The sequence below is a fragment of the Dendrobates tinctorius genome, unplaced genomic scaffold, assembly GCF_039654945.1.
Source record: "Dendrobates tinctorius isolate UK_male_01 unplaced genomic scaffold, ASM3965494v1 ptg000245l, whole genome shotgun sequence".
NCBI lineage: Eukaryota > Metazoa > Chordata > Amphibia > Anura > Dendrobatidae > Dendrobates > Dendrobates tinctorius.
The window spans coordinates 13,577,096-13,649,184 of record NW_027361912.1 but is presented as its reverse complement, the minus strand read 5'-3'; the positions used below and the strand labels follow the sequence as shown (position 1 = coordinate 13,649,184).

General features: G+C 44.6%; 1 protein-coding gene across 5 annotated transcripts; it reads left to right on the top strand.

Moving 5' to 3' along the window:
* Window positions 1-16,744: 16,744 nt before the first annotated feature.
* DSN1 (DSN1 component of MIS12 kinetochore complex) lies at window positions 16,745-53,759 on the top strand. Of its 5 annotated transcripts, none has more exons than XM_073557200.1 (10): window positions 16,745-16,894; window positions 18,562-18,795; window positions 21,382-21,455; window positions 23,122-23,194; window positions 24,596-24,683; window positions 26,816-26,875; window positions 37,555-37,626; window positions 38,890-39,037; window positions 53,415-53,502; window positions 53,597-53,759. In XM_073557200.1, the coding sequence occupies exons 2-10, from the start codon at window positions 18,573-18,575 to the stop codon at window positions 53,662-53,664; spliced, it is 894 nt and encodes a 297-aa protein (XP_073413301.1). In that variant the 5' UTR covers window positions 16,745-16,894; window positions 18,562-18,572; the 3' UTR covers window positions 53,665-53,759. The 5 variants fall into 5 exon arrangements, 2 of the variants coding, with proteins under 2 accessions (XP_073413301.1, XP_073413300.1); XM_073557199.1 differs by lacking the exon at window positions 16,745-16,894 and adding an exon at window positions 17,231-17,276; XR_012222772.1 differs by lacking the exons at window positions 16,745-16,894; window positions 18,562-18,795; window positions 21,382-21,455; ... (3 more) ...; window positions 53,415-53,502; window positions 53,597-53,759 and adding exons at window positions 29,472-31,973; window positions 32,700-34,745 and having other exon boundaries at window positions 38,890-38,993.
* Window positions 53,760-72,089: the final 18,330 nt, after the last annotated feature.

The window sequence follows — 72,089 nt, the reverse complement described above, 5'->3', positions numbered from 1 at the left end:
ATAAAATGAATCACCTTATTTAAAGCCGTATCTGAGCCCTTTAAGTACTTGGCAAAACAAAGATGGGTGGACACTTGGATGTTCGGCCAGTTACAAAAAGTTTGGTTTTGGATACCAGAACCGAAGTTCACAGGGAGAATTTCACTGTGGTGAATCTGAACTGTGGTGAACTCTCCTATGCACCGTGAGACTTTTTCTCATGGTGCTGAAGTCATCGCAGTTAATTTTCAAGCTGGGAATGCAGCTTCAGTGACCGTCAGTAACCTCGATGATGTCACTGCTAGTCACTGATGCTGTGCTCGCAGCAGCTCATTCACCAGTGGTTCTCAGCCTAGTCGGTCGCATGTTGCCACTGTCCAGGTTGGAAACTACTTATCCCCCCAGACATGGATTACAGCATGGACCAGAAGGACCGACTGGTGAAGGGTATTTTTTTTATATTTGTTTTATTACAGAAGACAAGGGCTTTGGTGGAATAGGAGTTAGGTGAGTATAACTGTGATATTTTTAAATAAAGTATAAGTGTGTTTGTTTTATTTCAAATAAGGCTTTATTCTGGATGTCTTTATTTACTGTGTAACTATAGGATTAGTAATGGATAGATATCTTATAGATGCCTCTCTATTAATAAGCTGTAGGCTTGATGTCACCTGACAATACAAAGGTGACATCAACCCCACAAATATGAAACCCACTTGCCTCCGCTACAGTGCATGTGGTAAGAGCCGGGCAAAGCGCCAGCATTGGCGCATCTTATACAGTGCCTTGCGAAAGTATTCGGCTCCATGGAACTTTTCAACCTTTTCCCACATATCATGCTTCAAACATAAAGATACCAAATATAATTTTTGGGTGAAGAATCAACAACAAGTGGGACAAAATTGAGACGTTGAACGAAATTTATTGGTTATTTTAAATTTTTGTGGAAATTCAAAAACTGAAAAGTGGGGTGTGCAATATTATTCGGCCCCTTTAATACTTTGTTTTGCCACCTTTTACTGCGATTACAGCTGAAAGTCGCTTGGGGTATGCCTCTATCAGTTTTGTACATTGAGAGACTGACATTCTTGCCCATTCTTCCTTGGCAAACAGCTCGAGCTCAGTGAGGTTTGATGGAGATCGTTTGTGAACAGCAGTTTTCAGCTCTTTCCACAGATTCTTGATTGGATCAGGTCTGGACTTTGACTTGGCCATTCTATCACCTGATACGTTTATTTGTGAACCATTCCATTGTAGATTTGGCTTTATATTTGGGATCAATGTCTTCTTGGAAGACATATCTCCGTCCCAGTCTCAGGTCTTTTGCAGACGCCAATAGGTTTTCTTCAAGAATTGTCCTGTATTTGTCTCCATCCATCTTCCCATCAATTTTAACCATCTTCCCTGTCCCTGCTGAAGAAAAGCAGCCCCAAACCATGATGCTGCCACCACGTTTGACAGTGGGGATGCTGTGTTCAGGGTGATGAGCTGTGTTGCCTTTACTCCAAACATATCGTTTGGCGTTGTTGCCAAAAAAGCCGGATTACTTACCGGTAATGCTCTTTTAATGAGTCCACGACAGCACCCACTGGAGGTATCAGATCCGCCCCATTTGGAACAGGAAACCCTACAGGAAAGATAAAAGGGGCGGTCCGCCTTTCCTCCTGTTTTGATTTCAGAGTACCAGGAGGACCGCCACGGATTAGGCAACGTCTTTGTATATCTAAACTTTACTTATCCATCTTTAGCAGATATACTTTATTGTTGATATTTTAGCAGGGAGGGAAAGTGAGCGGGTGCTGTCGTGGACTCATTAAAAGAGCATTACCGGTAAGTAATCCGGCTTTTTAACCCTTCGCCACGACAGCACCCACTGGAGAGATTCCAGAGACTATCACCTGGGTGGGACCACCGTGCCAAGGATAGTCCTGCCAAAGCTTAGGTCAGAAGTCGATGAAAGGTCAAGTCTATAGTGGTTATAGAAGGTAGAAGGGGATGACCAAATTGCCGCCTTACATATGGTTTCAATTGGAACGTCTCCCCTCTCGGCCCAGGAGGTCGCCATTGCTCTAGTAGAATGCGCTCTGATGCCTTCCGGAGGATCTTCATTTTTGCGGAGTAGGCTAAACGAATGGCATCCCTGATCCATCTGGAAATGGTGCTCTTCGTGACTCCGTACCCTTTTCTATGGCCCTGAAAAGAAACGAACAGAGCCCTACACTGCCTCCAGCTCCTAGACCTCTCAATATGCTTTAGGACAGTTCTTCTGACGTCCAAAGTGTGGAATTTCTGCTCCTCTGGAGTGGAAGGATCTTCAAAGAAGGTTGGGAGGAGTATCTCTTGAGATCTATGATATTTTGTTGATACCTTAGGCAGGTATGAGGGGTCTGGCTTTAATATTAATCTATCTTGGTATACCTGAAGAAAGGGTGGATCTATGGACAGGGCCTGGATATCACCCACTCTCCTAGCAGATGTCAGTGCTACCAAGAGGGCCGTTTTAAGTGATAAGTATTTGAGGGATATTGTATCTATCGGCTCAAAGGGTTCCCCCGTCAGGGCATCTAAGACCAGATTCAAGTCCTATGTGGGGATCGCAGGTATGTGGACTGGAGTTATTCGATCACAGGCTGTAATAAATCGTGATATCCACTTATTTCCTGCTATATTATGGCCGTAAAGTGCCCCTAATGCAGACACCTGTACTTTCAGTGTGTTTACTGCCAGGCCCAAGTCTTTTCCTCTCTGTAGAAATTCTAAGATAGGAACTATCGGGACTTCTGCTGTATGGGGTGCCGTATGAAACTGTAGAAATTTCTTCCATATTCTTGTATAGATTTGTGTCGTGGACTGCTTCCTGCTCTGCAGGAGCGTCGCAATCAATGTTTCAGAAAAGCCTCTTGATCTTAGTAGCTGCCTTTCAAATTCCACGCCGTCAAGTGTAAGCTGTCCACTTGGGGGTGGAAGAAAGGGCCTTGGGAGAGTAGGTTGGGAATCGAAGGGAGGACCCAAGGATCTGTCACTGACATAATTCGTAGCCACGAGAACCACGGTCTCTTGGGCCAGAATGGTGCTATCAGGATTACTCTCGCCCTGTCCTCTCTGATCTTCCGAATCACTTGAGGCAGGAGAATCAACGGAGGGAAGGCATATGCCAGCTTGAATTTCCATGAGGCCTGGAGGGCATCCAGTATGTCTGGGTGATCTGACGGAGACAGGGAAGCAAACGTCTTTATCTGTCTGTTCTCCCTCGTGGCAAAGAGGTCCACCTGAGGTTGTCCCCATAAGGCTACTATGTCCTCGAAGATTCGGCAGTTGAGGCACCACTCCCCTTGCCGAAGTGTGTGTCGGCTTAAGAAGTCCGCCTCTTGGTTGTTCTCTCCCCTGATGTGGAGAGCCGAGAGAGACAACAAATAACTTTCGGCTAAGCTTAAGATCCTTGCCGCAGAAGACATCAGAGTCTCTGATCGAGTACCTCCCTGTCTGTTTATGTAGGCCACTGTAGTGGTGTTGTCCGATAGGATCCTGACATGCTTCTGTTGGAGCTGTGGAAGAAAATGGTGTAGAGCATAGTATACCGCTGTGAGCTCCTTTAAATTAGACGAGTATTTGCCTTCCTCTCTATTCCACCTTCCTTGACAAAAGCTATTCCCCATATGGGCTCCCCAGCCATGGGGGCTAACGTCGGTGGTTAGGATACAGGATGGTACTATGACCCATGGGACTCCTGAGGATAGATGGTCCTCCTCTAGCCACCACTTTAGAGAAGTCAAGACCTCCTGAGTTAAGGTTATCTTGCTTTCAAGGTGACCACCATGTCGCCTGTCCTCTTGGAGGATCTGGTGCTGAAGTGTGCGGACATGAAACTGGGCCCACCTGACTGCTGGGGCACAGGAATTTAGCGACCCCAATAGCGACATTGCTCCTCTTAGAGACATGCGTGGTCTACCTATGGCTGCCTCTACTTTTCCTTTTGTGAGTGCAATCTTTACCTGAGGAAGTAGACATCTCTGAGTTGTGGACTCTAACTGGAACCCTAAAAACATCTGGAGGGATTGCGGAGCGAGTCTGGACTTCTGTATATTGATGATCCAGCCCAGGTCCTGCAAAGATGAGATTGCGTCAGCCACACGTTTGGTACATTGGGTGACTGAGTTCCCGATTATCAGGAAGTCGTCTAGGTAAGGTACAATTAGAGTGTCTTTTTGGCGAAGGTAGGCCATCACCTCTGCCATCACCTTGGTGAAGATTCTTGGCGCCGTAGAGAGGCCGAAGGGCATGGCTGTATACTGAAAATGACGGATCTTGCCTTCGAACACCACTGCGACCCTTAGGTATTTTTGGTATCTATCATGGATAGGAATATGATAGTAAGCATCTTTTAGGTCAATTCCCGCCATTACACAGTTTGGAAAGAGAAGCTTTATGGTGGATCTGATTGATTCCATCTTAAACTTATAATTTTTTATAAACGTATTAAGCTTTCTCAAATTAATAATTGTTCTAAACGTGCTATCTGGTTTGGAAATCAAAAATAACAGAGAGTAGAAACCTCTACCTTCCTGTCCCTCTGGGACCTCCACTAAAACCCCTTTTAATAATAGGCTCCGAATTTCTTCTTCGAGGGCCTCTTGTTGAATTATGGAGTTAAGGCGGGTTATGATAAAGAAATCATAAGGGGTTTGAAGGAATTCTATCTTCATTCCCTCTTTAATTATACCTAAGATCCATGGGCTTGACGTTATTTGTTCCCATCTAGAATAAAAAAATTTTAATCTACCCCCTACTGGTGGGTCTGATTTTTTAATTTTTGTTTTCCCTTCTGAATGTTGAGCCCCTGAACATGCTACCCTTTTGTTTCTCTTCCTTCGTGGGCCATCTATTTGACCTATCCGTTTGTCTTCTTCTTCCAAACGGTCGCCTTTTAAAGGTTTTCCTATAGAAAGGAATAGAAGAGTCAGGGAACGCCTTCTTCCTGTCCTTTGCTTTGGCGAGTATGTCGTCTAGGGCTTTCCCAAAGAGAAACTCACCCTCACACGGGGTTGCACAAATCTTAGATTTTGATTGCGCGTCCCCCCTTCCAGCTCTTCATCCACAGTGCCCGCCTAGCATTGTTCACAAGAGCTGCCGATCTTGCTGCCAACCGCAGAGTATCCGCCGAAGCGTCGGCCATAAAGGCAGCTGCCCCTCTGATTAGTGGAATGGCGGCCCGAAGCTTCTCTCTTGACACCTTCTGCTCGATTTGCTGATCCAATTGATCCAACCATACGAGCATAGACCTGGCGGTGCACGTGCTGGCCACTGCTGGTTTAAATATACCCGTGGAAGATTCCCAAGACCTCTTTAATGATGACTCTGCCTTACGGTCTAATGGGTCTGCCAATAAGCCTGCGTCCTCTACGGGATAGCAGATTGTTTCGAGGTAGAGGCTACAATGGCATCCACCTTTGGCACTTTGGTCCATTTTAATAGCTCGTCATCGCTAAATGGGTACTTTCTCTTCGAGGCCGATGGGAGAAAACTTCTCTGATCATGTTTTTCCCATTCTCTTTTTATTAGGGCCTTAACTGCCGGTATTACTGGGAACGCTCTCCTTTTCTTTTCTGCCAACCCCGCAAACATTATGTCTTGTGCGGTTTGGGCACCCCTTGGTTCCTCACACCCCATAGTGCTCCTCACGGATTTGACCAGATTGTCCACACTCTCCAGGGGGAAACATGCCCGTCCCTCCATGTCTGATGACGATGATGAGGATGTAAGTGAGGAGTCGGAGATTAACCCCTGCTCTTCCTCTGACTCTGAGCTGAGGGTCACCTGTTTCTTGCTCCTTGTCTCCGAGGGAGTACTGGCGCGATTGATAGCCTGTATTTCCTCCCTGATTATGGCCCGAATGTCTTTTGACGACACTGTGGACCCCTGCCTAGTCTCTCTTGTGCACTGCTTGCAGAGCTTTTTGGGGTAGGAGTCAGGGAGAGGTTCAGAGCATAATGCGCATTCCTTATGCATGGATTTATCTTTTTTCTTTGTCTAAAGAGGGACCGAAAGGAGAGGGGGGGTAGGAAGAGGTCAGCTTAATAGGCAGAGTATATACTTGCACACTCACCCAGTGAAGCCTTATATTACCGGATCGGATGGCTGAGATCCCGTCCTAGGTCTTGACTCTCCAGTTTCGCTCCTGCGCCCGGTGTCTGTCCTAGCGTTGCGGTCCCTGGTGGAGCTGCCCCCCGCAGAATCTCCTGCTGGAGCGTGCGCTTCCGTTGGGGACGACATGGCTTGTCCCTGCTCAGCTGCGCGCTGCTTTAAATTGGTCTTCTCTTTTTTTTTTTTCTCTCCCCGGAAGTCGCTCCTCCCCGGGATTTCCCCGCACATGCGCCGTCGCGCTCAGCCATCCTACCCCGGAAGTTCAATCATTACTTCCGGGGTTACGGAGTCTCCACGCCGGCCGGCCACCGCGCCCCCGCCTGTTCTCTGCGGCCTGCGCCCACCGCCGCCTCACGGGAGCCTCTCTTCCTTTTTTTTTTTCCTCTTCGCGCCACAGGCGCACTTACCCGGGCAGCGGCGGCGCCTTGGTGCCTCCCCGGCGCACTCCTGGGTGAGACCGGGCGGCCCACCCCGGACCCGGTCATCACCCTCCACCTGCCAGACGAGGGGGGAGCCGTCTAGCGGAGTCTCCCCCGACGCTGCCGGACCGCAGCCCCTGCCGTTCCCAAGGAGACTGCACAGGCGGCATGCATGGCCCAGGTAAGCTTCCTGAAGGATCCTGGCTCCGTTTGGAACAGGAAACCAAAACTGAGGAGGAAAGGCGGACCGCCCCTTTTATCTTTCCTGTAGGGTTTCCTGTTCCAAATGGGGCGGATCCGATACCTCCAGTGGGTGCTGTCGTGGCGAAGGGTAAAAGTTCGATTTTGGTTTCATCTGACCAGAGCACCACAGGTTTGGTGTGTCTCCCAGGTGGCTTGTTGCAAACTTTAAACAACACTTTTTATGGATATCTTTGAGAAATGGCTTTCTTTGCCACTCTTCCATAAAGGCTAGATTTTTGCAGTGTACGACTGATTGTTGTCCTATGGACAGACTGTCCCACCTCAGCTGTAGATCTCTGCAGTTCATCCAGAGTGATCATGGGCCTCTTGGCTGCATCTCTGACCAGTCTTCTCCTTGTTTGAGATGAAAGTTTAAAGGGAATCTGTCACCCTTTTTTCGGCTTGCGGCTGCCGGCATAGACATCGGGGGCTTATCTACAGCAGTCTGTAATGCTGTAGATAAGCCTCCGATGTAACCTGAAAGAGAAGAAAAATACGTTATATTATACTCACCGGGGTGGGCGGTCCAGTCCGATGGGTGTCGCCGTCCCGTCCGGCGCCTCCCTTCTTCATGCGATGACGTCCTCTTCTCCCGTCCTGTAATGGCTGCGGCGCAAGCGCACTGCTCTGCCCTGTTGAGGGCAGAGCAGAGTCCTGCAGTGCACAGGCGTCAGGAGAGGTCCGGCGCCTGCACACTGCAGAATTCTGCTCTGCCCTCAACAGGGCAGAGCAGTGCGCTTGCACCGCAGCCATTACAGGACGGGAGAAGAGGATGTCATCACATGAAGGGAGGCGTCGGACCGGACCGCAACGCCCACCGGACCGCCCACCCCGGTGAGTATAATATAACGTGTTTTTCTTCTCTTTCAGGTTACATCGGAGGCTTATCTACAGCATTACAGAATACTGTAATGCCGGCAGCTGCAAGCTGAAACAAAAGGATGACAGATTCCCTTTAAAGGCATGGCCAGGTCTTGGTACATTTGCAGTGGCATGATACTCCATTTCAATATGATCGCTTGGGATGTTTAAAGTTTTGGAAATCATTTTGTATCCAAATCCGGCTTTAAACTTCTCCACAACAGTATCACGGAACTGCCTGCTGTGTTCCTTGGTCTACATGATGTTCTCTGTGCTTCGAAAGGAACCCTGAGACTATTCACAGAGCAAGTGCATTTATACGGAGACTTGATTACACACAGGTGGATTATATTTATCGTCACTAGTCATTTAGGACAACATTGGATCATTCAGAGATCCACAATGAACTTCTGGAGTGAGTTTGCTGCACTGAAAGGAAAGGGGCCGAAAAATATTACATGGCCCACTTTTCAGTTTTTGAATTTACACAAAAATTTAAAATAACCAATAAATTTCATTCAACTTCACAATAGTGTTCCACTTGTTGTTGATTCTTCACCAAAAATTTACATTTGGTATCTTTATGTTTGAAGCATGATATGTGGGAAAAGGCTGAAAAGTTCCAGGGAGCCAAATACTTTCGCAAGGCACTATAGATGTGTCTTTTCTGGGCAGCTGTGGCCTGATATTTTTAGGCTGGGGGGGTGGGCATTATCCGTGGCCCCTTACGAGCCTGAGAATATCCATCCTCAGCGGTCTGCTTTAGAAAGGCTGGTTCTCAAAAATGGGGGGAACCCCCACGCCTATTTTGTTATTTAAATAAATAAAAAACAGCATGGGGACACATCTATTCTTAATAATCTGCCTTGCTGAAGCCGACAGCTGTGAGTTTTGCCTCTCTGATTATCATAAATAGGCCAGGGTCACACTTGCATCTGAACGCTCCAGTCCCGAGTGCCGGTGGCAGTGCCGGGTATTGATGAGCAAGTTTTTCGCTTAGTACTCGCAAGTCTGACACCGACCATACAGGGGAACCCACACCATTTCTTTTTTAATTTACAGTGCAGGTGCCGAATGATGAATACTCCCATTAGCCGCTCCTGCTCTCGCTGTTATTAGCGGCAGCAGGTGTCGGCTGGTGGGAGCAGTAGACCCATCAGCCACCACCAATGACCGGAGGTAAACTTTTTACCTTCAAACACAGATGTAGACTCATGCTGTGCTTTGACAGCATGGGATCAATGGCTGTCTGACCGGCAGTGATGATTTTACCGCACATGACATCACAACAGCGGGTGTTCGAGCAGCCAAACCCAATCAGCAACACAGACTTCCTGGTGAAATCCGAGCCCGAACTAGTGATGGGTCGTTCGTGAATGATCCGGTACAAAGAGCCGGCTCCCTGCTGTTAACGATGGGAGCCGACACCCCAGCGAAAGCCACTAAATTCTCTGAATGGCTTTCACTGGGCGTAAAATCCCGTTGTTCGGCAGACGTAACTTCACCCACCCGAGCAAAAAACTCCACCCACTCATCAACTGAATTGGTTACTAGCAAGTGGGCTGAGTTTATGGCGTAGGTAGCCGGGTTTCGGCTGCATTACGTCAGCATAAATATGTGTTCACATATTGTGGCCACATATTTAATAGGGATCTATTTAGGATCCAAAAAGAGCCGGCTCTTTATGGTGAAGGGAGCCATAAGCAGGGATGCCATTAGGAATTTTAGGGCCCCATACTGGCAACATTTTTGGGGCCCTCTTGAGACTTCACCCAGGCTTCACCCCTCAAAACTTTCCACAGTCCCACTGCCCTCTCTTGGAAAAACTCCAATTCTCTACCACATCCTCACCAATCATACATTAACAGTTCCCATCACCATATCACATACATAGCCAGCAGCTTTTGTTTTGGCCAAAATATTTTTTAATCCACCATCACAAGGTAGACTCTTTTTGGCTCTACTCTACTGTAACTTAGTAAACATTTGGTAAAATATCCAATACAATTTCGGTATATTTTTATTTATTTTTCAATTTTTAAAATGACCAGTAATCTAATATATAAAGCTCAATGTGGGTGTGTGTGTGTATGTCCGGGATTGGCATCTGCACTGTCGCAGCTACAGCCACAAAATTTGGCACAGTCACACGTCTGGACCCAGAGAGCGTCATAGGCTATGTTGTGAGGCGAAATTTTAACCCCGCGCATTCCAATTCACCAAACAATTTTGCCCCTATCTACATAATTGGGGAAAAAGTGAAAGGAAAAGTGTTGGAGGCAAATTGACAGCTGCCAGATGTGAACAAGGGGGATTTAAAGAATGAGAGCGATGGCGCCAAAGAGTATATACCGTACAGTTGCTAAGGTGGGGCCCTGATATGGGATACTCACCACACACGGGGATATGAACACACACACAAAATGGGCCACACACTGCCACGTGCTTCAACACATAGACCACCTTCAGCACACATTTCACCACACATACACCAACCTCGCCACATAAAAGTCAAAACACAAAGTCACCACTTAAAACTCGCCAGGCTGTCCAAGAGCTGTTTAAAAGATAAAAAATGAGCTGTGTTTGGTTGCCATCAGCAACAGTTTTCTTTGTAAACAGTTGTGGTAACTGAGGCCTATTATTATTATCATTTCCATGGTGTTATCGTCTATTAGATACACTGCTCAGCAGTATCACACAGGATAGGATTAGATACACTGCTCAGCAGTCAGTATCACACAGGAGAGGATACTTGGGTAATCGGTTAGTTAATTTGTGTTGCAAATCTGTAGTGTTGAATATATGATGTGAAATGTTTTTATGTGCAATATAATCATTATAATTTGTTATAACTAACCACAGTTGGTTACTGTGCCCAGGCAACGTCGGGCTCTTCAGCTAGTATCACATAAAAGGGACAAATTCCACTACACCATGACCAGACCACATATTCCCCCACATAGTGACCGAATACTACAATACTGATCATAAGTAAAAAAAACACAATACTAATATCACCGTAAGTGCCGTTATACACAGGAGATCCTCCCCATCTGTCTCATGATCCTGCCCCATCTGTCCCATGATCTTGCTCCATATGTCTCCATCCTGCCCCCATGATCCTGCACCATGAGTCTCCATCCTGCCCCATCTGTCTCTATCCCTCCCATCTGTCTCCATCCTGCCCCAAGGTCCTGCACCATGTGTCTCAATACTGCCCCATGGTCCTGCACCATGTGTCTCAATCCTGCCCCACATGCCTCCATCCTGCCCCATGATCCAGCACCATGTGTGTCCATCCTGCCCCATGATCTTGCACCATGTGGCTCCATCCTGCCCCATATGTCTCCATCTTGCCTCAAACCCAGGTTCAGTTACTGCCCCGGCCAGCGGCAGACACTGACAGTTTGAGGCCCCGGTGCAAGAAATGGGTCTGCGGGCCCCCCTCCCTGCCTGGTATGCTGCTTACCATGAGGGCAATCTGGCAATGGGACCCCTGGAGCCTCAGGCTACGAGCAACAAGCCAGATCGCCTTATTATTACTACCCTTCAAGAAGGCAAACATAGAAATCATAGGACCCCCAAAGGAAAAGTTCTATTTGGGTCTCCCCACGCCTATAAAAAAAAATATTATATATATATATATATACTGTATATATATATATATATATATATATATATATATATATATATATATGGGAAAAAAATAGGCAGCACTCAAATTAAATGTGAAAAAAGTGGATACTTTACTGATCATCAGATGGCAACGTTTCAACGGTGACCCGTCTTTGTCAAGCTTGACAAAGACGGGTCACCATTGAAACGTTGCCATCTGAGTATCAGTAAAGTATCCACTTTTTTCACATTTAATTTGAGTGCTGCCTATTTTTTTTCCTTTTGTCATTTTGGCTGTTTGGACACTGCTGAATAGGTTTTGCACCTGCTGTATTATTTTGGTAGTGCTGCCCTTTTTTCTTGATATATAATTATATAATTTTTTTTCACTGAGATGGAGATATGTATATATATATATAGTGGTGCAGTGACCGCTGAGGCAGCTAGGGGGCGCTGTGTGGGTCATGCACACAGGCATATCCATTGTGGTAATGGAGATAGGATGGCAAATGACCGTTATGTATCCCAGGGTGAGTGGCCCTGGGATGGAAGCTTGAACGTGTGTTGATCAGCAGAGGTACTGCTGAGGTTTTTGTTACAGTGTATCAGGGAGAGCTTCCAGATGGTTGGTGAGACGGGTGGGATCAGTCACCTACAAACCCACCCAGGGGCGTGTGTCTAAATGCCCATAGTAAGCCTGTATATATGCGTGTATGGCTGGGTGTCTGAAATAGGAGCTGCAATGAGGTCATAGCCATGTGATCCTGTGGGCGTGGCTACAAACCATATAAGCAGACCAGGGTAGATCACATGAGAGAGAGTGCCTGGATCTGATTGGTCCGTGTGGAAAGGTTCCAGCCGACATGCTGGAAGAGATGCTGCCTTACTGAACAGCACGTGCGGAGGCCGCTGCCCCGGGAGGCCTGTGTATAATGGCCTGCGTGTGTGTGACAGTTCCCAGGAGGGAATGGACGTCCGGAGTGAGAAACAACTAAGAGTTTACCCCGGACAGGGGGAAATAACTGTGGGGATATAGAGCCCGATTGCTAGATTTTGCACAACCTGTGTGACCACAGGTCTGAGAGAGCGGAGCTCTATCATGAACCTTCTGTTGCTGGATATAAGCCTGTTGCAGTATATGGTTTATGCTGATTAATAAACCGCATGGACTGTTTATGTTGAAAACCCGTGCCGGACCTGGTTAATCGGCTGCCAAGCGAGTGTCACCAACATGAATAACAAGCGCAACTATATATCTCTGTTAGCATTTGGTTCTGCTAGCTCCAGCGCAGTCAGACTTGCAGTCAGGTGACAACTAGTGTCAGCGGACAGTGGATAGAACACTGCTGACGTGGCTGACACTTTAGTCGGCACATGACAGCAAGTGTGCAAAGCGCCTCCTCATGGTTACGTGATAACTGCTGGAACCTGCAGAGCCCGACCATAAATACATTATATGTCTGGTAGCTGTACCATCTGGTCTCTGCTCTACATATACCGCACATACATATACCATACATACACACACACACAGATACCCATGCATACGCACACATATACTGTACATATACACACGTATATACATATCGTACACATTTACTGTATATACATACACACACACATAGATACCCACACGTACATAAACAGGACTGAAATAAAGTGAAAACACACTGGTGCTCCTGCGAAGCAAAATGTGAGCTAGAGCTACTGGTGTCTAGACAGCCTCTGTGTGTGTATAAAATAAAAAGAAGGTCCGAGTACCTTTGAAACGCATTGGCTTATTGGCCCTCCCGAGCACCCGTCCTCTAGCTATAGCTCTGGTGACGTCACCCAGACCCCGTTCATCTCAAACACCGCCACTGCATGGCTGTGCCTCTCGGCCAGAGCGCACCGCTGGTCCTCAGATATTGAAGCCTACGGAGGTAACGAAGGGAAACCATTACCAGGGAGAGATGCTCCCCGGGTTTCCCTATCCTCCGCAGCAGCCCCTACAGCTAACCTTCCAGGGCTGCCCAGAAAGCACGCCCAGCACCATCCTCACTACACTTTGGACACACGACTTGTGCCCCGGCTAAACTTCAAGTCCCTTTATTGTCATTTATAGTAGTGTTCTGGTACTATTTTGCAAGTTCTGGCTGGTCCATAGTATATGGATTTTGGATGCCACTGTGCACCACCAATATTTACATATGTTGAGCGTTCTTTATTACTAGTCCAGCCAGCTACTTTATGACATTATTTACTTGCCGTCATGTATCACACATACATAAACACACATAAATACACATATCCAGTACATACATACACACATATTGTATATACACACATAGATACAGACGCACACATACTGTACATATAATACATACATACATACATACAACACACTAATTTATGACCTCAGGTGTTCAGATGAGCCGTGGAGGAGGTCAGCTACGTAGTGCAGAGATCAGCTGAAGACTGCAGAACCCACTGAGGGTCATGGGGACACAGCAGAACGCACTGATATCAGCCCCCTGCTGCAGTGCAGTGAGCCTCCTCCTCTGACCTCTTCTCTGAGAGGAGATTCTGCAGCTTGCTGGGAATAGAACAGTGGAGGAGGAAGAAGACAAAGAAAATCCTGCTCTTCCTCCACAGTTGTCCGCTGTATGCTCTGCAGCCCGGGCCCCAGACTACAGGTGAACACTCACCATACACGCCATGCAGGAGAACAGAGACAGCAGTCAGTGAGTGTTCTCAATCTGGTGGGGAAAGCGTTCATTAGCAAGCGTCTCTCCCTGCATGACACGCCCCTTTTTGAACTCTTGTACTCCGCGCACCGCTCTCCCCCCGGCTATATGGGTATTTGCAGGATTACGGGAGGGAGTGAGAAGAGCCTGATGATGCATGACATTGACATTGAGCCCCTCTCACTCTCGCCTGTAATCTTGACTCAGTTGCCCCATAGCGGCTGCATACTATGCCGCTATGGGCAGTACACCCCTCCAACTTCGGGCCCCTGGCACCAGCATAATCCTGCCGCTGGGGCCCGTGAGCAGAGGAGATGGGGCCCGCTCCCATCTCTCTCTGCTCACTGGGCCCCATACGCCAGTCAGGGCAGTAATGCCCTGATGGCAGCCCTGGCCATGAGAGCTGGATCACGAAAAATAGCCGCACTGCCCATCACTAGCCTGGTTTCATGCCCCAGTAACAGACCCCACTCTCTACACTGAGAGGCAGAGGCGTATCCAGGGGGGGGCAGCCGGGGCAGTTGCCCCGGGCGCAGGCAGCAGGGGGGCACAGTCGGGCCGCCTAATGCAGAGGTCCGCAGTGTCTCCCCCTCCCCCCGGCGGGTGCGTTCTGCCGCTACCAGTCCTGGGAGTCGACGGTTCTGTGTCGACTGTCAAGCTGACAGCCGGCGCAGAGTAGGAGGCCGCGCCAACTCCCAGGCAGCAATTGTACTGGCGTCTATACAGACGCCAGTACAATTGGAGCTCTGACCGCCGGGTCAGACCGACGTCAGCAGCGTGATCAGGTCATGTGATCACGCTGCTGAGTGCTGACGTCACTCCCCGGCGCCCAGAGCGAACGCTGGTGGTAAGTGTGCTCCACTGTGGAGCTGAAGAACCACCGAAGATGGGGGGGTGTTCATGAGTGGGGATGGGGGTTAATGTGGGGATGGGGGTTAATGTGTGGGGGTTAATGAGTGGAGATGGGGGTTAATGAGTGGAAATGGGGGTTAATGTGGGGATGGGGGTTAATGAGTGGAGATGGGGGTTAATGAGTGGAGATGGGATTAATGTGGGGATGGGGGTTAATGAGTGGAGTTGGGGGTTAATGTGTGGGGGTTAATGAGTGGAGATGGGGGTTGGATGGGGGTTAATGAGTGGAGATGGGGGATTAATGAGTGGAGATGGGTGGTTAATGAGTGGAGGAGTTAATGAGTGGGGATGGGGGTTAATGTGTGGGGGGATTTGGAGTGGGGATACATAATGTGTGGGGAGATTTGGAGTGGGGGTACATAATGTGTAGAGGGATTTGGGAGTAGGGACAAGGGGTTATTGAGTGGGGATGGGGGGTACTTAATGTGTGTGGGGGATTGGGGATTGGGGGATTTGGAGTGGGGATGGTATTTAATGTGTGTGGGGAGATTTGAGGACACAAAATGAAGAGTATGTATGAGGAAACAGTATGGGGGATGGGTGCAGACAGGGGTGCGAACGGGAGAATGTATGTGGACACAGTATGGGGAGTCGGGGATATGTGTGAGCAGACAGTATAGAGAGTGAGGGGGTAAATATGAGGAGACAGTATGGTGAACAGAGGGATGTTAGAGGAGGGAGGGGAATAGTGTGAGGAGACAGTATATTGCAGATATTTTTTATTCGGGAGCATTATAATGACACTTCTATCTTTAAGGGCATCATGTGGAGATTTGCTACAGAAGACCGGAGAAGCTGGAAGTCTACAGAGACGGCTGTGGATGAAAAAAATCATCATGGGGTCTGGACAAGAAGAAAAGGAGAACGACTTCAGAGACGACGTCATCTATAAGGTACCTGGATGTAAATATTATTTGTGACACTGACTAATTCTCATGTTTTTATTTGTTAGCAGCATTACAGGGGTTGTCCAGGTTTGTGCTGAATCTGCAGTCATTCTATGTGACTGCAGACTTCTGAATTCTCACAGTGCTCACTGAACGCTGTCAGGATTCTCTCGTGCCGGTAATTTACATACATGCAGTCACATGCTGACTAGACGTGTGTGGCCTCAATGAAAATGAACAGAGCGAGGCCGGGCACGTCTAGTCGGAATGTGGCCAGAAGTATATAAATCACATACTTGTGCTGACATGACTGTATATCGGCAAGGGAGAATCCTAAAAGTGTGCAGTGCATTAGTTGTGAGAATTCAGAAGCTCCAATGTCAGGATTCAGCTCTGCAGGCTCCAGTAGTCATCACACGGACACCTCACTCATACGATTTTCATAGTTATGGTCTTGTGACGAGCTTCTCTTCCTGCTTTCAGTTTTTTACTGAACATTGAGAGCATTAGGGAGAGCGGCTCGTGGGTACATGGCTAAGTGTGCAAGTCGCATATGTACTTGGTGGGGGGGGGGGGGCGCCGAACCAAATTCTTGTCCCGGGTGCCAGAAAGCCTAGATATGCCTCTGCTGAGAGGTGACCCAACCAGCGCCAGCTCTACCACCGGGGCGGAACACCAAACGCTACCGCAAGGAATAATAAAAAAAAATTAAGAAAAAGGACATGAAACAAGAACATATGCAATAACGAGCCTTAGGCGTGCACAATATGTTACTTCAGATTCCACCACGCATTAGGTCGCACACTGCGTTATTCCTGTCACAGCAGCGTCGTCTGACCAGCGTTACCTCTCAACTGACGCCTGTCATCGTGTTCTTGAAGAAAAAAAAAAATGCGCGCCTAAATGTCCGCTGTCTCCCGACCAATCACACATCACTCCTCTGTTACTACGCCGGCGCGAGGCAGACTTTAATGAGCTGAATCGCTATTGGTCAGGTCTTGAAAAAAAAAAAAAAAAAAAGCTGCTGCTATTGGCTGTGAGTGAGCGGTACATTGCAGTTAGTTACTTCCGGGTACTCGCAGAGCTCGTCCCGGGCGCCGGTGAGGCGGTATGTATGCAGCCTGCGCGCCGGCTCCCTGCTCTCCTGCCCTTGGAGTGTTCGCTCTCCGGCTGCTGCTGTTATTAGTTGTCTGACGTTCTCCTCCTTTTTATATATCGGTGTTTACCTTCCAGCAGTTAAAAAACTTTAAAGCATGAAGCTTTCAGAGACGGAGGATGTGGGTGATCTCTGCAGCAGCCCAGCAGTTTCACAGCTGCAGCTCCTAGCCAGTCGTTATTGGGACATGCTGGGAGTTGTAGTGTGAGGGAGGGACTGGGGAGCCCCAGATTGGAAACCATTGGGGTCGTCTTTATTTTCCCGCTGTGTGTTTGTGCAAGAACTGATGTGCTAAAAGTGTCCATGTTACCTGCTCCGTTTCTTAAAAGCTGCGGTATAATAATAATTTTTTTTTTTTTTTTTTTAATATAGTGCTTTACAGACATTATCATCACCTTCCCCATTAGTCTCACAATCTAATAGCCCGATCAGTATGTCTTTGATCACCCGTTATTGCATTTTAATGCAATGTTGCGGCGACCAAGAAAACATAACTCTGGCGTTGTGGTTTTTTTCTCGCTACGCCCTTTAGCGATCAGGTTAATCCTTTTTATTTTATAATTTTTGATTGGGCAAATCTGAATGCAGAGATGCCTAATGTGTGTGATATCATTTTTTTTTTTTTTTTTTTTTTTTTTTTATTTTGAATGTGACGAAAGGGGGGCAATTTAAACTTTTGTGGGTTTTTTTTTTTTTTTTTTTTTTTTTTTCCATATTTTTAAAACTTTTTTGCTTTTGGCATAGAAGCTGCCATAGCTTGATCGTCCCCGCTACATAGAGATGATGCTCAAATCGCCTCTATTTAGCAGAATGACAACATTGCTATGAGTGCCGACCACAGGGTGGCGCTCATAGCAATCCGGCATCAACAACATAGAGGTCTCAAGGAGACCTCTGGTTATTATGCCGACACATTGATAACCCCCGATCACGTGACGGGGGTTTGCAGTGTGCATGTTTCCAGCTGATGGCCGGAAGTGCACGTTTAATGCCGCTGTCAGCATTTGACAGCGGCATTTGTCAATTTAATAGGTGCGGGTGGATCGCGAATCCACCTGCGCTTATTGTGGGACCATGTCAGCTGTTTTGATGCGGGCCCACCGCCGGAGCCCTCATCAAAGTGGGGGTACTGCCATTAGACATACTACAACGTCCAATGGCAGTAAGGGGTTAAGTGGTGAAAAAAAAAATGATCAGATTAATTCTTATATCTTGATTGGCGATTCTGAACAGTGACTTTTTATTTTGAATGGGGGGTGATTTAAACTTACATTTTTTTGGTGAATAAAACGAACTATTAAAAATGTATTGTAGCCAAATCGGACAAGTAATCTGCATAAAAAAGAAACCACTGATCTAATGGTGAGAAGCATCTTTACTGCCGCCCAGAGAGTAGGTTTTGGCAGCTGGAAAAAAAGGTTCTGCAAAAACGCAACGTGTTGAGCGTAGTCTGTAGGAGTTCTGTAATCTTAGCATAATTTTTTTTTTTTTTTTAGTATAGACATCCAATGACTTCACTTGTAAGTGTTGGGTATATGTATGCTCAGTGATGACACTTTTTCTTAATATTCTGAGGACACCTCACATTTCTGTTGGTTTACTTTTCATATTTGTTATAGGTGAAGAGAAGATGGAGACCACTCGTGTCTCCCCCACTAGATCAAGTCCAAGGAAGAATTCCTCCACTTCCCCATGTGCTTCTGTAACCAGCCCTGCAAAGAGACAGAGAAATAGTCCAGACAACTTGTCATTCAAAGAGATCATCCCCAGCCCCCAGGAAAGGAGAAAATCTCTAAGAAGATCTGTTGGCAAGAAACGTCGGACATTGCCTCCAATCTACCACAATGCCACAGGTCTGGGTTGGTGCCTCTGTCGGCGTAGTCTATTAAAACAATGTCAGCTGTTTTGTGAATATTCTTATTTGGGTGCAGTTTTATGTAACTTTAGGTTAATGGGAATGTACACTACACTTTTATTACTGTAGTTTGAAAATCCTGCTGAAACAGTCTTCTAGTTCTTCTGACTTTTTCTGAACTTGACCACTGCAGCCAATTAGTGGATGCAGATTGGTTGCAGTAGTCGCCTGACGCTCACCCCATGAGAAGAGGAAAGCAGCGAGGGTCACACCCAGCAGTACAGAAGAGCGACACTCTATTAGATGTTAGTTTTTTTTTAACATGGCCTCTTTTTTTTTTTTTTAAATAAAAAAAATAAACTAGTGCGCACCTCCTTCTTTGACAATTTGTACAGAGGTAGTCCCCTTTTGGAAAATCCCGATCCTTGGGTGCATTTTGTTATGCAATAGAAAACAAACAACTGCGCTTTACTCTTCATCCCTGGGTCCAATATTGCTCCCGATGACTAAGGCTAGTTTCACATTAGCGTTTACAGCAGCAAGCCCCGCCCCTGCTGCGCCTCCGCCGGTAGCTCCGCCTACGGACGCATGACGCTGCATGCGTCCCCTATCTTTAGCACTGGGGACGCAGGCCGTGCGCAGTATGCGTTTGGCGGCGCATGCGTCCTTTTGACGCTGCGCCAAGCGCACCAAATTGCAACCTGTCGCGGTTGGCGCAGCGTCAAAAGGCCGTAAACGCTAATGTGAAACTAGCTTAATATTGCCTGCAGCTCTCATGTCCTTTCAACAACGCGGCAGCCAGTCGGTGACTTCAGCGTCGGAGCGGAAGTCTATACTGCATACATGGCTGTTGATGTTTAAAGGGGTTGTTTGGTCTAAAGTGAAGCGTCTGCAAGCATTCTGTGTGACTGCAGACTTGTGGATCCTCCCAGCGCCGTGCAGAACCAGTCTGGTGGGTTGCGGCAAATTTGAGTGAGGCCGCACCCCCTAGACGGATTTTTCCCGGGAGTATGCACATTGCATACTTGGCCACCGTTCCTGGGGCAGACAACTGCAAATCCTTGCAGCGCACAATACATGCGCTCGGGGGATTCATAAGTCTGCAGTCACATACTGACTGTAGAATTGTTAGGTTAGTCCAAACAACCCCTTTAAAGAGGAGATTTTGGCTCTTCTAACCATACACTGGTTTTAGTAAATGTTTATAATTTTTCAAAATATCAAACCTGGAGTACCTTTTATCAGAACCAATTTTATGCCATTCCTCTGTTATCCCTTTTGGAATGCATAAATAAATTGTTAAATTGCCAGCTTTATCTATACTTAAAGGGTTTTTTTGGGCTAAATATATATTATTAGCACACTCTCAGGATTCCCCTCTGGCGCGTGAAAAAGATCAGACAGCACTCGGGAGCCATCCGAGTGCGGTGTTTTTCACAGACTGCTAAATGGGAGAAAGCAAAGAAGCGTTTCTTTTGTTTTCTTTCCACGTCCAAGAAAAACTGATGCCACTCTGTCCAAAATCTGAATAATCGGACTGTTTTTCTCGAATGTGGAGAAAAGTTGTGTGATCCTAGGCTGAGGGTATGTATGTGCACATGTTAAGTATTTGATGCAGAAATTTCAGCGTATCTTGGCAGGAAAAATGCAGCGGCAAAAATGCCAATTTTTGCTACGTTTTTACTTGCGTTTTTGGTGGAGATTTTTCCTTGCTCATTAAAATGGGTGAAATCTGCAGCAAAAACGCTGAAAGAACTGCCATGATGCAGATTGAATGCTGCATTAAGCAACGTGTGCATGGCACTTAAAGATTCTCATCTACCTTGCTGGTATCAGGAAACTTCAGATTTTGTGACAAAAATGCACCATGCACACACTTGCCTATGGCTATGTTCACACGTTGCATTTTTGCAACATTTTTAATGCAAATTTTCAGCTGTGTTTCACAGTACCTTCAAAGTCTGAGATATCAGAAATCTCAGGCACACTGTTTTTTTTCCCTTTTTTTTTTTTTTTTTGTTCCTGACCGTTTTGCCAAAGAGCTGTGTTTTTGCAAAATGTAGCATGTCACTACTTTCAGTGTTTTTTTTTTTTTTTCTTCAGCGTTTTCATCCATTAACAATGGGTAGTGCAAATAAAAAAAAAAAAAAGCATAAAATACACAGCTTAAACTTTTCATAAAAAGGAAAAAAACAAAAGGCAAAAATGTGACATGTGAACACATGGTTGCTCTTCAGTCCAGTTTCAGTTCACCTTTGGGTCTCTACTTGCTTCTGGCATGCCGTGCCATACATTTTGCAGATTATTGCTGCAGCCACTCAGTGGTCACTTTCTATAAATGGCTGCATCACCGCTGAGACCACCGATCAGTTGCAGCAATCATGTATTGCACGTGATCACGGTAGGACGTTAAGATACCAGTGTAAAACACCGTAATGCCTCAGGAGCGGTGGAAGATTGAAGACTTAAGTATGTTTTCTTTTAAGTTTTTAGAAATCCTATATTCTCACCCCCTTATGACCTTAGATTAAAAATGTAAATATAAAATTATTACTTACTGAAATGCGACTATTTTTCTCTTAAGAGCTTAGTGAAGCCATCAGTTTGGAATTACCGGAAGGTCAGCGATTGTCTGAGCTGCTGCAGTCTTGCTTTGAGGTTCGTAATGCCTTCAGCTCCAGGATAGTGAATCTGTTATTAGACATATAGTTTATGCAAATGAGGGCACATGTTTGACTTTCGGTTGTTTTGGGGCCATTATCTTGGTTTGTTTTATGGAACCGGAATAGTGTATGGTGCAACTGAAAGAATTAACTAACCCTTAAATCTTGGGAAAAAAAAAATATGTATATATATTTATTTTTTTTTTGGGGGGGGGGGGGGCTGTGGGGAGCAGAAAGTTTTATCTGTTTGTCAATGTTGCTAAAAGTCAGGACTGCTGGTATCTTAAAATGGAGCAGCAGGCTTCAACGTGTGGACGGCCACGTGTGTCTCAATGGGCTGTTCAATAGCCATAAAGCCCTTTGGAATTCTAAAGTCATTCATAGGAATAGAAAACATGTCTACACCTGCCTAAAAACTGTCTGGTATTGTAGCTTAATCCCATTCGCTGAAGTACATCTTCAGATTTGCTAAATTAGTTGGTGCATAAATAAGTACACCCCACTTATAAAATACCAGACGTAGCCGTTTTTTTTTTTTTTTGTTTTTTGTTTTTTTTTTTTTTTTTTTTTTTATGACCTCCATGATTTTTAAGACAGCACCAAATCTTCTAGGCATTGAATGAGAAAGTTGGCGACATATTTCGCATGGGTTTTAGGTAGGATGTGTAAAACTTATTGCGTCACAGGAAACTCATCACAGTTTGGCTTTCACCTACTTTAGATGACTTCTCACCTTACCCCGTCCCCCCACCTCACTCCCCACCCCAACCCTTCTCAGCAGAAGATGTTTCTGTTTAGGTGTTAATTTTAGTGATGAGCGAGTATACTTGTTACTCGGGTTTTTCCGATGGTGATCTCCGAGTATTTTGGCGTGCTCGGACATTTTAGTTTTCATCGCCTCAGCTGCATGATTTGCTGCTGCGGGACAGCCTGAATACATGTGAGGAATACCTGTTAGGGAATCCCATGTATTCAGCCTGTCTAGTAGCCGCAAATCATGCTCCGTAGACAAACTAAATTTTCGAGCACTACAAAATACTCGGAGACCACCCGAGCATGCTCTGGGAAACCCAAGTAACAAGTATACTCGCTCATTACTAGTTAATTTCCATGGTTGGCCAGCACATCTGTGAGATGATTCCAGTTCCTTATTTGTTACATTTTTGTATCACTTCCTCCAGTATTCTGACCCATAAGTAAAGCTTTTCTTATCTTCTTGTAGCCTTCCCCTTTCTTTTCATAAAGAACTTCTCTTTCTCGGGTCTTGTGACATTTCTCTTCCATGTGGTGCCATTGCTGAAAGCATTAAATGGGAAGGTCTTTTCTTTATGCAACGCCTTTTTATAGTCACCTGTCTGCAAGACACCTGTGTAATGAATAATTAGACTTGCCTGTGGATGAATTCATCTTAATTAGAATTTTGTAGTCTTAAATTGTAGCTTGGCTCCTAATACTTTCTATGCGGTGTACTCATTTTTTGCAACATAGTATGGTATTCCGTAAAAAAAATGTTAATTTTGAAAGGAAAACTAAAGGTTTTCTGACAAATCTGTTGGCGTGTATTAATTTATGCTGAGCACTGTGTATATACACTTGTTTATAGTACCTTAGGTACATCTAATTACATTTTTATTCCCCTTCACCGTTTTTATCTTGTAAAGTTCTCCCTTCGCAAATTAGAAACTTCTCTCTCTCAAGCCGATGCTTTCAGTGCAGAATCTTTCAACGTCAGTGGTGAGTATGTGTTCCGTAAAGTAGCTCTAATAGGATAGCACTAGCAAGCAATTTACCTTTTAATGGGAGCCTGCCTTTAGAGTGATCTTGTAAGGCTGGCCAAAAAAATATATAATATGCATCTGAGCTGAACAGGGCTCCGTTTTGTCCATATATGTTATTAATTGGGCTCATGAAATAAAAATTGTTTAAAGACGACTTTCCATCAGTGTTAGCATGTTAAACTGGCCACATCATGGAATAGTGACTGCAGAGCTGAAATGGAAAAAGGTGGTTTTTATTTTTTTAATGTCTCTGTTGCGGAGTTATTAGCTTGTTAAAGTTGTAGTTCAACTGTATGTTACCAGGGAATTGTCTCTGTGGGTATGTACTTCTTCCCTTGCATGAGGATGACCATTCATAAGCAGGCAGTGTCTTGCTCGGGAGAAAAGAGCACTCTTTTCTCCTCTCCAATATCATGCATCTACAGTGTAGAGATACAACAGAGTTAAGAATCGTTACACAAACTGCCAGATCTCCTCTCACTTTTCCCCCCACTCTCTGTGGAAGTATTTTAAATCATATATTACTCAGCGCTGCTGTTTCTCTACACATTAGCTGCATAGCTCACAGAGGACAAGAGGCCATGTTCTTTTCTCACTTGTAAGATGCTGCCTTCTTATAATTGGATAACCTCATTCAGGGGAAAAAGTAGAAGCCCCTCCTCCGAGACAAATCTCTAATGCCATATTGACCTGTAACCTAAACATTACAAAATAATATAACTGCAATGGAGAAGAGAACTTAAAAAAATAAAAACTGCTTTGCTCTGCAGCTACTCATGATGTGGTCAGTTTAACATGCTCATACTTGTGAATGATCCTTTTTTTTTTTTTTTTTTTTTTTGTTAGCAGACCTCACAGGATTTTCTGGGGATTTGACTTTATTATGATGTTATCACTACACCCTTGATGAAGACCATAAAACTTAGTACTAAATGTAAAAGGCTCATATTTCTAGAACAGTTTGGTGCATTACAAAAAAAACACTCAAGGGAGCAGTAAGAATAAAAGATAAAAATATGGCTAATTTTGAACTTTAGCCACCTTTTTAAACAGTCAAGCGACTATGAAGATCCCTATTTCCATCATGATTAGACTCCTAAAAATACAGTGGTTACCCTCTTCTATTATTTTTTTAATGATCACGGAAGAGCATTGAATGTAGATGTTAATGAGTGTATATGTAGACAGTTTTCAGACTAAACATGTGTCAAGGCATACAATATGTGCCTTTTTTAGATGAAATTTTTGCCTGTAAACGGTTGACTTTGGTCAGTGCAAGCAGGCAGTATTGCTGAACATTCAGTAGTGATTATTGATGTGGCGCATGCAGAGATTAACCAGTGTTTCCATCTTTCAGCCATGTCAGGGAAAGAAAAGTTGAAACGTTTGGTAGAACGATTGCACCATCGTGGAACTTTTGAAAGATGTACGGAGAAGTTGACCAGGTGAATGCTGAGATTTCAATACAGTGGAGCAAATTTTGGACATGTTTAAAAAATGTAGTGAAGCAGTTTGCTTTGCACAATCCCTTTTTTAGTAAGATGGAACCCTTTACCGAGGACCTAATGTTTGTGGGTGAAAGATAAAAAGGGACAATCGTTGAAATTACTAGGCAGCATTTCCAGCAATGTAAGCGAACAACGATGTACGCCTAGTGCGCAGATTCGGTGGCACACTCGTGCCTCTAAATGCAATGTGAAAACATCATTATCATTCTGGTTATATGTGCTCAGACCAAATCATTCCCTGTCGTGATGCAAGGCTTGTTGCAATATGGATGCTATTTTTGTGTCTGCGTTAGAGACTTGTCCCTCAGGACTTCATAATGTTGAATCACCATTGCATTTGATATTGCTTTCCTGCTCCATCTAATAATATTCATCTGTAATGTTAGTGTTTACAATGGCCCAGGCTATTACTCCTATTAAAAGTGTTGTCCGGTTAAAAACAAGTAATCGCCTATCCCCGGGATGGGTGGTAGCTTCACTGAGACCCACTCTGATCAGGGAACTTCGACCCTCGTTACAGAATGTCGCCTGACCACCACCCCATTCGTTATTATTTATTTTTTTTTTTTTTCTGGCTGTTAGGCTATGTACCCACGTTGCAGAGATGCTGCGAAAACAAGCGTTTTTCACGCAATTTTCGCATGCGGAATTCAAGCGATTTTGAAGCATCGCTTGGAATGTGATTGACAGGTTGGTCACACTCCTCAAACATAGTGTTTGACAAGTGTGACCAACTTCTTACTATTGAGGCCGCCTATGCAGCATCAATAGTAAAAGAATGTTAAAAATAATAGTAATAAAAAATCGTGATAAACTCACTTTCTGGCGTCCTGCGCAGCGTCCCCAGGCCTCAGCGATGCTCCCGTTCCCAGCGATGCCTTGCGACTAAGACCTTTGACGTCACGGTCTCACAATACTGTAGTGGTCTCGCGAGACCGCTACATCATCACAGGTCCTTGCCGCAAGGCATTACTGGGAACGGGAGTTGGCGGGAGCATCGGTAAGGCCTGTTTCACACTTCCGTTTTTTCAAATCCGTCAAAATCCGTTTTCCGTAAAAAAACGGATCCGCCATTTTTTGCAGGATCCGTTTTTTTTTGTCCCATAGACTTCCATTACGGTTACCGCGGATCCGTCAAAAAAACGGATCCGTTTTTAAAAAAACGGATCCGTTTGCATCAGTTTCCGTCAAAAAAACGGAAACGGATCCGTTTGGCGGACACAAAAACGGAAGTGTGAAACAGGCCTAAGGCTGCACGGGACGCCGGAAGGTGAGTGTAACCCTATTTGTTTTTTTTTTTTGTTTTTACACAGGGATATGGTACCCAGAGCCTGGAGGACAGCTTCCTCTCCTCCAGACCGTGGGTACCATCCGCACATGAGCCGCTCACTTTGCGCATGGTGGGCATAGCCACATGCGGAAAGTAAGCGGATCTCATGCATTCCTAGGTGTGCGGAATCGCGGCGATTCTTTGCGGAATCACGGCAATTCCGCAAAAATAATGAGCCTGCTGCGTTTTTTTCCGCTATGCAATTCCGCCGCGGGAAAAAAACGCAGCATTAGCACAGCAGGTGCGGAATGCATTTGGTGCGTTCTGTATGCATTTTCGCGGCGAAAAACGCATAAAATCCGCAACGTGGGTACACAGCCTTAGGGGTAAAAAAAAAAAGGCCGAGCGTTGAGAGGGTAGACAAGTATGTGCACTGCCGCTCTATTTTAATGGAGATAAAGGTTTCCACGTCTGCCGCTCTGTCGATCATTGCCAATCATGTTGGCTCTCATGGGCTGACGTCACATGTAGAGCCTTCACTTTTTTCACCTCTCAGGACTCGGTCAGTCTGTTCATTAACTGACAGAGAAGCATCACATGAAGTCTATGCCCGAAGTTAGTGACCAAAGGCTCAGGGGCTCCAGAAGAGGAGGTGGGAATTGGCTGCTCCTTTGTACTTGGATTTCAATGCAACTTGTAATGGCAGGCGGCTTTGGACATGACGTGAAATGAAAAAAATTTAGAATGTTCTCCTTTTACATAAACTATAGTTAATGCATACCTTTTTTGCTTTCAAAAGGTCAGAGAAAAATGAACAATTAGAAGCTCATCAGGTGGGCATTAAAGCTGACATTGCAAAGTAAGTTGTTGTTTTGTTCCCCCACTCCAGTTTACTGCACCAAGCATATGACTTACCCCACCAACCACCCCCTCTTGAAATAGTCAGAAAAAGTGCAATGTATATCTTTTATTATTAGAAATGGTGCTCTGCCTCCACTTCCCCCAGCTCTGTGTTGCAGTCATATATAAGAAATATTACTGATATTAATATAAAATGCTAAAAATACTGTACAACAACATCTATGTGTATACAGTCGGTGATGGACAGAAAATTGCACACCAGCAAAAGTATATAAGAAGTTATATTTTGCCCAAAATTGAACTACCAGTATAAAATTGATAACCTGAATAAAAGTGCTGCGGCTAACACAGTTATTGTATTTCATACAAAGAAATGTATTCCTCAAGTTTACAGCTCAATAATGTCGCAACTACCAGAAAGGAGCTCTTCATATACTTAAAGAGAATCTTTTGGCAGGTTTTTGCTATGTAATCTGAGGACAGCATGATGTAGGGGTTAAAATGCAGAATTCAGCGATGTGTCACTTATCAAGCTGTGTACTGTTGTTTTATCACTAGGTCCTTATAATTGCTGTGACTTTCTTTCAATAGACCATGTAAATACAGAGCCTTGTGTGGGTGGGGGCAGCTTTCTCAGCTCGGCTTCATGCTAAATCTGAGAACTCTGACAATATTACAACTGCTGCACCCAGTACGCCAAGTGATACGTAGCTGACATCAGGGTCTTTCTTCATACATTATGCTTCTCTCAAATGACATGACAAAACCTGGTGACCGATTCCCTTTGCTTCTATAAACTCTGTCAACATCTCCTTTAATTTCCCTGGTCACCCTCTTGGTATGGTCCTTTTAGACTACACCCTTGTCATATCCTTCCTGCAGTGCCTCTTAACACATTCGCTCATAAGGACATGTAACATAAGTGCTACGCTGAGTTCCGCAAGTGTAGAGAGAGTTCACAAGCATGCACAGTAGATGCTGGCTATGTTACATGGATGCCATCTGTGTCTTGGAGACAAATCTGAGCTCTAATCACTGCTGTTAACTATTTAGATGCTGCTGGCAATCTTTGACAGCTGCATGGAGAGTGGGCATTAATATGCACGCATCCTGGCTTGCATCGCATCCTTGCGATGCGACTGTGGGGTACTGATGTGTTACCATGGCAGACAAGGGTCTGCTGAAGGCACCTGTCACTGCCATCTGGGTTCTGCTTTGAGTCTCCTTTGATTACACTTAAGTTGAGTGCTAAGTTTATACCTATTATCTATATGGTTTGGGAACCTATCTTCAGCACCGCCCTCTAGTTGTGCTCATGGTGTTTTGTTTTACTGCTTTGAAGGTCAGTCACGGACATGGTTTTGCCTATGTACTCCAATACAGTGGTATTGCAGTGTATAGTACAAATGATCACGGAATCCGTTTCTTTGAGGAGACTAAAAATATAAATGCTCAATTGCACTCATTCAGCCTTGCCCCATCAAAAATAGATGTTTTTAATTTTCTTTATCACTGCTACTGTAAAAGTCTCATCTTAACAAATATAAAATTTTTTCCCCGTATTATGAACGCTGTAAAAAAAAAATCGACCCACCGCACGGCACAAGCTTTCACACTGCTCAAACGATGGATAAAGAGAAAATGTTACATGTCTTTGACAAAAGCAACTGAAAAAAAAAAAAAAACTCTTCAAGTTTGGTATTGCTGTAATCAGACAATCATTCCAGGTCACTTTTTCTTAATCAATGCCGTAAAGAAAAAAAAAAAAACTGGCAGAAGTGAGCTTTTTTTTTATTCTATTTTTTTTCTGCCAATGGGGGAGAAAATAAAAATGTTAGGCCTCTTGGAAAAATCATGAAAAAATGAAAAATAGGGTGGTCATGAAGGAGTTAATGACCCATGCCTGACTATTTGATGCCTATTTTGGAACTTCAAGTATGTGTTGCCCTTCCAACTTGGAGACAATACCTCTCGCTTTCTGATCAAACAACGGTGTTTAACCCGCGCTTTTTCCCTCAAATATGTGCACAAAGAATCGCTGTGTTGTACCCTCCCATAGTTCTCGTTTTCTGATATCCTGATTATCCTTTATCGCAGTGAAATCACTGAGGGGGGAGAGGCATTGGCCTCGTCATATTACCTCTAATGATCTCATTAAACTAGGAAGATGTCTGTGCTCTCAGGAGCCCTAGTAATGATGGTTACCATAAATTATACTATAAAGATTGGCATGTGCATCCTGATTATCATCTGAAGACCTTTTAACATTAAAGGGAATCTGTCAGCAGGTTTTTCCTCTTCGCCACGACAGCACCCACTGAGAGAGGGGATCCGCCCCCGGATAGGAAACCTACAGAGAGATAAATGGGGCGGTCCCCCTCGCTCCCTCAGTTTGGTTTCCTGTTCCTGGAAAGGAACCCGCAGAAGAGGATGCCTGGTCTGGTAGCCGCCTGCGTGCAGAATATGAGCAGCAGGGGCCCCAGCACCGGAGGCAGCGTCGGGCGGAGAGGTGGATTTCTCTCCCCCCCCCCCCCCCCCCCCCCCAGAGCTGGTGTAATGCAGGTGCCAAAGCATGGCCCCCCCCCCCCCCCCCCCCGAGGGGGTAGACGCATTACAAACGCCATCGGGCGTACTGAGGCTGCGCGCCCCCCCCAGAGTGGCAGAAGGGCTTGTGCGGTGTGTGCTGAGCGGCGCTGCTGGGAGTCATACCTGCGGCAGGAGAAGGCGTGGAGGGGGGGCGCAGACGCGCAGTGTCGCCGGCCGCATTTTCATTTGCGGTGACCCAGCGCTCCAGGAGAGGCAACCCGGAAGTGGAGGAGGACTTTCGGGATCAGGCCGAAGGCAGAGACCGCGGGACAACGCCCGCGCATGCGCAGTAAAGGGAAAAAAAAAAAAAATGGAGGACGAAAAAAAAAAAGAGAAGGAGGAGCAGCTATAGCAAAGGCTTTAAGAGGAAGCCACAGACACAGCGCTAGTGCGCAGTCATGTCGTCCTTGGATGACCCAGCTTCACTCCCATTAGGTCAGCTAGTGGTATCCCCACTTGGCAGTAGACAGAGCAGTGATACGAGGAGAACCAATAGCACCAGAAGAAGTGGCAGCTCTAGGAAGGAATCCAGTGGGCCTTCCAGGCAAGATGAGCCGTTAGAGAAGAAACGTAAGGAAAAGACGTCGTCCCATGCCTCGCCTCAGCCTGGGTCCCGGACACCGCAGCCAGTAGTTGCTGACGAAATTCACGGGTGAGTGTTTTTTGGTCAGGTTAGATAATTGATAGCCTTCTCTTTCTGGTCCATACCCCCTTTTAGGCTAAAAGAACAGAGAAGGCGAAACATAGAGAGTGTGCCTTATGTTCGCAGCCCCTCCCGGATGGCCACCCAAAGAGATTATGCCAGTCATGTGTTGAGGAGGCCTTGCAGGAGGAATCCTCACGAAAGAAGGAGGATATCCGGGCAATAAGAGAGGAACTACGGGCCTTAGGCGGTTCCAGTAGTCTAGGGGGTCACTCCTCCGTGAGAGAAATACGTTCATCTAAAGGAGGAGTCTCGCTGGCGTCAAGGTCGCCGTCAGATACCGGAGAACTAGATTCCGATAAGTCCCAGGAATACCTTTCCTCAGAGGACGAGGATCAGACGTGTTTCCCCACGGACAGTGTCAGTAATCTTGTGAAGTCTGTCCGAAATACCATGGGGTTGCCGGAGAGTAAGGACCTCAAGACCCCTCAGGACATAATGTTTGCGGGTATTTCCCGTAAAAAGGTCCGAGCATTCCCAGTGGTCCCAGCTGTAAAAGACCTAGTTAAGAGGGAATGGGAGAAACAAGGTCAGAAGACCTTCCTCCCCTTAACGTCAAAGCGTAAGTATCCCTTTGACGATGAGGAGTTAACGGCCTGGTCGAGAGCCCCCAAGGTGGATGCGGCAGTGGCCTCTACCTCCCGTAGATCCTCCTTGCCGGTGGAGGATTCGGGAACTTTGGCTGATTCTTCGGATCGTAAGACCGATACATTCCTCAAAAGATCTTGGGAAGCTTGTACGGCAGCCTTTAAGCCCGCAATAGCAGCCACGTGTACGGCAAGGTCTATGTTGGTGTGGCTGAACGACTTGGAGGACAATATTAAGAATGGAGTAGCTAGGAGTAGGCTTCTTTCCTCTATGCCCCTCATTAAGGGAGCAGCGGCCTTCCTCTCCGACTCCTCCGCGGACTCTCTCCGGTTGTCGGCTAGAGCGGCAGGACTGACCAATGCAGGCAGGCGGGCCTTATGGTTGAAGGGGTGGAAAGGAGACACACAAACAAAAACTAGATTGTGTGCTATACCCTGCCAGGGTAAGTACCTGTTTGGTACGGAACTGGATGAGATTTTGACAAAAGCGGGGGAGAGGAAGAAGGGGTTCCCTAACCCGTATGTTCCGTTCAACAGGAGGGCCTACAGGAAGCCGCCGTTCGGTAAAAAGAAAGACTTTAGACCCCAGGACCGCTGGGGAAATAAGGACCCCAAGCAAAGAGGCAACCTATTCGGGAAACGTCCCTTCAGAGGAGACAGATCCCGATAAAACTGTTACATCGGTAGGTGGCAGGCTATTAAGATTCAGCTGCCAATGGATGAAGGTGACATCAAACCCGTGGGCCCTAAGTATTGTATCATCAGGCCTAAAATTAGAATTCGTTCGGTATCCACCGAACTCCTTCTTATTGACTTCTATGAAGTCCCGATCACAGCAGGAAGCACTGGAGATGGAGATTGCGGTACTGCTAACTAAACAGGTCCTAGTGGAGGTCCCAGACGACGAAACAGGGATGGGCTTTTATTCTCCTCTATTCTTAATCCCAAAACCAGATGGCTCTTACAGGACTATAATAAATTTAAAGAAACTTAATACCTTCCTAAGACTAAGGTCGTTTAAAATGGAGTCGATTAAGTCTGCAATAAAGCTTTTGTTTCCCAGGTGTTATATGGCGGTCTTGGACCTAAAGGACGCCTACTACCATCTCCCCATATATCGAGGGCACCAGAGGTTCCTGCGGGTAGCAGTCTGGTTCAGAGGTCGGATTCAGCATTTCCAGTTTGCGGCAATGCCATTCGGGCTATCCATGGCTCCTCGGGTATTTACCAAATTAATGCTGGAAGTAATGTCATATGTAAGGCTGAATGACACCCTAGTTGTCCCTTACTTAGACGAACTACTCATAGTGGGGAATTCTGTTTCACAGTGTGAAGCAAGAATAGCTAGGATTATCTCATCCCTACAAACACTGGGTTGGCTAATTAACTGGGAGAAGTCCAGACTAGAGCCAGTGACCTGTCAAAGGTTTTTGGGCCTGCAAGTAGACTCCGTAACTGAGGAGTGCTTTCTGCCAAACGCCAAAGTAATGGCCATAATCGACAAAGTACAGAAGGCTACAGGAGGACCCGTAATATCATTGAGACAGGGCATGTCCTTGCTGGGGTCACTGATATCGTGCATTCCAGCGGTGCAATGGGCTCAGTTCCACTCTAGAAAACTACAGTGGGCTATTCTGCAGGAGATAGACTGCAGGGGCGGCTGGAAGGGAAGATGTCCCTATCGCCCGAGGTGGTTGAATCCCTAAAATGGTGGTTAATTCCTTCCAATCTATCGAACGGAGTACAGTGGTGGGTGACTCCCTCCAAGATACTCACCACGGATGCCAGCCCCTTAGGTTGGGGAGCCCACCTAGAGGAGCACATGGTACAAGGCTGGTGGCGTGAGAATGAAATAGAGGCCTCCTCTAATGTAAAGGAGCTAACAGCGATTTTTTTTTTTTTTTTTTTTTTTTTTTTTTTACGCGATATCTCACTTCCTCCCGCAGTTAAGAGGCGCCCACGTAAAGATCCAGACAGACAATACCACCGCAGTGGCCTATATAAACCGGCAAGGAGGCACGCGGTCAATGCCACTGATGTCTATCGCGGGAAAGATTCTGGAGATGGCCGAGGTCCATCTTCTCTCCTTGTCAGCGCTCCATATAAGAGGAGTGGACAACTCCCGAGCAGACTATCTCAGTCGCCAGGCCCTATACCAGGGAGAGTGGGTCCTCAGCAGAGACGTCTTCGAAATGATAGCGTCAGAATGGGGCAGACCGGAGATAGACCTATTCGCAACCAGAGCCAACAGGCGCGTAAAAAGGTTTGCTTCTCTCTACAGGTCGGACAACCCAGATATTCTAGATGCCCTCCAAGCACCCTGGGCATTCCAACTAGCCTATGCCTTCCCTCCAATGGTGCTACTACCAACAGTAGTCAGGAAAATAAGACAGGAGAGGGCGAGGGTCATCTTGATAGCCCCGTTTTGGCCAAAAAGACCGTGGTTTTCATGGCTGAGAGCCATGTCGGTAACCGACCCGTGGATCCTGCCGCTGCACCAGAATCTTCTCTCGCAGGGACCCTGCTACCATCCACAGGCCAAAGCCCTGCACCTAGCGGCCTGGAATTTGAAAGGGAGTTACTGAGGCAGAAGGGTTTCTCAAAGAACCTAATCAATACCCTGCTACAAAGCAGGAAGGAGTCCACGACAAAAATATATGCTAAGGTGTGGAGGAAGTTCCTGGCCTTTCACCCAACAAAACTAGCTGGTGAAGTACCCATTACGGCCATTCTAGAGTTTCTACAAAAAGGCCGAGAACTGAGACTCTCAGTAAACACTCTTAAGGTCCACGTGTCAGCCCTAGGAGCCCTGTTTAACTATAACGTGGCAGCAAATAGATGGGTGACTCGGTTTATCTCGGCTTGTCAACGAGCAGAACCGGTGCATGTGCCTCGGCTACCAGCGTGGAACCTTACTCTAGTTTTGGATGCCTTCACTCAGGCACCATTTGAGCCCATAAGCTCAGCATCAGTAAAGTGCCTCTCATTGAAAACGGCTATGCTGGTGGCCTTAGTATCGGCCAGGAGAGTGAGTGATCTTCATGCTCTGTCAGTAGACCCACCGTTCCTGTTAACAACACGAGACAGTCTCATTTTAAAGACGGACCCGTCCTACCTGCCCAAACGGGCAACTAAATTTCATAGGTCTCAAGAGATATGCCTACCTTCATTCTATGAGAACCCGTCAACACAGGACGAGGAGAAATATCACACCTTAGATGTGAAAAGAGCCGTGCTAGCCTACCTTGATAGGACCAGTCCCTGGAGGCAGAGTAGGTCTCTTTTTGTCTCATTCCAGGGCAGCAGGAAGGGGTCTGCAGTTACATCAGGCACGATATCCAGATGTATTAGAGATGCGATCACAATGGCGTATCTGACAAAAGGAGAAGACCCTCCACTGGGGATTAAGGCGCACTCCACTAGAGCCATATCATCCTCCTGGGCCGAGAGGGCGAACGTCCCAATTGAACAAATATGTAAGGCTGCAACCTGGTCTTCTCCGTCTACCTTTTATAGTCATTATAGACTAGATTTGTCCTCTACCGAGGATCTAACTTTTGGTAGGTCAGTCCTTAGCACGGTGTGCCCGCCCAAGTGATTATCTCTGGAAATCTCTCAGTGGGTGCTGTCGTGGCGAAGAGGAAAAACCGGATTACTTACCGGTAATACTCTTTTGTAGAGTCCACGACAGCACCCGCTCACTTCCCTCCCGTAAGAATTTTTTCACACATGGGTCTCCTTGGTGGTGGAGATTATGATTTAAGTTAGATATGTGATTAAACTTAGTAAGCTTAAAACTGCATAGGGGTAAGATAGATGAATCGCCCAAACAGTTTGACTAAACATGTATGGCGGTTCCTCCGTTGTTCTCGGTAACAAACTGAGGGAGCGAGGGGGACCGCCCCATTTATCTCTCTGTAGGTTTCCTGTTCCGGGGGCGGATCCCCTCTCTCAGTGGGTGCTGTCGTGGACTCTACAAAAGAGTATTACCGGTAAGTAATCCGGTTTTTGCTTCCTCCTCCAAGAGCTGCATGATGTAGAGACAGAGACCCTGATTCCAACAATGTAGCACTTAGTTTACTGTGTGCAGCAGTTCTGACACAAACAGAGCTTTTAAATTTAGCAGTGCAGCAGAGCTGAGCAAGCAAACCCCGCCCACACTACAGCTAACCCTGCCCACACAAGGTTGTGTATGTACTTTGTCTATGGACAGTGAGATACTTATCACAGTGAGACTACCAGGGATGTGCTGCTGTAGTCCGAGCAATGATAACCTGGTGCTAAAACCATCATTGCAAGTAGACAACATCATGGAGCTTAATAAAAGGCATAGCTGAAATCTGTGTTTTAACCCCCTACAGCATGTCGTCTTCAGATTACATAGCAAAAATCTGCTGACAGATTCTTTTTAACAATTGACCCTGGGAACACTTTTAAGATGTGATATTCAGACCTTTTTGGTTATAAAAAAAAAAAAAAAAAAACTCCATTTTGTTCACTCAATTACCGTTTACACAAAATGGTTTGTACAGAGGTTTCATATACACTGCTCAAAAAATAAAGGGAACACTTAAACACAATGTAACTTCAAGTCAGTCACACTTCTGAGAAATCAACCTGTCCAGTTATGAAGCAACACTGATTGTGAATCAATTTCTCCTGCTGTGGTGCAAGTGGAAGAGACAGCAGGTCGAAATGATATACAATTAGCAAGACAATCCTTATAAAGGAGTGGTTCTGCAGCTGGTCACCACAGACCGTGTCTCTGTTCTCATCTTTCTTGGCTGTTGTTTAGGTCACTTTTGCATTTTGTTGTTCTCATCCTAAGAGGTACAGTATCTTGAGTCTGTGTCTACAACCCTCAGAGGATGCTCGGGTAGTGCAGCTCATCCAGGATGGCACATCATGCGAGCTGTGGCAAGAAAGGTAGCTGTGTCTACACCGTGTCCAGAGCTTGCAGCAGATGCCAGGAGACATGGAGGGGTGCTGTAGGAGGGCAACTACCCAGCAGCACAGTAGGACCTCCCTCCTTTGTGCAAGGAGGAGCAGTGCTAGAGCCCTGCAAAACTACCTCCAGCGGGCCACGAACATCCATGTGTCTATTCAAACTGTCAGAAACAATCTCTATGAGAACCCGACGTCCACAAGTGGGTGTTGAGCTAACAGCCCAACGTCGTGCAGGACAATTGGCATTTGCCAGAGAACACCCAGGATTGGCAGAGTCAACATTGACGCCCTGTCCTATTCATGGATGAAAGCAGATTCATACTGAGCACATTTGACAGAGTCTGGAGACGCCTTAGAGAACATTCTGGTGCCTACAACTTCCTCCAACATGACAGGTTTGGCAGTGGGTCAGTAATGGTGTGGGGAGGCATTTCCTTGTAGGGCTGCACAGCCCTTCATGCGCTATCCAGAGGTACCCTGACTGCCATTATATACCGGGATGAGATCCTCAGACCCATTGTGTGGCCATATGCAGGTGCAGTGGGCTCTGGGTTCCTTCTGATATGACAATGCTAGGCCTAATGTGGCTGAAGTGTGTAAACATTTCCTGCATGATGAAGGCATTGATGTTATGGACTGGCCTGCCCGCTTCCCAGACCTGAATCCAGGTGATCACATCTGGGACATAATGGCCCGTTCCATCCACCAATGCCACATTGCACCACAGACTGTCCATGAGTTGACTGATGCTTTAATCCAGGTCTGAGATGAGATCCCTCAGGAGAACATCCACCGCCTCCTCAGAAGCATGCCCAGGCATTGTAGGGAGGTCATACAGGCACTTGGAGGCCACACAAGCTACTGAGCCTCATTTCCTTGTTTTAGGCATTTCTACTGAAGTTGGATCAGCCTGTAATTTGATTTTTCCACTTTAATCTTGAGTATCATTCCAGATCCAGACCTCCATGGGATATTTAATTTTGATTTACATAAGTCATTTTTGTTTTATTGCTCTCCACACATTCCACTAAGTAAAGAATAAAGATTTGAAACTGAAAGATTTCATTCCTTGATATCTTCTGGGATGTGATATTTTAGTGTTCCCTTTTTATTCTTTAGCTGTGTATTTTATGCTTTTATCTGATATCATGGCTGGTGGTCTCCCCTGGGAGCGAGTCAACCTGCCTGCAGTACTCACACCAGCCTCTGCTCTCAATATTCGCCGCAGGCCTACTTTCTGTATTTGGAGATAACCCAGCCGTCAAGTGCAGGATGGGCCGGTAGCAAAAAACGATGCAGAGTATATCAGGGTGTTGTGTAAAAGTCCTCTGACACCTACTTGAGGAAAGAACAGCAACACAGGCAGAATAATTGTCTGCTTTTTTTTTTTTTTTTTTTTTTTCTTTGCAACGGTTCTAAGAAGGAAAAGTTCAATGTCTTTCCAATGTAATTAATGGAATTCAAGGAAACTCGGCTGAATGTAACAACATTAAGAAACCCATGAGCGCACCAGGGGAGGCGGCAAAAGCAAGTGTTTCACAGGAAATAGAGCTGGTATAGTCTATTAATTGGCCATCTTCACTAGACCTTTACAGCACAGATGAGCGACCTCGTGCACTGCGGCTGTCACTGTATTTCATCCCCTCGGTACTTGGCAAGTCAGTGGCTGTAGTGCCAATTATAGCCTCTCCTTTCCTAACAGCATATCCATAGCGGCAGACAATGACAGGTAGCACAGTCTGCCTATAACCACAGGATAACCTCTTTTGAAGTTGCGTTCTTTTGATCAAGCCGGTAATTCCTGTTGATGTGACACTTATTACCGACTCCTAGCTAAGCCTTCTGTTTTCTCAGGTTCACTACAGAGTCCAGTCGCTGGGTAGAGCTCCTCGAAAATTACAAAGAGAAAGCTGACGTCTTATCCAGGTAAGTGGCATCGAAGTTTACAAGCCATATCTTGTTTCTTTTGTCTAACCCAAGTTAGGCTTTAATCCTCTTGTCTGCTTAAGACCTGTTTTACACGTCGTGATATTGTCAGAACCGGGAAAAATCTGACCAGATGAGTAAGACTTGCGGCACACGCATCGTTACTGTACGTAATGGCGCCTGGGAAGCAGCCGGTACTGTTAGTGCTATTCCCCGACGTCGGGTGCTGAAGACGGCTCTTTTCATTCTACCCTGCTCTGCCTGCAATCAGTGTGAGCAGGGAATAATGTTGAGAGCTATATTCAACTGATAACAGTGAGAGCAGGCAGCAGCTGATGGGGGTATTCATCAGCCGCCGCCTGCGCTATAAATAAATTTTAAAAATGTATTTGTGATAGCCAGCCAGGAAAATCAGCTGTGGGCTGCAACCCTCAGCAGTCAACGATAGCAAGGCTGGTTATCAAGATTAGAGGGGTCCCCACACTTTTTATTTAAATTTAAAAACATGTTTTTGACAACCAGCCAAGCTAAAGCAGACAGCTGGGGGCTGGTGTTCTCAGGCTGGTAAGGGGCCCAGCCTAAAAATAGCAGCCGCTCACTGCCACTGCCTGCTCTCACTGTTATTAGCGGCAGCAGGTGTAGGCTGATGGGAATAATAATCACATGTGTGCGGGACGGTTTGCGGCTCGTGCTGCCATTAAAAAAACATGGACACGTCGACATATTTTGCCCACGGACACACGGTCCGTAGGAACACACTGACATGTGCACAGACCCATTCACTTGAATGGATCTATGTGTGTGAACGTCTCCAGTTCGTGTGAAAACTGTCACCACACACTGACGTCTGAAAGAGGCCTAAAACAGACTGACAGCCCTTAATCACATTTAATTTTTTACAAATAACCTGTGCAGCAAATAATCTGAAATTCTGTGGACACAGAATTATTGTGAATACATACAATTTCAGTCAGCAGCCTAACCAGGCTATTAAATGACCGCCCATCAGCTTTATTAGAGGATCAGTGGTCTTTTATTGACTGCCACAGGCCCATTTAAAGGTGATCTTAGATTAGTGTCAAAATTGCAATATTTCTGAATTTCTTTGCAATTTAGAATTATGTTCACTATAAAAGTATGGTAATTTTAGCCATGTCTTGCATAGTTTTTTTTTTTTTCTTATGTATCTGTGGTTTATGCAAATAATTTAAATATTTTTGTTAGTAGAGATTACTTATAATAAAACTTATCTTGATTGAAAAGTCATCTTGAAGAAATTCGAGCAAATGACAATCCCCCACTCTGTGTTCCTGATCTGCCATCTTCCCAAGATCAAGTCCTTCAGAGCAGACCAGACTACAGTGCCATTTTACACCGCCAGGGGACAGTGTTTGACTGCATGGAAATTGTGGTATGTTTCATGCTTGCAGAAAATGTCTCTCCATTTTTGAAAACTTATGTCTTGCTGTTCCATCCATTAAACAATAGATAATGTTTAATTTTTAGATGTGTGTGTGTGTGTATATGTATATAATATTAGATGGTGGCCCGATTCTATCGCATCGGCTATTCTAGAGTCTCTGTTAAAATAAAAAATAAATACTCACCTTCCGACGGCCCCTGGGCTCTTTTTCTCTCCTCTCCACGCTCCCGGCATCTTCTGGTTCCAGTATTGTTTTGCGTGAAACACCTCTGATGACGTCGCGCTCTCGCGAGAGTGACGTCATATTCAGCCCTTCTCGCTAAGCATTAGTGAAACCGGAAGCTGCCGGGCGCGTGGTGAGAGGAGGGACAGAGTCCGGGGGCCGTCGGAAGGTGAGTATATAACTATTTTTTATTTTAACAGAGACTCTAAAATACCCGATGCGATAGAATCGGGCCACCATCTAGTGTATTATAGTCCTGTTACACCCGGATCTGCTGTCACTGTTCTGCTGTTACCTAATGTATTGTACTCCAGTTACAGCCAAAGCTGCAGTCACTGTTCTGCTGTTACCTAATGTACTCCAGTTACTCCCAGAGCTGCTGTCACTGTTCTGCTTTTACCTAATGTATTGCAGTCCAGTTACACCCAGAGCTGCAGTCGCCATTCCACTCTTACCTAATGTATTATACTCCTGTTACAGCCAGAGCTGCCGTCACTGTTCTCCTGTTACCTAATGTACTCCTGTTACACCCAAAGCTGCAGTCTCTGTTCTGCTGTTACCTAATGTAGTGTACTCCAGTAACACCCAGATCTGCAGTCACTGTTCTCCTGTTACCTAATGTACTCCTGTTACACCCAGAGCTGAAGTCACTGTTCTGCTCTTACCTAATGTATTGTAGTCCAGTTACACCCAGAGCTGCAGTCACCATTCTGCTCTTTCCTAATGTATTATACTCCTGTTACAGCCAGAGCTGCAGTCACTGTTCAGATCTTGGGCTACTTTCACATTAGCGCCCTGTGTCGGGGCGACATTGCAGTTTTTCATCGCATCCGCTGCCCCATTGTCATGTCCGGGGAGGAGGGGGCGGAGTTTCGGCCACGCATGCGCGGTCGAAAATGGCGGAGACGACGCACAAAAAAAGTTACATGTAACTTTTTGTGCATCGAGGCCGCCAAAACACGACGCATCAGTCGCCCAACGGATGCGACGTGTGGCAATGCGTCGCTAATGTTAGTCTATGGCGAAAAAACGCATCCTGCAGGCAACTTTGCAGGATGCGTTTTTTCTTCAAAACGACGCTAATGTGAAAGTAGCCTTACCTAATGTACTCCAGTTACAGCCAGAGCTGCAGTCACTGTTCTGCTCTTACCTAATGTATTGTATATGTAAAGGACTGTGCCTATGTAATGAGCGACGCAGCAGTGATGCCTTTAACGGCTGTAATGTGCCTGTACAATAAGCGATGCGGCCGTGTTGCCACGACGACTAAGCGACTGTCGCTGATTGGTCATAGAATCATAGAATCGTATTGGAAGGGACCTCCTGGGCCATCTGGTCCAACCCCCTGCTCAAAGCAGGATTCGCTAAATCATCCCAGTCAGATGTCTGTCCAGCCTCTGTTTGAAGACTTCCATTGAAGGAGAACTCGCCACTTCTTGTGGCAGCCTGTTCCACTCATTGATCACTCTAACTGTCAAAAAGTTTTTTCTAATATCTAATCTGTGTCTCCTCCCATTCAGTTTCATCCCATTGCTTCTAGTCTTTCCTTGTGCAAATGAGAATAAAGTTGATCCTTCTACAATGTGACAGCCCTTTAGATATTTGTAGACAGCTATTAAGTCTCCTCTCAGTCTTCTCTTTTGCAAACTAAACATTCCCAAATCCTGCAACTTTTCCTCATAAGACAGGGTTTGCAGACCGGTCACCATTCTGGTCGCTCTTTTCTGAACTTGCTCCAGTTTGTTGATGTCTTTTTTAAAATGTGGTGCCCAAAACTGGACACAATATTCCAGATGAGGTCTGACCAAAGAGGAGTAGAGGGAAATAATGACTTCACGTGATCTAGACTGTATGCTTCTGTTAATACATCCTAGAATTGCATTTGCCTTTTTTGCTGCTGCATCACACTGTTGACTCATATTCAGTCTGTGATCTATTAGTATACCCAAGTCTTTTTCACATGTGCTGTCACTTAGCCCTATTCCTCCCATTCTATATATGCTTTTTTCATTTTTATTGCCCAGATGTAGTACTTTGCATTTCTCCCTGTTAAAAACCATTGTGTTAGTTGCTGCCCACTTCTCCAGTTTATTTAAATCTTTTTGAATCCTCTCTCTCTCTTCTCTAGTATTAGCTATCCCTCCTAGCTTTGTGTCGTCTGCAAATTTAATCAGTTTACCCTCAATTCCTTCATCTAAATCGTTGATAAAGATGTTGAACAATACAGGGCCCAGGACAGAGCTCTGTGGTACCCCACTTGAGACATTCTTCCAACTGGATGTGCAGCCATTTACGACCACTCTTTGGGTCCGATCACTAAGCCAGTTATGAATCCACCTAACAGTTGCCTTGTCCATTCCATACTTAGTCATTTTTTCAATAAGGATTGTATGAGAGACTTTGTCAAATGCTTTGCTGAAGTCAAGATATACTATATCTACAGCATTTCCTTGATCCACCCAATCAGTGATACCGTCATAGAAGGAAATTAAGTTAGTCTGACATGACTTATTAGTTACAAACCCATGCTGACTCTGTTTAATCACTTCATTCTTATCCAGGTATTGACATACATGTTGTTTAATAATTTGTTCAAAGATCTTTCCTGGTATAGAAGTCAGACTCACCGGCCTATAGTTGCTTGGGTCCACCTTCTTCCCCTTTTTGAAGATGGGAACAACATTTGCTCTTCTCCAGTCTTCTGGTACTTCTCCTGTTCTCCACGAATTTTCAAAGATTATGGAGAGGGGTTCAAAAATTTCTTCTGCTATCTCCTTCAGTACTCTGGGGTGTAATTCATCTGGACCTGGAGACTTGAATTCATTTAGGTTAGCTAAGTGTTTCCTCACTATCTTTCTGTTTATAGATATCCTGGATTCTTCTATTCCCTTAATAGGACAGTGAATAACAGTTGATGTTACATTTCCTTTCTGAGAGATAACAGATGCAAAATAGGAATTTAAAAGTTCAGCCTTCTCAACATCCTGTCTTACCATTTCATCATTTTCATCCTGTAAAAATCCTATAGCATCTTTGACTTTTCTTTTACTTTTGACATATCCCCAAAATCCTTTATAATTGCTTTTGACATCTCTTGCAAGCCTCAATTCATTTTCAGCTTTAGCTAATCTGATTTGTGCCCTGCAGGTTCTGCAGACAGCATTATATTCTTCTTTAGATATGCCTCCCTCTTTCCATTTTATAAACATTTTTTTCTTCCTTTTTAGCATGTGCTTAAGTTCTGTGTTCATCCATCCTGGTTTCCTTAAATGCTTCCTATTCTTCCCTCTTTTCGGAATTGTTAACAACTGTGCTTTGAGAATTTCATTTTTCAAGATTTCCCATCCTTCCTGGACATTTTTGTCTTTAAGGATATCCAGCCATTGGATCCCTCCAATTCTCTTTCTGAATCCCTTTAAAATCTGCCTTTCTGAAATCTAACCTTGATGTCTGAGTCTTCACAGGTCTTCCGCCTCTAGTTATCCAAAATTCTAAAATAGCATGGTCGCTGCCTCCTAGGGTCCCAGCCACTTTTACCTCCTCAACCATTTCCTCCCTGTTTGTAAGGATTAGATCCAAGGTAGCAGTTCCCCTTGTTTTCTCCCCTACCTTTTGGAAGATAAAGTTGTCAGCAAGAAAGAATAAGAATTTCCTTGTCCTGTTTTGCCTGAGAGAGATTCCCAACAAATTTCTGGATAGTTGAAATCTCCCATGACTACTATGTCATATTTTTTGGAGAACTTGGCCATTTGATGCATAAAGAGTTCATCCATAACTTCAGCTTGCACAGGCGGCCTGTAGTAAATGCCTACAATGGTGTCCTTTCCATTGTTCTGTCCTTGTATTCTTACCCAAACAGTTTCCACAGAACTCCCAGTCTCTGAAGCTTCAATCTCTGTGCAGATATACGCGTTTCTAACATACAATGCGACACCCCCTCCTCGTTTATCAAGTCTGTTTCTTGCAAATAAGTTGTATCCTTCTAGTCTTGTATTCCAATCATGTGTATTGTTCCACCAAGTTTCAGTGATTCCAATGACATCATATTTCTTTCTCTGTGTTAGTAGTTCCAATTCTCCTTGTTTGTTGCCCATGCTTTGTGCATTAGTATAGAAACATTTTAGTTTGTGATAGGTTTCTCTTTCTCCAATATTTTTATTAATTAGATTCTTTCGTCTTTGTTCTTCCTTTCCACTTCTAATAGCAGAGTTCTCAATAGCATTTGTCAGGTGTATGGCTTTTTCTGGTTTTTTGCTTCCCTTCCCACGTTGTTCTAGTTTAAAGCTCTCCTTACAAGTGTAGCAAGGCGACTTCCAAATACATGCTTTACAGTCTTCGTAAGGTGCACCCCATCTCTAGCAAGTAGTCCATCGTATAAGTAGTTCACTCCGTGATCCAGAAATCCAAATCGTTGCTGACGGCACCATCGACGTAGCCAGTTGTTCACCTGCAGAATCTTATTCCACCTCCTTGTTCCATGGCCATCCACTGGGAGGATGGAAGAGAAGACCACCTGCGCTCCCAGTTCTTTCACTTTCTTGCCTAAGTCTTCAAAGTCTCTGCAGATGGTTTCCAGGTCGTTTCTTGCAATGTCATTTGTCCCCACATGTAGTAGCAGGAATGGGTAGTCATCTGTAGGTCTGAAGAGTCCTGATATCCTGTCAGACACATCTTTAATTTTTGCACCTGGAAGACAGCACATTTCTCTTGAAGTTATATCCGGTCTGCAGATAGCGGCCTCTGTTCCTCGCAACAGGGAATCCCCCATGACCACCACTCTCCGTTTCTTCTTCACAACATTTTTCTTTCTCCATCCAGGAGGACTCTGAAGGCGTACAAGGTTGCTGTTTGTTGGCAAAGTCTTATCCTGATGTATTTCTTCATCGTTTTCCTGCGTGAGAGCCTGGTACTGGTTCCTGAGCAGTATGGGTGCTGACTGCCTCCTGATCCTCCTGCTTCTCTGGGTCACATGTCTCCATTCCTCTGTTTCTTCAGGTGCACTTCGAATTTCTTCTCTTTCTGTAACATGAAGAGATAATTCTGCTCTGTCCAAGAACTCTTCACCTTCCTTAATGATCTTCAACGTAGCTAACCTCTCTTCGAGACTTTGCAACGTTTCCTCCAACAGGGACACAAGCTTGCATTTGTGGCATGTGAAGTTTGGCTTTTCCACTGGTAAGTCTGTGAACATGTAGCAAGAAATGCAGCTCACCAAATGGCTCCTGGCCTCTTCCATCTTGAGTTTTCTTAAAAACGATGAAATATGCAAATGATCTCCTCAAGACTCTTCCCCTGGTTTTCCGATTTCCTCTTTTCAGCTGCAACGGCCAAAACCCAGTGATCGTTGAGCCCGCGGAGACTCTTCACTTATCCCAGAAGGCACTGGGAATATGCAAATGATCTCCTCAAGACTCTTCCCCTGGTTTTCAGGTCGAGGCAGTTAGGCCGTGACCAATCAGCGACGCAGGATTTCGGTTACAGACAGACATAAGACAAACGCTATTTTTTTTTTTCTGTCCACATAACTGTATGAGAGTTTGTGTGTTTTTTTTTTTTTTTTTTTTCTTCCCGGACGGGTTCTAATTTTAAATGGCATCATTCATTTTATCATGTAATGCACTGGAACGCAGGAAAAAAAATTCAAGTACGTTGAATTTGGTAACAAAAAAAGTGCAATTTCAAAATAGTTTTGAGTATTTGAGTTACCATGTTCACTGTACAACAACTCACCAAGCAATATAATTCACCAGGGCAGTACAATTCCGTGGATACCAAACCTGTATAGTGTATTTATATTAAAGTGACTGAAAAAAAAAAAATGTAAACATTTGTAATAAGCAATTTTTTTTTTTTTTTTTTTTTTTTTTTTTTTCTTGTGCAGCCTTTTTCCGAGACCATTATGGTACTTTCATACTGATCTGTCCACCCGTCCATTGGTCCCATAGGGGCTTACTTCCGAACCCGCCACAACTGGAGGCAGACACATAGACTCAGTCTACTGCATCTGCTGCTGCAAAAGAAAAAAGTAATAAGGGGCTATCAAAATGATGTGTACCCTAAGGTGACATCAATGAAAACATCAGCTTGGGCACAAAGCCCTCACACAGCTCCATATCCAGAAAATTGTCAATTTTACGGCTCTCGTAAAATGGCGACTCTAGCAATTTTTTCTTTTGCAAAGAAATGTCTTTTTTTTAGGGGGGGGGTACACCACTTAAATAAAACAGACTATACATGTTTAGTATCTCCATAATCATACTGGCCTGTAGAGTCATATTGCCAAGATATTTTTAGTTTAAAAAGGAATGCTGTAAACAAAGCAATAGGTTTTTTTTTTTTTTTTTCTTTTTTAGCCACACTTCAATTTTTTTTTTCCCCTTTCCAATAAATTAACTGATGAAATTGATGGTGTCATTCAAGAGTACAACTTTTCTTGCAAAACTCAAGCCATCACGCTCTTGTCAGTGGAAAAACTAAATTAGTTATGGTTCTGGGAATAAACGGAGGAAAAAACAAAAGTGCAAAAAACAAATAAAATTCGCCTGGTCGGGAAGGAAATAATTTTAGTTCTCTGATCCTAGATTATAGCCTGTGTTATACTTTAGAACTGCATTCAGAATTCTGCCAATCCCCCTAGCTCACATCTTGCATTTCCAGTTTTTTCAGTGTCTTTGAAGCTAGAAACTTCCAATAATGGGTTTGTCAATCTCCTGCATTGTAAGTTTTCAGGCTGAACGTATTGTGCCGGTTAATTTCTTGAGTTTAGAGCATGATGAGACAACGTTGTGGAATCTACATCTATTCTGGCCCAAGGTCCACCTGACGTTAACTTCAGTGTGAATGAAGTGCGGTGCTGCTATCAAATCCGATCTCCCTAAAATATAAATAGTGACGTGTCATTTTGTTACATGGAAATGGTGTCTGGCAGCCATATGTGGATTAACTCTACTAAATGGGGCTAATCTGTGTGTGAACCTGAAGCATGTGAAGTTCTAGTAAAATGCCAAGTTATTTCACTTAACAATTTTTACAGTCTGGAAAATCTGAAGTGAATATTTTTCCCAGAAAATTGATGTCCTGACTGCTATAAAGGCACAAATGTACATGATGAAAGCTTGCAGTTTACTGGAGTGCTCTAAATCGTCAGAAGTCTGTAAACATGAGAAAAACGAAGTACCGTGTTCCCGCTCTGTTTTGCGATTTTACCAGATTTCTTAGAAATAGCTGTATATAATAATGCTCTAAAATTCTTTAAGATCCTTGCTGACGTCTCTCCTCTTTAGCAGTGTATTAAAGGGAATATGTCAACAGGTTTTTGCTACCTCATGTGAGAGCAGCATGACATAGGCCAAGAGACTCTGAATCCAACAATGTATCACTTAGTTCACTGGGTGCAGCAGTTCTGACACAATCAATTTTTAGATTTAGCAATGTAGCAGAGCTGAGAAAGCGAACCCTGCCAACACCAGGCTCTGTCTTCACATAGTTTATAAACAGCTGCTTATCATAGGAGGGGCGGAGTCAGACTAGCATGCACGCGCTGCTGTAATGCAGACAGTGATGATCACCAGGTTATAAAACCTTCAGTGTAAGTAAACAAAAGCACACAGCCTGACAGGTGGCATATCGCTGAATTCGGTGTTCTAACCCCTGCCTCATGGTGTCCTCTGATTACATAACAAAAACCCGCTGACCGAATCCCTTTAACACATGGCCAGCAACCTACTGTCAAAACATGTGTTTTTATAGAGGATCTCACACTTGCTGAAAAACAAGTCATCAATGGCGTATGATGTGTTTTTTCATCTGAGAATACATATATGGTATATACTCGTGTATAGGCCGAGATTATCAGCACATTTTGTTTTGCGCTGAAAACGCCCCCCTCAGCTTACACACAAGTCCTTGTCCAGAAAACCAGCAGGGGAGGGGAGCGGCAGAGCAACAGGTCACAGAGCCAGGAGCCAGCGAGGAAGGGGGAGCAGCGGCAGGAGCTGGCGGCTGTGGCACCACCGGCTTTATTAAGACATACTCGCCCTCTGTGCCGTCGCTGCATCTCTGTCCCGGCGCCGGAAGCTCTTCCCCCTGTGGTGAGCGGTCGCATGGTACCGCTCATTAAGGTATTGAATATATGCACGTGTCTCCACTCCCATAGGCGTGGAGAGCATATTCATTACCTTAGTGAGCAGTACCACGTGACCGCTCAGAAAAGGAGAGCTGCGGCACTGGGACAACGGAGAGGCAACGACGGCGTGAGGAGGGTGAGTAGGACTGGGGGAGGGCAGGCCATGAATGCAAGGAGGGGAGGGTGAGCCATGCATACAAGGATGGGAGGCTCGCTACTAGGCTGCGCGTCATAAGGTCGCAGTGCACTTTTTTTTTTTTTTTTTTCTTTACATCCAGCGATTATAATTAGGAGACGTTCTTAAGTCAGGGACTGCCTTTACCCTTTTTACCTCTTCATTGATATATTTAGTGGTCTAACAGTAATCCTGTTTATGAAAGACACTTCAAGTATTCTTCGTGCCTTCTGGTGTATTTTGACAACTGGTATGAGAAGACAGGGGGCAAGTGAGTTCTGTTGTGAGATTTAAATTTCTAAGTAAAGCATACTGTGGGCATGAAAGTGACGGACTTCCTGACACTGTTACCAAAGCACATATTTAAATTCCCCTGGCGCTAGGTAGTTGTGTTCCTGACATTATATTATCAGAGACTTGCTCTTTAAATCGGGTATCCAAGCTACTACTCAACTCCAACTTCCATTTAGGATTATTAGGATGAAGGCCTGAATGTAATATTGGAGAACTTTCCTCACAATCCTCCATGAGCATCTGTTCAGAATGAGTAATATGTATTGGTTAGCCGTGTGTACCAATTTGGTGCGATTTATCGCAGTGCGGGGTACTATTTTTGCTCTATGATTTTATATTAAAAATGTATCTCGTTGGAACGAGTCTCTCCGTGCTTGTATCTTGCTGTCCTCAGATTATGTAGCAAAAACCTGCTGATGGACTCCCTTTAAAGAATCAACTGATCTAAAGAGGGTCCGTGGAAAAGAAGAGATACATTCCTAAATAACTTTTAATAAAAAAAGGTGCAGTTTTTTCGTATTGGGTGGTAGTTGCTATGGTTTATTATAATTGCCACAGTCTGGTTACACTGACAGAAACCTGACCTTGTGGCTATGTGCCCACGTTGCAGAAATTCTGCAGCATTTCCGCATCTCCCCGCAACAGGTAAAACGCATGCGGAATTCGCTTGCAGTTTCCCGCAAAACACAAGCGTTTTCCAAGCGTTTTTAGCTTGCAGAATGCTAGAGCTTTTCCAAGTGATTTGAGGCATCGCTTGGAAAAGTGATTGACAGATTGGTCACACTTGTCAAGCATACTGCTTGACAAGTGTGACCAACTTTTTACTATTGATGCTGCCTATGCTACGCAGCATCAATAGTAAAAGAATGTTAAAAATAATTAAAAAAAAAAAAAAAAATATATATATATATATATATATATATATATATATATATATATATATATATATATATATATGGATATTCTCATCTCAGTGGCGTTCCCGGTCCTCAATGGCGCTGCCGGCAAGTTCCGTTCCCAGGCGTGCTTTTTGAGAATGACCTTTGTCATGTCGCATGACAGCTACGTGACCAGAGGTCATTCTCACAAAGCAGAGAACTTGCCGGCAGCGCCGCTGAGGACTCCGGGGGCCGACAGAGGGTAAGTATATGCCTATTTTTTATTTTAATTCTATTTTTTACAGGAATATGGTACCTAGGGCCTGGAGGACAGTCTCCTCTCTTCCAGTCCCTGGGTACCATCCGCACATGAAGTGCTCACTTTACGCATGGTGGGCATAGCCACATGCGTAAAGTGAGCCTTTCAATGCAATCCTATGGCGGCGGAGTCGCTGCGATTCCGCAAAATTAATGGATAAGCTGCGGATTTTTTCGCTATGCGATTCTGCAGTGGAAAAATGCGCAGCATTGGCAAAGCAACTGCGGAATCCTATAGGATTGCATGGGATGCGTTTTGTTAGCATTTTTTTTAAGTGTTTTCGCAGCGGCAAAACGTGGCGGAAATGCTTAAAAAAGGTGCCTGTGAGCATCTTCAGTTGGAAGCTCCACTGCTGTGACCTGCAGATAATTACACCATGTACTATCCCCAAGTCATAGAAGTCCTCCGCATTAAAGAAGACAAGGTGAACAGCAGTGTGAGCAGCCTCTTATTACATCAGCGCTCCTGGTATCTCCAGTATTAGATCAGACAGGGTGGACAGCAGTGTGAGCAGCCTCTTCTTACCTCAGCGCTCCTGGTATCTCCAGTATTAGATTAGACAGGGTGGACAGCAGTGTGAGTGGCCTCTTCTCAACCCTTTTATGATGTATGAAGTACTTGTATGTCAAAAGTCTTGTCCTTGCCCTTGATGTGGGCTCTCATGCTGATTGCTGCATTTGGATCCCGTGCCCTCTCGTGCTGAGCCTGTATTTTTCACCACACATGCTAGCTGATTTTAATCAGTCATTATGTGCCTTTTAAAGGAAATCTGTCAGCAGGATTTTGCAACCTCATTTGAAAGCAAACAACTGATAAATGAACCCAAGTAATGCAAAGATCCCCTAAAAGATCAACAAAACAACCTATGAAAAATTGGAGACTTTGTAAAAAAGAAAATATCCAGACTGAGGTGGTGCCTAAAAATGCATCACGTGGCTAGACCATACATGATTGACACAAAGCAACAATCTTCATGGACTGTGATTTTTATGAAAATAATTCAATATCCTATCTGCTCATACAAAATCATGGATCTGTGTCTGAGAATATCAGCCACATAAAAGGGTAAAAAAAAATGATCTCAAGACAAAGGATAGATTATAAATACAAGAGTAGCCTAGAAAAAAAGTTGGCAAAATAGTGGATTAGTAGCCAGTATTGTGCCAAGTGCATAATAGAGGTATGACACAAATAACATCTAGTGATACAATAAATAGGTCACTCACAATGATCTCTTGATTGTACTATTCCATTTTTATCCATGGTACAGGAGGCCTCTCGATCATTCAGTTGCCACCTAGTGGTGATAATAAATAAAAGTCAGACTTTTAAGAGTACTTAAATTTACTCCACTGAAATCCCAAGGGAAATGGTTAGATCTACCTTTTACATAGGGAATGAGGCATTACTATGGACTTTCATGATGTTTCCAAAAATAACAGCACAGGCGATGAAATATAAGTAAACTTACTGTCGGTAACTAAAGTGCTGAGTGCAAACAGACAGATTCCAAGAAAATTTGATCACATGTGCTGTGCAGGATCAGCAAGTGCTCTATCCATATCTTACAACCAGGCCTCCATAATTACATCTATTAAGTGCAGGTCCGCCACGTTCTGAATCCCGCTAATGCACATTTCGCATAGGCTTCTTCTGAAGGGGCCCTTCTATTCCATCTAATAGCACTTATTAGCACTCCGTCATTAGACACATGGTAAGGTTTTAATATTGGAGGTGAGGGCTAGAGATGAGTGAACCTGAAATAAAAGTTGGAGCGAGGAGAGGGATAATATTTTCCAACTCAAACATTCGGGTACAGTTTCTGGTTCACGTTTGGGTAAAGTTCTGGGTCTCATACCAGTCTGTTTACAGTCCTATGTCGGCAGTGATGTCAGCAACTTGGCCCAACTGTTTAGTGACGGCTTCGGTCGTGTATTGGGTCTGGATGACAGCCCCATCTCTTCAGTGACATTTTTCTCTTTTATTTTTTTTTTTCTGTTAACTTAGATGCTGCTTTATAGCCTATAGAGAAGCCTGTGGGGAAACACAGAAAAAAGACAGCCAGCAGCGTTTTTTTTTTTTTTGGGAATAATGTTTAAAAAAAAAAAAAAAAAACACAAAGTGAAAGAAGCCAAAACGTGCAGTTTATAGTTCATGTAATAGCTCTTCATTGCCCACCACCACCACCACCATTCCCCCAACAAATCTAAGCTAAAAAAAAAAAAAAAAAATTGATATGTGCAAAACCGTTCTCTGAAATCGTTATGTTATCAGAAATACAGAATACATAGGAAATTTGATTTCACTAAGCCAATTGCCTGGAAATTTGTGGTTACACATACATGCAACTAATAATTGGTTTTGTGTGTTGTATCTGGCTTCCACCTGTTTTATACATCCAAGAGCGTTGACGTTTTTCTGAAGGCTGGGAGCAGGTGCGTCAGTCACAGAAATAGAGAAATAATTTAATATGGCAGTAAGAACAGCTTAAAATTCTAGCAATATGTGTTGTGCAAGTTAAAATGCTCCGTGCCAAAATATGGAGCATTTATGAGATTTTGCAACTCCTTTTTATGTTCCTTTTAGGTTTTCTTCCCTTTTGCTTTTACATTAAAGGGACTAAAGGCAGGGCTGTGGAGTCGGTAAGCCAAACCTGCGACTCCGACTCCGACTCCTCAATTTCCCTTACACCAACTCCGACTCCGACTCCCACACATATTGCTTATATTTAAGTGAAAAATTTATTGTAGTACAATGTGAACCTCAGACATTTAATCATTTTTATGATCCAATAATCAAGATATTTAGATAGAACAGAATATATATTGGTGTACTACCCGGTTTTCATTCTTTTTGGTACAGATACGATATGGATAGAGCAGATTTCTAATCTGCTTTTGCTATTGAAAACATTATCTATGAGCTCAAAAACCTTTCAGGTGATGCGGTTTTTTAAAAAGATGATCAGCTTTTGCAGCTGAAAAACGTATCCTCAAAAAACACAGGAAAAACGCTGTGTGTGAATGTAGCCTTAGATCAGGAATATAACAGCCATTTATAGGACATTTCATAACTTTCCCAAACTCCTATGAAAAAATATTCAGCACATCCTGCATTGAATTACTGTACCCAATTTATTATATTTTTTAGGAGTCGGAGTCGGTCCATTTTATACCGACTCCAACTCCGACTCAGACTCCACCAAAATGAGCACCGACTCCGACTCCACAGCCCTGACTAAAGGACATTTTTTGGCATGTTGTCATTTGCCACTTGCCCTGTTTCTTGCCAAACCATTTTGCTTTTGTTGGACTATGTTCTAAAGGTCATGCTGAGATATAGAAGTAATCATTGCCTAATTTTCCCTGGCTAAAACCACGAAACGTTTGAAGTCTGCCCAAGGATAAACCTTTATGGAAGGACAGGCTGTGGGTCTCCTGACCTGAACTCTACTGCCTCATTTATGCTTATAAGGCTGTCAAGTTCAGGAGACCCGTGACCGGTCCATTCATCATGGTCCACCACCATGTCGTCATCTATGGGGAATTGTTTCAGAATCTTTATTGGGCCGTCTTGACTATCAGATGTTGTAGAAAATAGAGGCTCATCTGTTGGCAGTTCCTTATCGGAAAAAAAGTGTCAGTTGTATTTGAAATCAATCAGTTGAATATTATGGCTGTCCATTGTATTCTCATGCCTCTCTGGAGAGAAAGGGGAAATGAGGAGAAGATGGGGTCTGTATTGTTGGCTTTTAGCATACCTTATCCTTTCTTACACTAGGCAGATTTATAACTATGGGTGCTCGACATGTTTATGGTCAAACTGAAGGGCTTTTTTAGCTGCTCAAACTTTTGACAATTACCACTTTGGTAATTGACCAATATAATCTTTATTTTTCCTGTAATGTGAAGAGGAGTGTTGTAGGACTAACTCCTTTTTTTTTTTTCAAAGTTAAGACCCCCACACACATTAGATAGCTGATGGTCGAGCGATCTTTCCTGACTTCCTGATACTCAGGGACAGACACTCCTGTGTTCTGACCATTGACTTCTGTGTTTGACCATTGACAATTCAAAAGTCCCTGAATCCACCTCATCATCATCATCATCATCTTTCTGGCGGCCACCATGCACATTCGATGGTTGGCCTGTACCTCTGAAATTGGTGGGTTAGTTTGACACTTTTCTAAAGTGTATAGGGTGTGGAGTGCAATAGGCCTCAAGTTTTATATGGGTACTGTTTTGATGGGATTGCAATTGATGTAATATGCCTCATATACAGTATAATATCTAGATTCTTTAAACGTACAGTAACACATTAAATGGTTTTATACATTTTTACTGTATTACAGATGGATAATCTTCAACAGTCAATCAATTTGTTAAACTCCTTCTTAAATGAAAACACCTCCAATTTAAAGCAGTTATCGACACAGCTGAGTAAGTCTTCTGTCCTTTGGATGTTTATACAGTGAATACGTGAGGTGTGCTTGTAAAAAGAAAAAAATATAAACTTTTCTACTTTCATTTGCAGAATCCCAATCTTTTAATCCGATGGAAGAGTCACCAGTCCGAACATTTTTGAAAGTTTACAAAAAATAAAACGTGAAGTGGAGATCTATTGTTGCGATGATGACTTGCCATAGCTTAAGTCTTGATTCACTGTAAATATGCAATAAATGTATTGTGATACTTTTTTTTTTTTTTTTTTTTTGTACTTATTCTTAAGTGCTCTCCTCTTTTCACATACAGACATATGTCTCTTCTCAGCTTTAAACATCATAACATAAGTCCGTCTTATAATCCTCACGTGTTCAACCATAGAGGAGCGAAAAACTAAAGAGGCAGATGCTAATTGCCCCAATTTAGGGGGAAAAAATCCTTCTCTATTCCAGATTTGGCAATCTTGACTAGTTTCCTGGATCAACTTCCCATCCCTAGCACTTATAACCTGTAATACGTTTTCGATTTAAGCGTTTCCGTTCCTCCTTGAACTTGCTTAGTTAATTACAACATTTTGTTGACTGAGAATTCCCTAGTGTCACTACTCGTACAGTGAAGAATCCATAATCTCGCTCCTCGTACAGTATATAATCCCTAATCTCATTACTCATACAATACCATATGGAAGGGAGTACTAAGATGTGAAAAAAATATAACTTTTATTGGTATTTTCTAAAATAAAATGTGATAAAAAAAAAACAACTGACTGCAGTGGTACCATATATTAAAATCGTGAAAAAAAAAAAAATATATATATATATATTCACTATTGTATGTCCTAGGAACGTGTCCTTCAAAAGTGGTCCCTAAGTATAGTGAAAGGAAATCTATAATTCCTGTCTAGGGGACATTGGCTAAAACTCTCAAATGGCCATTAATTCCACATGGACAATTATCCCACTGTAGTCTATTTGAAGGGCAAAATATATGATGGTCTACAAGGACCAATGTGTCATATCTTGTATATAATGGTGGAAATTGCAGAAATTTGGATGAGAGGTGCCTGCGCAGTGTGGCATCGGAGTCAGCGCGTGCACATACTGCACTACATCTTAAATTGTAGGCGAAAAGCAGGCACCACACAACAAATGTGAATCAGAACTAATATCAAACAGGGATCAACCTTATCCATGCAAAGGCATATGTAAAATAAACACAAGAGAGCAAATAGTATGCATATCAATAGGGGTCATCTCAATAAATTTGATTTAATTTGAGACAAAAAAAGCAAATACACACCACAATATGAAAACATTTAAAATGCCAAGATAGGCTGACAACAAAAACTGACCAATGAGGTCCTTCCCTGGGCACAGATCACAAGGCACAGTCCGATTAAAGAAAATATGCAATGTCCAGTAATATTTCACAATGTGGATACACTCATAAATAGCGTAGTATAAAAATCACATATGCAGGTCTATACTGAAACACATATCCTCAAACTCCAAAGCAAAAGGAAAAAATGTTGTACTGCCAGCCCTGTTAACCCCTTAGTGACAGAGCCAATTTGCAGCTTAATGACCGGGCCAATTTTTACAATTCTGACCACTGTCACTTTGAGGTTATAACTCTGGAACGCTTTAACGGATCACGCTGATTCTGAGATGTTTTTTTCTTGACATATTGTACTTCATGTTAGTGATAAAATTTCTTCGATATGACTTGCATTTATTTATGAAAAAAATGGAAATATGGCAAATCTTTAAAATTTTGCAATTTTCAAACTTAATTTTTATGCCCTTAAATCAGAGAGATGTCACTCAAAATACTTTAATAAATAACATTTCACATGTGTACTTTATATCAGCACAATTTTGGAAACAATTTTTTTTTTGTTAGGAAGTTATAAGGGTTAAAAGTTGACCAGCGAGTTCTCATTTTTACAACAATCTACAAAACCGTTTTTTAGGGACCACATCACATTTAAAGTCACTTTGAGGGGTGTACATGACAAACTACCCAAAAGTAACACCATTCTAAAAACTGCACCCCTCAAGGTGCTCAAAACCACATTCAAGAAGTTTATTAACCCTTTACGTGCATAACAGGAACTGAAGCAATGTGGAAGGAAAAAAAAATAACATTTAACTGTTTTTTACAAATCTTTTACTTCAGAACCAACTTTTTTATTCTCTCAAGTGTAAAAAGAGAAAATGAACCGGAAAATTTGTTGTGCAATTTCTCCTAAATACGCCGATACCCCATATGTGGGGGTAAACCACGGTTTGGGTGCATGGCAGAGCTTGGAAGGGAAGGAGCGCCGTTTGACTTTTTCAGTGCAGAATTGGCTGGAATTGAGATCGGATGCCATTTGGAGAGCCCCTGATGTGCCTAAACAGTGGAAACCCCCCACAAGTGACTCCATTTTGGAAAGTAGACCTCCTAAGGAGCTTATCTAGATGTGTGGTGAGCACTTTGAACCCCCAAGTGCTTCACAGAAGTTAATGGTGAGCTGTAAAAATAAAAAAAATCATTTTTTTTCAAATGATTTTTTTGCCTCCAATTTTTTATTTTCACAAGGGACACAGGAGAAATTAGGCCCCCAAAGTTGTTGTCCAGTTTGTCCGGAGTACGCTGATACCCCATATGTGGGGGTAAACCACTGTTTGGGCGCATGACAGAGCTTGGAAAGGAAGGAGCGTGTTAAATAATTTGGTTGTTAATTTATTACACTCAGTTCTGTACATTGCTTTAGCTGACACTACATAGGTTATTCTTGGAAGTTTAGCTCATGTTAAATGTCAGCTCCACTGCATATTTAAGTTTAGCTCATGGTAAAAGGTCGGCTCCATTTATAGAGACCACGTGCTTTAAGAGACGTATATAATTCATGGCTCACTGGAGAGGGCGCTTGCTCCCTCCCCATCATGAGACAGACGCGAGGATGTCATCTCTGCATGGACATAGCATTGAATGGACAGACAGCTGATATGTAACTTTGCTACGTGAGAAGCCGAACAGAGACGGACGCCATTTGCCATGTGGGATCCCAGAGAAAGAAGGTTACAAGCTTTGCTATGAACTAATGGACAATCTCTTTTATAATCATGCACCTATTTTTATGTTTTTCAGTAAGAATCTTTTCTTTGATGGAAGAATCCAAATAAACCACTACATTTTTATCTGGTAACTAGTCCTAAGTATTTTACAAGAATACACATTATTTTACCGAGCGTCATTTTGGAATGCAGACTTTGATTGAATGGTCTGCGGGCGTCATGTTGCGTTTGCAGAGCCCCTAATGTGCCTAAAGAGAAGAAACCCCCCACAAATGACCCCATTTTGGAAACTAAACCCCCCTCCAAGGAGCTTATCTAGATGTGTTGTGAGCACTTTCAGCCCCCAAGTGCTTCACAGAAGTTTATAACGCAGAACTGTGAAAATAAACATTTTTTTCCACGCAAATGATTTTTTTAGCCCACAATTTATTTTCCCAAGGGTCACAGGAGAAATTAGGCCCCCAAAGTTGTTGTGCAATTTGTCCTGAGTACGCTGATGCCCTATGTGTGGGGGTAAACCACTGTTTAGGTGCGCGGCAGAGCTCACAAGGGAGGGAGCACAGTTTGATTCCAGCCAATTTTGCATTCAAAAAGTCAATGGTGGCGCCATGTCGCATTTGGAGACCCCCGATGTACCTAAACAGTGGGAACACCCCCCATTCTAACACCAACCCTAACCCCTTTATTTCATTATTTTTCCCCTAAGGGGGTGTTAAAAAAAAAAAAAAAAAAATACTGATCACTGTGATAGGGTCTGTCACAGTGACCAAAAAGAAACCAATAGGAAAAATCTTCCTATTTTTGCCAGGTGCTGGCGGGCGCTCTGCACAAACGCCCGCCATTTTCTTACAGGAAGAAGACACCGGAGGCCGTGGGGGGGAAGCCAGGAGACCAAGGGACACCGGGGGGAATCAGGGACCCTATTTCTCCTCTGATGTGCGATCACTTCAGAGGAGAGAGAAATTAAATGGCACATCTGAATTGTTTTTTTGTATTTGCAGTCGCCGTTTATACAGTTAGTAACGGCGATTGTAAAATCGGGGTTGGTAAAACCCGAATCATGTTCTCTGGGGTCTCTGCTGCTCTCGGTTGCCAAAACCCTGGAGAAAATCCGACTCTGGAGGACGCTACTCACCTAAACCTCAAAGCTGTTAAAAAAAGCGGCAATGTGGTTTAAGTACCCTTAACTGCTACTGTGAAAAGGCGTATTGGCAGTCGTTAAGGGGTTAAGGTAGCTGTCCCTATGTAGATCAAGAGAAATAAAGATCTGAAAAAACATGCACTATTAAGAGATTGGAATGTCGGATTAGACGCAATGCACATGCGCCAACGACGTAACAGCTAGTGCACGTGTGTAAAATACCCCAGTGCACAGTGAGGAGCATTACGCATGTGTTTAATATCAGAGACGGCAATGATTGCTATAAAGAAAGTGCTTTATGCACAGGCGCTCAAGAATCGACAGCACGGATGGATAGGACTGCATGAGAAATCATTTTACTAACTTGCCGTATGTAAGACCTTTTGAATTATTACCCTGGAAAGGATGTCCCTTAACATATTTCCCTGTAAAATCAACTTTGGTTTCATTTTTGTGTGCCCCTGTAAAAGTGGTGTCACACTCTGACAACATTGGTCACAGCAGTGACCTTGGAGTCAGAAATGCTTCCAGGAGCGATTTCCCTTGTCGATTGTGCACTGTCCCCATACATTTGTGACGTTTTGATACCCTAGAAAGACCTCCGGGGGGTCACTGCAAAAAAGCTCGGATTTCCTATAGACTAACATTGGGCTCGTTGCTCGGGTCGAGTTTCCAAGTATTACAATTTGCTCAACCCGAGCAATGAGCACCCAAGCATTTTAGTGCTCGCTCATCACTAGTCTGAAGCAATCTTTCATACACAGGCCAGGTTTGTCGGGGCAAGTGTCGCATTGATAAATGGAGTCCTTGCGTATTCCCGTTTTGTAACGCACGCAGCACCTCTTTTATGACCTTCCTTTTTTCCACTTTGTGGGACCTCACCCAGGAAATGTTGACCTGGTACGATACGAGCACCTTCAGTTCTGGAAGTACTAGGGCCCGCTCTTCCTGATTTCCAAAGATTAAGGCCTTGATCACTACCTCCTGGAACTGAAGGTACGAAGTTTCGGACTGGCTTGCACAGCAGGAAAGCGTTGAGCTTTGCCATCTGTACGATGTGCACGGCCAGCTTTTTGTACCAAACCTTGGCCTTTCTCAAAACACTACGGCTGGAGGACTTGATCAGAGAGAACACCCCCCCATGTTTTTGTTGTACCCCAGTACAAAGTCCGGTTTGCAGACCTGTGCAGAGGTACCTCGTACAATGGTGGTTAAGAAAGACATCCCTCTTGTACTTGACCACCAGCATGTTGTCACTACTTTGGACTCTGCTGTCACCCCTTCTGATCATCTGCACAATTAGTGGTTTTGGGAGGCCGTTATGATTTTTGCATATAGTACTGCAGTCTGCGGTACGTCTATCAGACAGGGACTTAGAGTGGGATGCTGATACAAAATTTATCCACATAGAGGTCATAGCCTTTATCCAGCAGTGGGTGCACCAAATCCCACACAATTTTCCCACTAACTCCCAGGACAGGGGGGCATTCAGGGGTTTCAATACAGGTGTCCTTCCCTTCATAAACTCTAAACCTGTGGTTGTACCCTGAGGTACTTTCACTCAATTTATAGAGGTTAATTCGGTACCTGGCCCTCTTACTGGGCAGGTACTGATGGAATTCGAGCCAACCCTTGAAATGAATTAGAGACTCATCCATGCAGATGTCCCTTTGGGACACGTACACTTCAGCAAACTTTTTGTTATAGTATTCGATGACTGGCTGAACTTTGAACAGACAGTCAAAGTTGGAGTCGTCTCGGGGAGGACACCATGCATTATTTGTATAATGCAGGAATTTGTGGATGGCCTCAAAACTTGTCCGAGCCATGACCATTTGGAACACTGGAGTGTTGTATAAAACATCAACACTCCAATATTGCCGAAGTTCTGGCTTCTTCGGGATCCCCATGTGAAGGACCAGGCCCCAAAACTGCATCATTTCAACTGCGTCTACGGGAGACCAGTTAGAAAATGATGAACTGGGGTTTTGTGCCAATAATTGATGAGCATACAAATTGGTTTGGCCCACCATGAGGTTAACAAAATCCTCAGAGAAAAGGACTTTGAAACAGTCTAGTTCTGTGAGTCCAGTGGTGTCAAACCTGATTCTGCCACAAAATCTGGAATCGGTGGATTATAATTTTCAGGGGCCGAGGTCCATAATGGGGGGCGCTGGTTCATCTTCTGGAATGGGGGCACTGCTTCACCTGTCTTTGGATGTCTGAGTGGCGGTTCAGCAGCACCTGAGGAGGAAGACGAGGAGGAAGAGGACAAATCTGAAAAATAAAGAATTGTGGGATCCTCTCCCTCGCTATCAGTGTTTGGAGGCAAGGAAAGCGTATGCCTCCTCCACTGAATAGCGCTTGTGGGAAGAGCGGGATGACATTTTTTTTTAAGTAGTGATTGTGTCAGAAATTTATTTAACTGTGTGTGAGAGTGTACTTGATGTAAGCTTTTTTTTGTTTGAAAAAAAAAAAAGCAACCAGGGAGAATAAAAAGTCAGTGAAAAGTGGAAAACCGCAGGCACGAGCTTTGATGAGTGAACTGCGTCACTAATCAAAGCTCAGCGGCTGCTGGATGTGTGTACGGGGGTAGCGCAAAGGGGGGTGCAAAAGAGTGGAAAAGAGCAAGCACGAGTGTTGATCGGTAAACTGCATCACCAATCAATGCTCGGTGGCTGCTAAATGTGTGCACAGAAGTGGCGCAAAGTAGGATGAAGGGGGGGATTGGGGTGGATGAGGAAAGATCGGGCAGGGATCAAAACACAGTTGTGTCTCTACTTTCTTTTGTCTTGTCTTCTCTGTTCTTTCTTCAGCAGGGATTGTGGTGTCACAGGTTTCTGTGGCACCACAAGGCCCGGCACAGCACAGATCCTGTAGTGACCGCTCTGCTGAAATCCTCAGCTACTTTAAGGACCTGCAGCGCGGTCACAGAGCGGTCATACTGCTGCTGTGCCCTGTCATTGGTGCTATCCATGATGACCGATCGCACCACTCAAAGCAATACCAGGTGATGCTGGCATTGCCAAGCAACAGCTTAGGATCGGAGCTCAGAGCTCCCATCCTAGGCAGGTAGCATCCAGGGCACAGCCAGGTCACTGCGCAGTCACACTGTGGCTGTTCAGGCGATGTTCCCAGGCATCAGCCTAGGATCCGTGTTCTTGGAACACGGATCCGTGTTCTTGGAGCACTGATCCAAGCCTGGGACAATTGGCTGTTCATAATTCAACAGCCAATCATAGCGATCATGGTTGCGGGAGGGCTGCGAACCCCCCCAGGATGACAGTCCCATCTACCCAGAGGTACGATAGCGCCGGAATTTTAATGCGATCACCGCGACTTCAGTCACAGTGTCACATAAAATGACATGATCCGTCCATGGTCAAACAGGCCCAGGTCACATGGACGGATTATTACGTCCGATGTCAGAAAGGGGTTAAAGGTAGCCTGCCTCCCAATCAAGGTGTCCTGTGTTTACAAGCTATTTTATATGGCGCAAACAGCCTTTACTTACAGAACACACCATTTTGAACAGTAAATCAAGCAGGAAAATTCCACACCTTGACAGTCGGGATGAATGATCTGCTCCAAGCTCAGCATCAGTGACGTGGTGACATAATCAAGGTTTCGGCGGGTCATTAAGGCTGCGTTCCCAGCCAGGCTGACCGGTTGCCTCAGCATCATGAGAAAAAGTCACTGAGTTCACCGCAGATCACTGTCATGATCTCGACCTCAATGAGCTCACCGCTGCTCACAGATGCTGTGCTCGCAGCAGCTCACTCATCAGTGGTTCTCAGCCTGGATAGTCGCATCTTGGCATCGTCCAGGTTGAAAGCGCTTTACCCCCCCACGCCTCAGACATGGATTATGCCATGGGACAGAAGGAAGGACAGGTGAGGGATATGGTTTTTTATTTTTGTTTTATTACAGGAGACAAGGACTTCAATGGAAAGGGAGTTAGGTTATTTATAAATAAAAATGTAAAACGGTTTTGTTTTATTTCTAATAAAAGACTTTATTCTTGCTCTGTCTTTATTTACCATACAAGTATAGGATTAGTAATGGAGTGGTATCTTATAGACACCTCTCCATTACTAATCTGTGGGCTTCATGTCACCGGGAAATACAAATGTGGCATTAATCCCACAAATATTACCCCACTTGCCACCGCCACAGGGCAAGTAGGAAGAGACCCGAAAAGTGTCAGAATTGGGGCATCTAATAGATGTGCCTGTTCTGGGCGGCTGTCGGGGCCAATTTCCATGGCCCTTTAGCAGCCTGAGAATACCAGCCCCTAGCTGTTTGCTTTAGCAAGGCTGGTTGTCAAAAAGGAGGAGGACACCAAGCTGTTTTTTTACATTTTTAAATAAAAAAAAAAAAAACAGCGTGGGTGCCCCTCTTATTGATAACCAGCCTTGCTCAAGCTGATGGATGAGGGTTGCACCCTGTGGCTGTCAGATTTATCTGGCTGGTTATCAAAAAGATGGGAACCCACGTTTTTTTTTTTTTTGTTTTTTTTTTTTTTTAATTTATAGCGCATTTGCCTGATGATGAATATTCCCATCAGCCGCCACCTGCTCTCACTGTTATTAGTGGCAGCGGGTGTATGCTGATGAAAGTAGTAGTCCCATAAGCGGCAATCTGCTCATGCTGTTTTCAATTTAATACAACTCTCAACATTCTTCCCTGATTGCGAGCAGAGCAGGGGAGAATGATGAGAGCTGTCTTCAACACCTGGCGCCCGGGAACTGTGCTAATAGTACTGATGCTTCCAATGGGCCACGACATGTCAGCTGTTATAAACAGCTCACGCCTATTAATTAGTTAAATCCCTCTCTCAAAGCTGACAGCGGGCATTTAACTAGCGCTTCCGGCCGCCGATCCCTGTGATCAGGGGTCGGCAATGCATTGCCTAGACAACCAGAGGTCTTATGGAGACCTCTATGGTTGTTGCAGGCAGATTGCTGTGATCACCGCCCGATGGTCGGCGCTCATAGCAATGCAGCAAATCTACATATGGGTGATGTGCTCATCTCCCATATGTAGCAGAGCCGATCAAGTGTAGCATGCTTCTTGCCTCTTATGGAAGCTATTGAAGCATGCCAAAAGTTTACAAAAAAAAAGTGATTAGAAATTTTTAAAAAAATTGAAAAAAACCTAAAAGTTCAAATCGCCCCCCTTTCACCCCAATCAAAATAAAACCAATAAAAAAAAATCACACATGCACATATTTGGTATCACCGTGTTCAGAATCACCCAATCGCTAAACGGCGTAGCGAGAAAAAAACTAAAAATGCCAGAATCACGTTTTTTGTTTTTTTTTTGGTCGCCGCGGCATTGCATTAAAATGACGGGCGGTCAAAAGAACGTATTTGCAGAAATGTGGTATCATTAAAAACGTCAGCCCGGAGCGCAAAAAATAAACCCTCGCCCGACCCCCGATCACGAAAAATAGAGAGGCTAAGGGTCTCGGAAAGTTGTGCAATTTTTTTTTTTCAACAAACTTTGGAATTTTTTTTCACCACTTAGATAAAAGAGAACCTAGACATGTTTGGTGTCTATGAACTCGTAATGACCTGAAGAATCATATTGGTGAGTCAGTTTTAACATTTAGTGAACCTAGCAAAAAAGCCAAGCAAAAAACAAGTGTGGGATTGCACTTTTTTGTGCAATTTCCCCGCACTTGGAATTTTTTTCCCGTTTTCGAGTACACAACATGGTAAAAACAATGGTGGTGTTCAAAAGTACAACTCGTCTCGCAAAATATAAGCCCTCACATGGCCATATTGACTGAAAAATAAAAAAAGTTATGGCTCTGGAAAAAAGGGGAGCGGAAAACGAAAAATCGAAAAAAGCTCCGGGAGTTAAGGGGTTAATAGCATTCTGATGTCGTGTGGCCACCACACTGAAAACCCGGCTACCAGGAGAAAATAAACATTTATCCTCCCCGTAGCATCAGGCTTTGTCATAGAGGCGCGGCTTCAGTCTACACTTGGTACTTTGTGAGCGGCCTTAGTAACCGCGTCCCTACACTGACTGACAGTGGACTCACTATTGATGCACCTGAGAGCCAGTTATCGGGCAGTGCCTGGGCACCGTTACAGCCACCACTCACTGAGCAATGACTGAAGCTGCGTGTCTATGATCGAAAACCTGAGGGGGTGCCGTAGTATTAGGCTGTGTGCACACGATGCAGATTTGCAGCGGTTCCGCAGCGGATTTTACCGCGTAGAAACGTTGCATTTCTGCATTGTGATGTACAGTAGCCTTAAAATCAATGTAAAAAAAACCACGCTGTGCAGACGCTGCGGATTTTTCCGCGGTACAAAATCCGCAGCATGTTACTTCTTTTGTGCGGTTTTCCATCTCCCCTGTCTCCAAATCCACAGGGGGGAAACCGCACAAAAACCGCATGAAAAATGGAAGAAATCCGCAGGAAAAATGCAGGTCATTTGACCTGCGGATTTCTTCCATTCTGCGCGGAAAAATCCGCAGGGCCAAAAAGTACGTCTGCACTCAGCCTTAATGTTCATGTCCCGATAGCTGAACTTTGTGTGGCAGCCACTAAGCTTTAGAACGCTATTAACCTGCAGATTACCTCCATATACTTATCTTCAGGGTAATAGTGGTCTTTCACATGACAAGTTCCCTTTAGATATTTGTGGCTTCCATTGTATATTCCGCACAGGGTTTCGCACTCTGATTATGTACTCTGCTTCTTTCATGGTCTGTGACCTCTTTTTTTTTTTTTTTTCTCCTTTTTACATCCTAAGCCTTATTGTAGACTAGCGCTGATCTTTGCAGACCAGTCACGTTCACAAATTACAGACCTGACTGGCTCTGCATGCAGCTCTGTGTGCTCTTCTGTATAGCGGATGGGTACAGGACCTGCTTTCTGATTACAGACCCTCCTTTAAGCTGGGATCACACATACGACAAACACGGCCGAGTCTCGCATGTTAGCACCCGGCACTGCCGCCGGCACTCGAGTGGAGCGTGATGCTCCATGTATTGCTATGCGGTTACACGCTCCGCTCCCTAGTGCCGGGTATTAACATGTGAGACTCGGCCGTGTTTCTCGCATGTGTGATCCAAGCCATTAGGCCGGCGTCACACTAGAGAGAAATATGGATGAGTGAGAGGCGTAAAAACAACGCATTGCACACGGACCAATGTTTCTCTATGGGGCAGCTCCCATCAGCCGTATATTTCTCGGCCGTATTTTACGGGCCGAGGCAATCGCAGCAATATTGTCGGCGTATTACGGCCAAAATACGCCAATGCAAGTCTATGGGTGCGCAAAATATACGAATTACACACGGACCACATGTGTGACTTGCGAGAAAAACGCAAGACTTCTCCAGGTGACAGGAAATGGGCCAAGCCATTATCAGGAAGCTTAGACATGCTAATTAAACCAAAAAGCGCTCCAGACTTCCCGGAAGAACGCCTCCATGGAGTACTGCAGCTTGTCTACACACATCAATGTAGAGATGCTTGCTTTGGTCCAGGAAAGGCCTGAAATTTTGGACCAAAGGGATGCACAATATTCCAACCGGGCCAGAAAAGAGGCGGCATGGAGGCGCATCTGTGGGCAGTTGTTTCCTGACTTTGTGGAACGTCCACGTGAGGAGCAGCAACAAATGAGTAAGTTCGCAAATTTTTTATCAATCTTAAATGCCAGATATCAGAATTTTTCTAAGTAGCCCCTAAAATTCTATACTGTGGATTTTGGTATCATTGTAAGCGAGAATCTGTGTTTAAAATGACACCCTACTAGGCCACATGACTATGTGATATGTTTTGAAAGTAGGTTTTCACATTTCACCAATGTAATTTGCAATTTTTCTGTCACATTGCAGTTGAAGATGTGATGAGACGCTGGCGCAGCATCCGCAATCAATACCGGCAGGAACGTCAGCAGCGGGCCAGGAGTGGGGCTGCAGCACCGATCAACGAAAGTAGATATATTTTGACCTGCTTCCTGTTTTGGCTCCTATTATGGATCTCAGACCGTAAGTAAAGACATCACACCACATTAAACATATGGAATTTAGGGTCAGATCTCCAGCTTTTTTTTATTTTGATTACATTTCCTAACAGAACTCAGTCCAACCTCACAGAGAGGGAGACAGGGTCGGATTCTGAAGCCATTATAGACCCAGTCGGGGGAGGTGAAGAGGTGGCTGGCCCATCTTCTATGCCTTCCAGCTGCAACCCCCAAGCTCCACTTGCATCAGTTCCTTTACCTGGTCCTGACTCAGCAGCTGCACCAACACCCGGCAGCCCTGAGGAACCAGGCAACAGCAGCAGCCCTACTGTACGTCTGGAGGGCTCCCCCAGCCTGCTGCCATATCCCACCGTGGAAGATGTAGGCGAGAGAAAACTGCCTCTGATACCGGGAGGCCTGTTGACACGGGGGTCCTCAATTACCTGTCCAGGGCTGCCCTGGATGAAGGTGAAGAGGCATATTCCCGAAGCCTGGCCCGGTACCTCCATCCCCTGCTCCGTGAGATGAGGCTATGTGTGTGAGGATCCATTCACATCCTAATTGATGCATGCACACTCCAATATCCCACATGAGGTATTTGAGTTCCTTGAGAGGTGGCAGCTCTCACCTCGTAACCGTCTGTGCCTTACCCCACACCCAGATGTGCATGCTCAATTAGGATCAGAAGTTCCTCCTGCACGTGCACCTACACCTCAACCCATTCCCCCCCAAACCAGCCTTGGCCACAACAGGGCCAAATAGCGGCCTATAACCAATCTGTCCAATATGGCCACTTGTACAGACCCGGTGTTGGAGGCTGGCCCCAACCTGGATTTGGACAACATGGTCATATTGGGGGGTATGATGGACGGGGCTACAATCATCCACAGGAGTATAATCTCCATTTTCCTTATGGCCACTTCACCATTCAGCAACCAGACCCTGGCCACATATTACCCCAGGGCCAAGATTATCCACCCCAACAGGGTGATCGTCAAGCTGGGCCACCCACCCACCAACAAAGAGAGGATGCTCTCCCGCCCTCACCTCCACCAACATACCAGCAATTGTAAACAATCTCATATTGTTATGTGTTTGTGTTAGCAAATGTTTTTGTTTATCTGGTTGTCCAAATATTTTTGAAAAAAAAATGCCCAAATTTTTAGGGCAAAATATGCCATATGAAAATAATATGGTAGCCAGTATCACAAGTTACCTTTTGGCTTTATAAAAAATTTGAAAATGCCAAGTTTTGACTCTTCTTTCATTAATTCATTAAATAAAAAATGAACAAATCTGGTACCAAAATTAACAACACACAAAACAAATTAAAGGAAAAACTTATATTTACGAGTATATAGACTCACATAAGAACATCACAACATAGATACAGCCTGATCTTGCCAGGTAGTAGCACCCTGAGGTGAAACACCTCACAGACTTTGAGTCCTGAGAGCAGACAACGTAAAGGGATCACATGTGAGCAAGGCCTATCCCCATTGTCCACCACACCTTCAGCACCATCAGATGAGGAACAATCATGCATTCTAGTGAAGTTATGGAGGACCACACAAGCTTTGATGACCTCATTGATGTTGGCTTCACTCAGCTGAATGGCTGACTGGAGGTCCCGCCATTGGCACAAAAAATGCCAAAGGCCCCCTCCACCAGTCGTTGGGCACGTGATAGACACAAGTTAAAGATCCTGCGCAGACATGGCCTCATTACATGCCTGGTCAATTGAAAGGTCTCATCCCCCACTAGGACATAAGGCACCGATTCTTGATTGGAGCCTGGAAGCTGACGAGGTGGTGGTAGGTCCAACTGGTTATTGCGCAGCCGCTGACCCATAATGGAAGAATTGAAGACTCGAGAGTCTCCAGTTCTTCCATAATCCCCAATGTCTGCAATTATAAACCTGTAGTTACTGTCAACCAGAGCCAACATAACTGCAGAAAAATATTTGTTTATATTTATATAATTGAGACCCTGAGTTTGGCGGCTTACGCACATGAATGTGCTTCCCATCCAGGGCTCCAATACAATTGGAAAAGTGGCAGCGCTCCTGAAATCCCCTGGCAACCCTCAACCAGTCTCCCATCTTGGGCTCAGGCATGACCACTTGATGAAGTCTGATCCAGATTTGAGAACATGTATCCCGGACTATGCCAGATATGGTAGATTTCCCAAACAAAAACTCCAGATGGAGTGCGGCATAAGAAAGACCAGTTGTGAGGCACCTACAATTAAACAAATGTAGACAAAATATACATTACAACATGCGAAAGGTTTCACAAATTACATATAGATCACCCGAACAGTGTGTAACTACCAAGCAAGGAAAACACTACATATAGACAAGTCAAATGGTTATGTGAATTTAACCTAAACATCATAGTATTCTTACTTAGAGCAGAGATTTGGGATTTATTAAGAAGATAATTCAGCAAAAGGGGTCACTGACAGAGAAATCTTTTGGAAAACGCATCATCAACATACAATATGTATCTGAGGAATACATACCGTAATGTAAGGAAAAGGCACTCCTCAGCAGAGATACATTTGCGCATCCTGGTGTCCTGGAAGGTGAACCCTGGGCACACTGTCTCCAACAAAACATCAAAGATGGCAATGCTCATATGACAATATAGGAAAAACTTGTCAGGATATGTCCGAAGAGATGCATAAATCCTGTGAAAACGGCCTTTATTGAGGCGTTGCCTCAAATGCGGATGCACCCACATTCGTCTCCTCCTCGGATCCACAATCACTGGGTATGGCTTGCCAAAGCGGCGGGAAAGAACCCAGTTGTACAGAACAAGTTCAGTTGGGGTGAGCTGAAGTGTGTCTGACATGTTTGCAACGAACCACCAATACACCAACACAAGCACAGCACCAAAATGGCCAGATTGGAGGCTGCCACCTGTTATAGAAGCAATAAATAGGGTTGCTGATGATGATTTAAATTATTTTCAGGCCTCGAAACCATCAAATGTCCATTTTCCAAGGTTGCGAGAAAAAAACGATATACGGATGCCATACGGATTACATACGGATGCTTACATGCGCATAATACGCGGCCACACCTTGACAACGGATGACATACCATGACTAAGACCGCAAGAGGTTGAAACGTGTTGGTTGTTATGGGGACCCCATCCTTCCTTTCCTTTGTCATTTGTATCTTTGATACATATATTTTAATATGTCTTGAATAAAAGAATTGATTTTATTGGATTACACGCTGGAGATTTTTTTCCTCTTCCATTTTTCATTGTGATCCACGCCTCTGATCAAGGCGGCTCCGTGCATGCTCAGTCAGAGAAACCTGCAGAAGACTGGTGAGCTGACCATTTTCCTTTTCCCCTTTACCTATGCCATTGATGAACGGATGACCTACCGATCACTATTCAGGGAACATTTCTGCGTATTACAACCGTACATTACGGTCCGTATTTTTATACGTTAAGTATGACTCCTGCCTTACTCTGCAATCTGGATCATACTAGTGCATACTATTTTTTGTGAATAATTGACTGTGTACTAGTACTTAGGCGACTATTGGCCCATGTGCAATCCTTGTCATGTCTTTCAATGGATGTGTATCATAATATGTAGCCAGGTCCTGTACAGTCAGTCTCAATCAACGTTCTTTCACAACACAGTAGTATTAGTGCATGTTCCTGAGTAGCATAAACACTACAGGTTTTTATGTGCATTTCACTGCATTAAACACTTAAACAAAGTAGATGTAATGTCATGAAAATTTGTGCCCTCTGTAGTTAAAGAAAGTTTTGGACGGGGCATTTTTATGACTTCCTGGCGCCGCTGGAGTGGCAGCCTGTTACAGTAGCTCCTTCTTTGCTCTTCTTTTTTCTCTATTTTTTCTATTTTTCCTTTCTCTTTTTTATTGTTACTCCAAAGGACATTGCACTATGGAAAACCATAAGAGGACCTGGACCTTCGATGGACTTTTTACCTTGTTTTTGCTTGGATCTATTGTGTTGGGAAATCCAGGAACTGAAAAAGACCCTATTGTCTACTCCAGAGAAGCTATACTGCTGCTTAGGGATACAGCAAGGCAGCATGCTGCTAATAGACCAGAAGACATTCTACCAGAAATAAGGAGGACTAAGAGAAGAGGTTGCAGAGCTGGAGCCCTCAGAAAAGCTAGAAGAAGGCGCTATAGACCTGCTCTTCCCTCCGTCAATATGGGCAATGTGAGGTCACTCGGGAATAAGATGGACGAACTGTCGGCGCTGACCAGACATCATCGGGAATTAAGGGAGTGCAGTATGTTGCTGTTTACAGAGACCTGGCTCACCGAAGGTACTCCGGACACTGTTGTCTCGTTGGATGGGTTTAAACTCATTCACGCGGACAGGACAAGGGAGAGCGGTAAGAGGAAAGGCGGAGGGCTGGCGATATTTGTGAATGATAGATGGTGTGACTCTAGGCACATCGTGGTCAAAGAGCAAACATGCTGTAAGGACATTGAGCTATTAGCTGTGGTCATGAGACTTTTTTATTTACCGAGGGAACTATCGCATGTAATCATGATAGCTGCATATGTCCCCCCTTCTGCGAAAGCTGATGCCGCCACTGAGGTCCTACAATCCACAGTGAGCATGATGCAGTCCCTTCACCCCCAAGCACTCCTTCTGATTTCGGGAGACTTCAATCATGTGTCTCCAGCATCCATACTACCTGGTTGCACACAGTATGTTAACTGCCTCACTAGAGACAACAAAATATTGGACTTGTTCTTTGCCAATGTGAGAGGGGCATATGCCTCGTCAGCCCTACCGCCCCTTGGAAGATCGGATCACAACCTAGTGCACCTCCAACCCGTGTACAAGCCACTTGTACAGAGAGAACCTGCTGTCACTCGCACAGTGAGGATATGGACTGAGGAGAGTGATGATGCTCTGAGAGACTGCTTTGAAACAACCACTTGGGATGTGCTGCAAGATTCCTAAGGTGATGACATGGATGGTCTCACACACTGTATAACGGACTACATTAATTTCTGTGTAGACAACACGGTACCCACAAAAGTACTGAGGTGCTTCTCGAGCAATAAACCATGGATAAGCCCCGGAATAAAGGCTCTTATCAAAGAGAAGAAGTTGGCCTTCAGATCAGGTGACAAGGGCAGGCTGAGAGAGGTGCAGAAAGATCTGAAGAATCTAATCAGGCAGGGAAATGCTAATTATAAGAGAAAGATTTAACTGAAATTGTCACTGAAAAGGATTCATGAAGTCTGGGAGGGTCTAAAGGGGGTTTTACACTAAGCGATATCGCTAGCAATATCGCTAAAACGTCACTGGTTTTGTGACGTTATAGCGATATCGCTATGTGTGATACTTACCAGCGACCGGCTCCCCCGCTGTCCATCGCTGATCGCGCGAGAATGTCCGGCTCCATTTCTCGTCGGGCGCTTCCTGCTGAGACTTCCTGCTGTGACGTCCAGCGACGCGTGGACGCGGGCGGGAGGACGTCTGGATCGCTGTGTGTGAAAGGTGAGTATCGTGCGCTGCGTCGCTGCTGCATCGCTGTGAGATCTTTCTGTATGAAAGCTCACTAGCGATCATTTAGCGATGCACCAGCGATCCTGACCGGGTCGGATCGCTGGTCGGATCGCTGGTGCGTCGCTAAATGTAAAAGGGCCTTTAAGTCTATATCTGGGCATAGACAGACTGTCTCCAGGATGCTTGTAGATAAAGAGGGGCTTAATGAACTTAATCTATTCTTTAACAGATTTAATCACACACTGGCTGCTCCTGCCCCTGCATACCATTCACACCTCTCTGCTACAATAACCTCACCCCCTGCTACAACTTGTCTACTGAGCCAGGGTCTGTTCTTCACAAGTACCCAGGTTGCAAAAGAACCGGATAAGATCAATATTTTGAAGCCTGCAGGTCCTGACGGCATCAGTGCAAGGCTAATCAGAACCTGCGGGCCCCAGCTGAGTGAGATCATTACATATCTGTTCAATATGAGCCTGAGAATAGGTATAGTACCACAACTGTGGAAATTATCGTGTGTGGTACCAGTTCCGAAGAAACCTTATCCGAAAGACCTTAATGACTATAGACCTGTAGCATTGACATCATACCTGATGAAGGTACTAGAGAGATTGGTTCTCACACGTCTCCGTCCTCTAGTGAGCTCGGATATGGACCCTCTCCAGTTTGCCTACAGGCCGGGCATTGGTGTGGATGATGCCATTATCCACCTTCTAGATAGGACTCTCTCTCACCTGGAGAAACCTGGGAACACTCTGAGAATAATGTTCTTCGATTTCTCTAGTGCTTTTAATACCATACAGCCAGGTCTACTGAGAGACAAGCTGGGCCTTGTTGGCGTGGACCTCCAACTCTCCACC

Coding starts and splice junctions, on each gene's coding strand:
- DSN1 (XM_073557199.1), top strand. CDS start 17,246: ATGTTACCTGCTCCGTTTCTTAAAAGCTGCG. Junction 17,277..18,561: donor TCCGTTTCTTAAAAGCTGCG/GTATAATAATAA, acceptor TATTTGTTATAG/GTGAAGAGAAGATGGAGACC. Junction 53,503..53,596: donor GCAGTTATCGACACAGCTGA/GTAAGTCTTCTG, acceptor TTTCATTTGCAG/AATCCCAATCTTTTAATCCG.